The 72,089-nt window shown below is 37.8% G+C and overlaps 5 protein-coding genes across 5 annotated transcripts; 3 read left to right on the forward strand and 2 right to left on the reverse strand.

Moving 5' to 3' along the window:
• Positions 1–2,172: 2,172 nt before the first annotated feature.
• Positions 2,173–7,460, reverse strand: LOC120271488 (FT-interacting protein 3-like). Its single transcript, XM_039278170.1, is given in 4 exon segments — positions 2,173–5,320; positions 5,322–5,509; positions 6,618–6,703; positions 7,267–7,460. Coding segments are annotated over 2 exon segments (3,015 nt in total). The 5' UTR covers positions 5,415–5,509; positions 6,618–6,703; positions 7,267–7,460; the 3' UTR covers positions 2,173–2,398.
• An 11,551-nt stretch (positions 7,461–19,011) lies between these two features.
• On the forward strand, positions 19,012–22,914 carry LOC120271771 (receptor-like protein EIX2). Its single transcript, XM_039278447.1, has 6 exons — positions 19,012–19,313; positions 19,399–19,477; positions 19,508–20,339; positions 21,782–22,120; positions 22,432–22,506; positions 22,568–22,914. Exons 1-6 carry the CDS (start codon positions 19,012–19,014, stop codon positions 22,912–22,914), a joined length of 1,974 nt encoding a protein of 657 aa, XP_039134381.1.
• Positions 22,915–46,145: 23,231 nt separating this feature from the next.
• Positions 46,146–49,147, forward strand: LOC120271772 (receptor-like protein EIX2). The gene is made up of 3 exons (XM_039278448.1): positions 46,146–46,615; positions 46,664–46,700; positions 46,811–49,147. Exons 1-3 carry the CDS (start codon positions 46,146–46,148, stop codon positions 49,145–49,147), a joined length of 2,844 nt encoding a protein of 947 aa, XP_039134382.1.
• A 10,308-nt stretch (positions 49,148–59,455) lies between these two features.
• Positions 59,456–60,309, forward strand: LOC120271773 (receptor-like protein EIX2). Its single transcript, XM_039278449.1, has 2 exons — positions 59,456–59,655; positions 59,928–60,309. Exons 1-2 carry the CDS (start codon positions 59,456–59,458, stop codon positions 60,307–60,309), a joined length of 582 nt encoding a protein of 193 aa, XP_039134383.1.
• Positions 60,310–63,319: 3,010 nt separating this feature from the next.
• On the reverse strand, positions 63,320–67,040 carry LOC120271774 (receptor-like protein EIX2). The gene is made up of 3 exons (XM_039278450.1): positions 65,709–67,040; positions 65,398–65,509; positions 63,320–65,060 (listed from the first exon to the last, which is right to left on the reverse strand). The coding sequence occupies exons 1-3, from the start codon at positions 67,033–67,035 to the stop codon at positions 63,320–63,322; spliced, it is 3,180 nt and encodes a 1,059-aa protein (XP_039134384.1). The 5' UTR covers positions 67,036–67,040.
• Between the last annotated feature and the right edge of the window lie 5,049 nt (positions 67,041–72,089).

The raw sequence follows: 72,089 nt of genomic DNA on the forward strand, positions 1-72,089 counted from the left end.
ATATATCCCTCCCTCTTTCCTTTCCCATGCCATCTTGTATATGCCCAAACATGCGTTTGTACATGCCACAATGAGTGATCCCCAAGGATTGGGGATCACTCCTTGCATCCAAACGGGGACAATAAATAAGTTGTGTTTGAGATTTACGTACCTTCATAACGCCATCTCCTATTAATCTACTTTTGTTGGATATAAGGAATTGTACGGATGCTATCTTATCATAACAAATGTCCCAAAATTTCCCTTTCACCTATCCAAACCCAAAGAGCACGTGAATGAATTAAATTCATTAGGGTGATGTCCACGGGCAATGGATTCACCTAGAGATATTTTTTTGCTTTGACTCTGACCTTGTTTCTGAATTTAAGTATAAGAAAAAAATTTCCCCAATCTCTGTCCCTCTAAGGATCTGGGGATTCCTCATTATTGAATTTTGATTTATTATCCACTTATTTTTGTTTATTATATAAATATATCAAATATATTATTTTTTAATAATATATATTTTATTTAGTATAAATAATTTTTAATTTTTAAAAATAGATCAATAAAGATTGATTTTTTTAAAGGGGAAATTGGTTATATACCTCTCAAACCAATAAAATTACATATTTCCCTTCTAATCCCATCACTTATTTTCGCAATCCTTAGAGACAAATGGCAAGAAGTGCCCCTCCCTCTTTTAAAGAATGACAGGTATAGAGATATATCAAGTGGCTTAAAGATCTTGTTCATTCATTATCAAGTTGCCTTACCACTACATTATGTTAATATTTTATTTTCATCAACATAATTCTTTATTAATGATTTAAAAATTAAAATGAATAATTTAAAAAGGTATAAAAAAATAAAGTATTAATAATAAAAGTTTAGACTGTTATTTGATTTTTTTTTTCCTTTGATAGTGCTTATTTAGTCATTGATAATTTGATAGTTAAATAATCATATTGGTTATTTTAACTTTTTATTTAGATATCTATAACATATTTTATATATATATATATATTATATAATATTTAAATTATATATTTCATAGACTGGGTGAGGAGGGGATTCTCTACCCGGTCTATCCCAATGAGATTTATATCTCCGCCCCAATCTCAGCTGGTCGGAATAGAAAATTAGATTTTCTGTCAGACTCGAAACAAATTAACAACTTTTTATTATACATTGAATAATTTAGAAACAGAATCAAACTTTGCTGGATTGTAAAAACTTGGTAACTTGGTTGTACTAAAATTTCCCATCACTCTCGATTTTTTATATATAATCACAATAAAAATCATAGAATTTGGTTAAAAAAATAAAATAAAAAAAAGAAAATTTTAAGGGTATGGTATGATTGGAATTTATTTTTTTCTACTGCATTTGAGATGTTATGTTAATTCTATTTCTATGCTTCTTAATCCTTGTGTTATGCAAATTAACCACTTATCAATCTTCTTTATGTTTCTGATTAACAAGTGCTATCCTGCATCATAAATAGACAAAGAACGCATAAGAGCACGTGCAAGAGACAAGTGCTTTAATAATTCAACAATATATCTATTTATATATTATTATCTAATGTTTCATATAGTATATACAGGTTATATATCTAATTTTCCATAAGTTTTGCAGAATTTTTAAATCATAACTATTTATATAATTTGTTTATATTTTTATTAATATATTTTATTAATTCATATTTATACTATATTCACAAATAAAACTTAAAGCATGTGCAATTTGAGTTTTGATGGATAAATATATAATAAAAATTAAAAACTTATTAATTTTGAATTACAGTTGAGATCATCGAAGCAGTTATTCCACTTTGTAAAAAGCAAACACTCATCACTCTCCCGCGCTAAATTTTGCCGTCTGTGTCTACCTACCATTCTAATAAATTAATGCATTCCTTCAACTGTGCAAATAATGTAAGAATCATTTTCCAAAGCCAGAGTCTGATTTGATTCGGGATTGAACCAGTGACCCGTCAAGTGGGGTGAAACGGGATTCTCCGTTCCAAAATTCCCCGCGGAGGAGAAATTTTTCTCCCCCAAAATAGGGCTACCAGCCATGACCACACCCCCACAATCTGGGCAGTGTTAAATGCCGCGCTACCCTTCGACGCAGCCGATGTCAAAAGAAAAATAGCTAAAACGAGCCCTCTACATTTGCACACAACCCTGGAAATGAAATCTTGATTTAATTATGAACAAGGTTGCAGATACAAGAAAGAGAGGTACAAGCCATTGTCCAAGCCATTGTTCTATAATAAGTAACTTTCTAGATGTTGTTCTTAGTCTTCAACGACTACAACAATCCTAACCACCACACAACAGAGACCAAACATAGATAACTGGATATATCAAGACAGGTGAAACAACTCCCCCAGAAACCATTAGATCGATATTTACAGCATACTGTCTGTTCTTGCTGGCAGACGACGGAAAAAATTGATGGGAACAGAAGGCATTCGGTGCCGGAACCTTGGATGCCTCATTGCATAGAAGCCCGCTAGAACTGCAATAAACTGGAATGGTGTCACATACAGCATGAGTGCAGCCACCAGACAGAACAACACGAAGATTGCCGTGGCTCTCGGATCCCTCCAGCTTAAAAGAGCTTGTACTCGCTCCCCTTGAGTGGCTACATCGCCCACCACAGTCTGGATTCTTCCTGCAACACTCCTTAACCTATCATACCTCATCCGCACAATCTCCGCGCTCCGGCTGGTAGGGAATGTATCAAACTCCTCATCAAGCTCGTCCGGATGCACAGCCTCTGCATGAGAGATCTTTGTGTTCATATGAGGCGGGTATCGTGGGCGATACCGATAGTTCCACACCCCTATCAAAAACATGTACAAAAACACAGTAGGCAGGATGAGTTCGGGAAAGCAGACGAGCATTATGAACAAGACATGCACCAGGGCAGTTGTGATGGGGTTCTTCCAAGCGCACACATCACCGAACCACTTGCCCACTGCAAACAAGCCTGAGAAGACAGACATGAGGCGGAAGAAGTTTGCCTTGCTCCGCCTCATGCTCCACAAGTGAGAATCGACATCTGACATGTACTCCACAACCTCCTTCCTGAGAGGAGGCTCCATCCGGCTAAGCCGTGCTGCCACAATGTTCACAGCCTGGTGTCGAAGAATGTCCAATTGCATGACAGTTAATGGGCGAACATAATGCATCTTTGGTAGAAGTGGGCGTGAGTATATATACATCATGTTAACTAAGGAAGCAGATGAGAACCGAATTGCGAGATGCAGCTCCCCCATCTTCTTCACACCAGAAGGATGTAGAACCAGAAGTGGGTACGAGTGAGTGTACACACGTCCCGTTTCAAGAGTGGAGAGACGAATCCTCACCTTTCCAATCTTCAGATCCTTGTTACCATTAGGTCCCTTCTCACCAAGCTGGCAATTATCAAATACACCAACAGTAAGGACTGTTGCTGGATCATAGACCTCCCATGTATACTGTTCATTGTATCTAGGACTCAAGCTGTTGATTATGGTTCGAGTTCGTACCCATTTCTGTCCATACTTGGCAACACAATAGGTATCAGATGTACCCTTACTATCACGCGTCTTCATAGGATGAAGCCCCTCTGCGTTCAGGATGCCTAGCTCAAGCAGCCCAATGGATGGCTTCCACAGCTGCTTGGCAGTGGGCCTGAGATCACTGCTATAGTGTGTGGACTCATCAAGCACATGATACCCTCCATCCAAGCAGATGCGGAGATGGAGTCGGCTTGAAAACTTATCTTTCTTCAACTGATCGACATCAACTGCAACTGGCTTCTCCAGGTTAAACCAGCGACTATTTACAATTTTATCATCAGCGCGCCGCTCTATAGACCCCACCGGTATGGCAACGCGGCCAATCACCTCATCTTTATTTGGCCCCACACGATCTTCCACGGAAAGTATAAGGTGTTCCTCAAAGGGCTCAGCAGCCACAAACAGAAGATCTTCATTCCAAATTGGGCTCATTGTCCGTGCCTGAACAGTCTTTGTCTTCAAGAATTGGTTTCCTATCTGTGCCTTGACATACACATCCGGGAAGCGAGTCTTGTCAGATACGACAATATCCTGAGCCTCTATGATGTTTACTCGCACATACCAAAGCCTGGGTGCATGGTAGACCTTTGATCGTAAGTGAGCGCTTACAGCAGAGGCATCAGCGCTTGCTGCTGCATCAGAGTGCCATGCATCAGAAAAAGCCTCATCAGCTTGGGTGCCAATCCACACGGCTAGCATTAGTTCACCCTTTGTCTTATCACCCTTCTTGTCCTCAAGCCTGTACCACTCAGGGGCTAAAGGACTATCTGGAGGAACCCGTGTTGGAACATCATTCAAATCAAAGCGAACAATTCCAACAAAATCATCCTTCACCAGATCTTTATCCTTAACCACAACTTCAAGAAGTGATGCTTGCATCCTATCTCTAGAGAAGGCAAATACTTCATTCCATTCTGGGTTCTGCTTCTTCTCAAAGTGCTTGGTGATTCCCCTATAGTTCCCTAACCTCACCTCCACAAAAGGATCAAGGCTCCCAGTAACATCCTTTGCTGGCAACTCTCGCGCCTTCACCACACGTACAAAAAGGTACTGCATCTGCTCCACAAGGTCATATGTGCTAGCTGGCTTGTCTGCCCGAATGACACGGCCTCCAACAATCTGGCCCCCACCAAGGAAAGGGCTTGTTTCTTTAATTGCATAATCCACTGGTTGCTGAGAGGATGAAGAGTACATCCTAACAATTCTAGGAGGTTCAGCTTTCATCTCGTCCGCCACAAATTTGACAGGTTGCTCGGCAGCTGGTGTGGAAGAGTGGTACTGATTATGCTCTTTGGGGATACTGTGGAATGTATTCCTAGATTCTGTCTTGTTTTCTGGAAAAGCGTGTGAATTTGAGTTTGGCACTTGAGCCTGAGCGAGATTCACTTGACCAGGGAGAGGGTTGTTTGGGAAGGGATCAATAGCGGGGAGAGGATTGGAAGGTTTTACTGAAGGATCATCTGTGAGAAATACTTTAAGACCAAGTTCTCCTTTTACACGAGAGAAGATTGAACGTTTTTCTAAAGGATAATACAGAGGCACAGCATCAGAAAAGGGAACAAAGGAAGTTCCAGCAATCCGTACCTTCCCAAGGAAGGGCTTCGAATGTGTATTTGAGTTTTTGTTGATACTGTAGACAAAAGCTTCTAGAGCAAGGTTGGGAAGGTTAGCAGGATCTGAGATATTGAAGTAGAAGCGCTCATTCCAAGAAGGATTAAGGTCTTTCTCCTTGATGGTGGTTCTGAACTTCTGACCATCGAAAGTGAAGCTCAACACATGCGGCGGAAGAGCCTTGCCCATCCTTGGGCAAGAGATCATGGGCACTTACAACTTCAACCCCCAGCTTTAGGTTGCTCATTGTTTATAATAATTTGGTAGTTGGTGTTGGTGTTGGTGTTGGTGTTGGTGAACAGATCCTACCAACTGTAGAAAATATGGAAACGAGACTAGTATCTGAAAAAGAAAGAAAGAAGGTGAAAATCAGACAAGATAAACTGATATAGGTGAAAGTCAGAGCGACCATGATAGGTTAAAGGAAAAACCATGTCAGCAATTTCCTAGCGGTGCTACAAAGTATATGCCAAAAACATCATGATAGAATAAATTATACAAATGATTATTGAAGCAATAATCACAAGGATTTATGGCGAAAGAGCTTAAGACGTACCAAGCAACAAAAACAATTTGTTCGTGTAATACCAATAAATGAATATCTATCTTGGCACTGTATATAACATAGCGTTCATGATAGAAACTGACGGCTCCTAAGAAAATCTATTGATCTATATCCTCACAAAACAGAACATCAACTAAAAATTGATCTATCTATCTATCTATATATACACACATAACACACATTAATCAGAAAACAAAACTCAAAAATTCAAAGTAGTTATGAATGCATGCAACAAGATTCAGTAAAATAAACCCTATTCCTCCATGTGTACTGTTACTCTCGGTAAGCATGTTAGATTTAAGATTTTATGAAAAGGAATGTCTTTCTTCATTAGTCAAGAAAAGTGCTGAAAACAGAATTACAGGCAGCAATTTCTAACGTAATAAGCTTCCCTTCTTAGAAGTCCCAGTGTCATACAACTTGCACATGTCAAGGTACCAAAAATTTATCCAAGAAAGCAACAGAATAAAAACACAAATACGAAGACACAGAAACACACACGTATACACAAAGAAAACAGGACAAGGACTGTTACTCTTAGCACTTTCGAAAGTTTGCCAAAATTTAGAAAGCACAGAACATCAACAAAATCACAATCAGTGTATTAGCCACAGGTTAAATTTGGCTTAAAAAAAAATAATAATAATAAAATACTAATAAACCTTGCAGAGAAGGAAAATTACAGATCCGTTCTATGCAAACTGCAAAGCTTATGGTACGCTAGATTTTTTATTGGATGCTTAGATTTGATAAACTAAATAAGTTAGTTGAACCTTATATACCAGGGAAAAGGCATGAAATTTAATGCTTCATTAATAAAGATATTAACATATGAAAGGCCAGAAATTTTGAATACCAGGAAAACAAATTCAGAGCAACGCCTACCGTTCACACTTCAAATTCTACAAAGTAAAACCTGGAGTTCACTATCACCGTGTTTCTCTTCTCCAGACCTCGTTCCAGTTCCCTGCCTGAACATATTTACCCAGAAAAAAGAAAAAATCTCAACTAGGAACCATAAAAATTAAATTTTTGCAACAGCTAAAATTCAAAGAACGGAATATTCAGGATCTCTGAAAGCAGAAAAAGAAAGTCAAAACCCAAACATCTAATAGTTCAAGATTAAACCAACCCAAACGAGCTGAAGGACTACCTAAATCAATCAAAAAGTTGCAGAAAAAGGAAGTAAAAAGACCATAAATCAAGAAACCCACTTGATCCTCAAACCCAGATAGTCCCAAAACCACACGAAAACAAGCAATCCACCTCCTTCTCCGAAATCTTCAATCAAAACGACGAATCCAAACAACAAAAGAACACAACATGACCATACATCAAAAACCCGCACAATACCTTCAATCAAATCCCTCCTTATTACTTCCACAAGCCACAACAAATCAAACATTCCAATTCTCAAAACCTCCATCAAAACTCACAATTCAACACAAAAATACAAACAAAACACCACCAAAAGATCAAAACAAATCCAAACTCACAAAATAAAAATAAAAATAAAAAAATAAAAAAACCTCACCTTTCACTGCTCCGTTGCTGCCGCTGCTTCCACCGCTGTCAGATCTCAACCTGAAGAAGAACTCCAGCCATTAATCACACCTCCATCGATCTCCGAGCCATCCGAAAGCCAGAACGAAAGAGAGAAAAAGAATCCCGGGGTCTTCGAGGCAGGTCGGTGATCTCTGAGCGTTTCTCACAAACGATGTTTTTTTTTTCTTTTTATTTTATTTCAAAATTTAAATATTTTATTTTAAAAAAAAGGTCTTTATTTATAAATTTATTAAAATGAGAAATTTTCAACGAATATCCCAACCAAATCCACTCGCATTCAGACCATTTTAGACCGTCCGATTGATTATGACTTGGAGACTTCGGAAAAGCAACGGTGACTTGTAATTTTAAAAAGAATAAATGAATTAAATATATAAAATATCTATAATTCATGATTTTTTTAAATTTTTTTAATTAATAAATGGAGTGTTAAATTAAAGGGGTATTTTGCCATTTTAACCCTGGAAAAATGAGGAATTTTGTGTACGTTAAGATAAGTGTCCTTGATATAAATGATATTTATTTATGTGGCTCTGAGTCAACGTCAGCTTGATCTTCTTTCTCTTTCGTTTTTGGTGGGTGTTTGTTTATTTATTTTGTAAAAAATGGAAAAAAAAAATTGTTGAAATGCAATTAACATGCTGTAAAGCCAATATTAAAAAATATTTTTTTTTGGAAAATTATGGAAAAATAAATGGCCGACACACAACTTATGATTAGAGCAAAACAAAACAAAATACTATTATTTTTTTATTATAGAAGAGAGAAAAAACAAACACGGAAGTATAATAAATTAAACCATTTCATTTCTTTATGTTTAAAATCTTTTTAAGTTTGTTATCTATGTTTTTGTAATTGTATTTTTTTATCATGCCTTTATTTATTTATTTTTATAAAATAGATAAACTACCGTTAAGAGCATGTGCAGATTTTTTAAATATATCATGCATCATCATCTTGTGGCGGGGATTTAACACTTATTTTTACCTCTTTTGTACATAAAAAATCAGGTGTCAATAGTCTCTAAATAGTATTGATTTATTTTTCTCCACTTGAAACTTAAAAAAAGAATTTAATATATAAAAAAAAATAAAATTATTATATGTATTTGTGAAAGTATAGATTAAAAATTTCATCAATATTTTTATTAGTAAACATTAAAAAAATAAAAAAATAAAAAAATAAGAAAAAATACATTCATATAAAAATTTATGACCAACAATCTCTTAATCTATTGTCATTAAATTTCTTCCATATCTCTTGTGTAAAGTATTCATTTCAAATAAAACTCAAAATCAAATATCAAAATTCATATAAAATGTGGTTCAAATATATTCAAATATTAACTTCCCGTTCGTTTATGTTTTATTTTATTTTTGGGTGTTTATCCCCTGAAACGAAAAGATAAAAAAAATCATGGTTTATGTTTCATCATATTTGGGCCTCACATTGATTGAATTGAAGAGTTGTTGTAATCTCCGCATGTACTTATTATTTAGACGCCTTGTTTTTGGTGCCATTCATGATGCCTTGTGGAAGGCCCTAACATTGCATGCAATTATAGTCATGAAAGCCAAAGTAGGAAAAGAGGAAAAAGCAAAAGCCCTCAAAATGAGCAGTTAATCAAAGTAGTGGTTGGGTTTGTTTAACTTTCATGATGTGAATAGTGAATACTACTAGCTTTTTATCTTGAACCAAGCAAACAGTCACGTGAAAGTAAAGTCCCCTGCCATTTTATTGTTTGTAAAAATAATAAAAATTATATCTTTATATTTATTTGAAATTAATAACAAAAAAAGTAAATTCATATGGTTGATAGAATGTCAATTTTATTGCTGGTGTGGGTCTTGGGTCCCATTTTAAAGTCTTTGGCGAGAATGATGAGATTTGGAAATGGTGCCAGGGTTCTGAAGTTATTGCCCTCTCAATGCTAATGTGATTGGTGGCGGATGGATTACATGGATATTGATATTTTATTCTTATTTAATTATTCATTTTTTTTTATAGAAAAGTTTTGTTATGGTGTGGCCAACAATCACATGATTTAGTGGTATTAGTTCTTTTATATAAAATAATTTTAAATATGAGCTCGTGCAAATAAATAATACAAGTGTTGTAGAATTTAACTCCTCGTGTATATCCATCTTTAACAGATAACTTATCTATATTTATTAAAAACAAAAATCTTGTTATATATTTATGTTATTTATTTATTTTTGACAAAATATTGACAAGGCACATTGAGAGTGTGCACACATGCATGGAGTTTATACTTTAACATAAGTGCTGGATTATCTTGCGTGAACTAAAGTTTGAACTTGGTTTTTCAATAAAAAGGGGAATATTTTACACAAAGAAGACTAACAAATTATTTGCTCTGTTTTTTTTATTAATCATCATAAAGATAAAAAAATGTTTTTTTAATATCTATCATTAGATTTAGTGAAAATGATATTTTTTTTATATTTTTTAAAATTATAATTAGTATGTATTTTTAACAAGATTTATGATCATGCTCTGTATGTTGTATGTAAGGAGCAAAGTTTTATTAGCAAAGTAATATATACATATATATCTAAAATTTTATCTGCAAAAAATATTTACCATGACAAATAACCACAAGGTTTCAAGGTCTTATAAAAGGGCACGCAACTATAAATATGTAATGATTTTTTTTCGTTTATAAACCAATAAAATATCATTAATTATCTATTTTATTTCTTAGCGGCATGATTATATTTTGTGTGACACTAAATGGTCAAATCATTTGGTTTCTTTATCTTTCTTTGTCAAATAAATTAATCATGTTGGCATAGAATTTATAAAAAAAGCATATCGTTGGTGTCTTCCGCCTTTCTAGACCTCCTTTTATTTCTAGTTTTTTTTTGTATTTTTTTTTATGTTTGTTATTCCTCCTCATTTCTGGTGAGAGGATTTTACCTTTGTACTGTTGCTCCTTTTTTCTTTCAATAAATTTGTGGTTTATCCACATTTACTTAAAAAAAAAAAAACATATCTTTGATTAACTTTAAACTTACAATAAAACAATCAAAGCTCCATGTATTTTTTTGGAAGTGAAATGATGTGGTGATGGTTTAAAATATATTTTTTTAATCAAATAAATAAATCACAAATTTATTATACGAGGAAAAAAAACAAGCGTTAGTTTAAAATATTAATATTGTAAATATTTGTAGATTGTTTTTAATTAGGTGTAGAATATGATGATTACATTAATTTTATGTCAATAATGTGTATATAAATAAAACTGAAAGGCTTATAAGGCCCTAACATAGTTGCATATGAGCAGCCAGTCATTTGAAAAAGTCAAGTTGCAAGACTATGGAAATTTAAAATTTTTAAAAATATTTTTTCAAAAAATTAGTTATTTATTTGTTTGTTTTTCTCTCTTTCACTTTGCAAACCTCTCCCATGGTCTATTTGCCAATACACATCAAGGTTGAGTAATCTCACCTGGAGCTCCATGAGTTACAAAAACATGCCATGCTTTATAAAGATCTCAACTCATGTTTTAACGAGTCTTTACATGGCTCATCGAGGTAGGGTTTTGTCCAATCTTGTCAAGCTAAAAAAAACAACATTTGAGGCGGTATCCATGACCAAAATAAGCACATTAAGCTCACTCAACCCTTACATGACTCCCTGAGGATATGTGTAGTCAGAATCGGATTGAACCGAGGGGTTGAATCGGACCCGGGTGTATAAATGGTTTGGTACCATTTTAAAAACTGAGTAAGCCAAAAACTGGTGTGAACTGAGCAGTTCAACCGCAAACCGAATGAACCAGACCAGGTTCACATGGTTGAACCGAACTCAATCTAGTTTTTAAAAATTTAAAATGGTGCACATGGGTGAACCGGCCAGTTTTTATTAAATATTAAAAGTTTAAAACCTAGGTAGTCAAAACCTAAAGTATAACCAAGAGTCAATTGGTACAGGGTCTTTTGGGTAGGGCGTTCTTTTCGGAGAGGATCTGAGATCGAATCCCATGTCCATGCAAGGGGAGGGCACGTGGGTCGGCATTGAGCTCTGCTCCCCACACGTGCACGTCCCTGATTAGACGCTTGTCGCCCTTCTCACAAAAAAAAACCCCCTAAAATATAATATTTTAATTTTTTTTTCAATTGAAAGTTTTTTTTAATTTTAATTTATTTAATTTATATGTAATGAGACTTTGATTTAAAAAAAATGAGATGTCACTCTCGTGTGGCTGGTTCTCTGAAATTCTAGTGTACGAGAAGCGATGGTCGGGAGTGGGGGAGAGAGACGATGGTCGGGACGGGGCCGAGGGCGAGGCGGGGAGAGAAGCAATGGCCGGGAGCGGGGAGAGAAATGGCCGATCTGGGCCAGTGGGCGGGAGAGAAGCGGCAGGGGAGCAAGAGAAAGAAACAACGGCCGGGACGGGCCGGGGGCGGGGAAGAGAAATGGCGGCGAGACGAAGCCAGGAGTGAGGGAAGGTAGCGGCATGAAAGAGAGAGAGTCAAACTCACGTGTTACTTTATCAATATTTTTTTAATTAAAAAAATAAAAAAATAAAAAAAAAATTCATGTCACCCGCTACATTAGTCATGTGGATGGGACCCTTATTAGTTAAGCAAATATAACAATACTCATATATATATATATATATATATAAAAGATTCAACATAGGAATGGATGGGGCCCACAATACGGTGAGAAACACGTGAGCGATTCGCATCGTTGTCCGACACACTGTTTAGTGAACACGTGGAAAGCAGTCATTGGGTTATGAATAGAAAAGTATATCTTTTGCTTTTCTAGAAGCTAACCCGGAGTCCAAGACTCACAACTTTGATTGATTCAATTATTGCTTTTTGTAATTTACCTATTAATTAATCTAAGTTCCCATCTAGACTACCTGATTAATCAGTTTAATCTCCAGTATTTTGCGTATGATATCAGGCCTAATAGCTGGTTGACTTGCCCATACTTTTCTTTTAAATGAATAAACCAAATTTATTTATTTATTTATCTATTTATTTATTTTTTAAAAAGATGAATAAACCACTTCAATTAAAAACCAGAAAAAAAGTACAACACTCTATCCACACAATAGAAGAACAAGCAAAAACAGACACCCAGCACCACTAGATGTGGAATAACTCAAAAGAAAACAGACGCAAGCACTGAAAACAAAGAGGAACAAGGCCATCCTTCTAGCCCCAAAACAAAAACAAAAACTATCCCACACTCAGCCCAAGTGCCTCCTCGGACGTCGGAACCCCACTAGATTCCTCAGCTCTAGGTCCATGAAACTCTAGACTAATGCGAATGGTTGTTATGGAGTCTTCCAGCTTCGCTTTTGCTCCTTCTGTGACAGTAGAGAACCATGATAAAAGCATATGGTCAATCTTAAGAATAATGACATCAGCAGGCACAACAATGGCATTATAGATACAATCATTCCTAACAAGTCAAATATTCCAAACAAGTGCTTTCACCACTAAATCCCCCATCTCCCTCATGGAAGATCGAACTAGCGGCCTCCATGAGTCCCACAAGTTACTCATGGATATAGGTGGATCGGGAAGCTGAAAGAGCCTACAGAAGTGGCCCCATATTTGTCTTGCAAACGAACACTGTGTAAAGAGATGATCGACCGTTTCGATGGCTAAGTGACACATTACACAAGTAGCGGTCAGCAGCTTGTTGCATTTACGTCTTGCAAGATTTTCTAGAAATAGAACCTTATCCTTCCACACCAGCCAGTTAAGCAGATTTATTTTCTTAGGGCATAAGTTACGCCAGAAAAACCTAGCCACCGAGCAACGCAACCCGCCGTCAATCAGAAAGTTGGAGAAGGACTTTACCGAGAAGGCACCACTTCCGCAACCACCATTTCATATCACCCTCCTTCCTAATCTGTGTACTCGGCTAGGCGGCTCCTCAATGAAAGGAGCATCATCTAACAAGTGGGCAAGATCTTGCATAGAACCATTTGGATGTTGTGCGTTTCGATAAGCATCCGGACATAAGAATATGGGTGTACAACCATTGAACCAACGATCTTTCCAGAATAATATCTCATGACCAGAAGTAACATTACACCCAATACAACCCCTGAGAGCTTGTAAGCAGCTAACCACCCATTTCCAAAAAAAAGATACCCTGCTGGTCTGAGTAGGAAATAAATTCTATCTTGACAGATTATAGTTGAACTGAATCACCTTCGACCCACACCAGTTGGGATCAGGCATAAACTTCCACCACTATTTTTTTCCAAAGAACGCCTGGTTAAAATGAAGAAGATCGAGAATTTCCCCATCCCACGATCCCGGGCGACAAAGATTCTTCCAACCGACAAGCCTCGCACTCGGGTGAGCGATGTTTGGCCCAGACCATAAAAAATCTCTCCTGATTAGGTCAATCTTCTTGATAACCTAAGAAGGTAATCTGAAAATGGACATCCAGTATGTTAAGAGTACAGACAGGATAGAGTTCACCATCGTAAGACGATCACCCAAAGAAAGTGTTGCATTTTCCAAGAAGAAAAACGCTTCCTAACCTTTAGAATGATACCTATTTATATAAAAAAGTTATGTACACAACGTTTGTTTCTCATACAATGAAAATTTGGATAATTTCATTTATATCTAAATTATTTATAAACAATAAGTTTAAAATGATAGTTAATAAATTATGTTATAAACCACAGGTACGCTTACTTCATTAATTTATGTTTAAAATGATAGTCAATAAATTAGGAAGCAAAATTTATCTAAACATAAGTTTTTATTGTCAACATTTTAATATAGTTTTTAATTTTTAGTATAAAAAACAGAGTGTTACTCATTTTTTTAATAAATCTGATAAACGATTGACTCTCTACTTCTGAGGTAGCTGTGATGCTCAAATGATTTACTTAATTTAAGATAAAATCACAATCGGTTGTGGATATTCATTTTTTGACTAAATATGGTGTAAGATCATTTTGTGACACTTTCAAATAATCAAAATATATTTTTTATTCAATAGGCGGTTATCTTAGAAAAAAAACGTTAGTAAAGAATCACTTAATGTCTAAGACAGATCCAACGCAATTCATGGCAAAATATATGATAAAATAATTTCTTAGATCAGTTGTTAGATTATTATAATAAATTTATTACCCATGAATAATATGTATATACTAAAATGATTCTTTGGGGCACTCGTGTATGATTTAATGCACTGTTGACATGATTGCATGTCTTTAACACCAACCTTATATATTGGATAAGTGAATATAATTCCAAATTTGCATTTAATGCTTACTTAAACAGGATTATATGGTTGGAAAAAAAACATGTCAAACTTTATTTTATTTTATTTTTTTTAAAAAGATAAATCATAACTACACTCAAAAAATTAAAAAAAAGTATGGATGAGTAGGATACAAGCTGGGTCCACTCAGGGGGCTTTTGGTTGGATGTAATTGAAAATACAGTGGATTATATTTGAAAATTCAGGAGAGTCAAATCTAGTGTTTGGTTGGATGTATTTGTAATGCTGAATCTTGGTATTTGGTTGGAGAGATTTTTTAATTTAGATTTTATTAAATAATTAATATAATATAATATATTAATTATATATTATATTACTAATATTAATTACATTATATTCATATTTTATTTAATATTTATAAAATATAATTATAATGTAATTAATTTTATGAGTAATTGATATATACTTAATGTATTATAATAAAATATAATATATTAGTTATTTATTAAAATAAATAATATAATATAATATATCAATTATATACTATATTACTAATATTAATTACATTATAATTATATTTTATTTAATATTTTATAAAATATAATTATGGTATAATTAATATTATGAGTAATTAATATAATTAATATATACTTAATTTATTATAATAAAATATAATATATTAATTTTTTATTAAAACAATTAATATAATATAATATAATATATGAATTATATATTATATTATTAATATTAATTACACTATAATTGCATTTTATTTAACATTTTATAAAAATATAATTATAGTGTAATTAATATAATTAATAAATACTTAATGTATTATAATAAAATATAATATATTAATTATTTATTAAAATAAGTAATATAATATATCAATTATATATTATATTCCTAATATTAATTATACTATACTTATATTTTATTTAATATTTTATAAAATATAATTATAGTGTAATTAATATTATAAGTAATTAATATAATTAGTATATTAATTACTAGATGGGATTCACTGAATGGGATTTTGAAATTCGATCATTTTGGCCGAATTCCATAATTCCATGACTTTTGGATTTGAAAATACAAAGGAGATTGAAATCCATTAAAACAAACAAAAGATTTTTCAAATCCAAGGATTTTCAAATCCAAGGATTTTCAAATCCGGCCAAACAAACCGTCCCCTTAAAGTATAACAGATAAAAGCATTAACACAAATGCCGGAAAAACAATATGCAAATAAATGAAAAGCGGATGATTCAACAACCTTCTCTTGGGGAAAGCTTCCGGCGAGAAGGTGCTAAGATGATAATGAAATTGATCAACTCAATAGGATGTTCTCAGTGAAATCTTTTTACCAATATTTTATTGATGGAGGAATTCGTAGTCCTCTATATCCCTTTTTCTGAAAAGCAGGTTACCCAAATAAGATAATCTTATTTTGTTGGTTGGCTTGAACAACAAAATTTTAACCTATAATAATCTAGCAAAAGGGATTGTAACATTCAAAGATGCACAAATACTTGTTCTTTGTCATAAAGCTTCCAAAATGGCATAACACCTTTTTTCTTAAGCGTGGATTCATTGAGCGTATTTAGCACTTCCTCATGCTTAACTTGGGTTTGCAATCACTCCCTCAGTCCCTATATAAAGTTTAGACTTCTTGGATTCTTTTATTGGAAGTCTGACATCCTTTCCTATGGGATCTCATAGCGAGATTTATTTCCTGGAATGTTTAGATAGATAGAAACTGTTAGTTCTAAAGGGGTAGATATGTGATAATGTTTCGCTTAATCTCACAAGTAATAAACTCACATATAATCAATCATGCAAGAGAAAATAGACACACAAATTGGTTACCCAATTTGGCATAATCTTACCTATATCTGGGGGCCGAGCTCGGAGAAAACAATCCACTAAAAGAGAAAAGGAAAGAAGAGTTACAACACTCACTCTCTCTTTCACAACAAAGAATAACCTTCTTAAGATTGCTCGATGCCTACTCTCTTCAACCCACACATAAGAGTTTCTCACTTGTGGCTCATCTTAAATCTTCAAGCAGAATATCTTATATAAACGTCTCTATGTCCCAACAAAGCTTCCTGTGGTTTCTTAATTTGGACACCTTCCAAAGTTAGACGTTGCAACTGAGCTTGCAACACAACTCACTTACTGATCTTGACTGAGTTTCAGTTCTCGTTGTAACATGACTTGTGACACCTCCAACCCTCCCAGTTGCTCCAGTTTGCATCGACGCAGTCCACTCCTCCCGACCTCCTGCCACCAGCAACTAGCCTCCTTCCTTATGTCATACCAGCAGGTTCCTCTCCCGAGGGTTGCACCCACCTAGGCGCAAATCCATCTCAACAAAGATGGTCTCCAAAGAACTCCTGATCTTTTTTCCAAACTTTGTACAAGTTTGATCTTCAGTATATTGTTACTAAACTTGATCTCCTCTCATCCAAATTTAGCTCTTCAGTATCTTTCAAGCATGATCTTCATTCATCCAAGCTTGAGTCTTCAATCTTCTATCAAATCTTGCCATAGATATCTTGTGTCCTTGAATAGATTATGTCTTCAAATAGATCCACCCATAAATAGTTTTGGATCTTTTCTTCAAATTGCATTGCTAATTATGGTTTTGGAAATCATGTTGGTTTGCCTTAACCTTTCTTAGTTTGTGCTTCTACTTTTTCAGACATTTTTAAAACTATTCATATGTTTTCAGTTTTGGATTTATGTAGCTCGCGACCCAAATCAACACTTTCCAAATGACTCCCTTCAAAATCTTAAAAGCTTACTAGTGATCCTGAGCGAGAGGGCTCCCGATCACACCGGCACGTTCAACATCACAACATCTGTCGAAGTGATCCACTCCTTTTTAAGCTTGGGTCGGTAGCTTGTTACTGCACAGTGGACCTTGACAACCCAATTGTTTTCTTTATTGTCTTTTTTATCTGTAGTTTTCTGTTTTTTCCTTGCATCACCTTTGGTGAATGCTTGTTGTTGTTGTTCTTGTTTTATTGTGTTATTTTGTGTCTGTTCTCTTCATTTTCGGACTTTTTTATGTTTTGCTTTGTTTTCTTCTTTGTATTGGTTTTAATATTCAATAAATCGATGGTTTATCCACTTTCCTCAAAAATCATCACATTGTTGGTGAAGATGACATCTATCTAGGATCTTCATCATAGCAAGAACGTATAAATGATTTTTGTAAGAATAGAGGCGTGTGAGAATGAAAAATGGTTAAACATTCAATTATTTCACTGTAGCCAAATACCCCAAATATTGGCTCAGGAAATAAAGTCTCAAGTCTCTATTTGTAGGCAACGAAGGTTGTTTCTCCACGAATCCCATAGGGTATCGAAGAAATCTGGGAGGTCATGTAGTATAAACACTTGTTCAAAGTGATTCCACATGTATATAGCAAATGTGCATCTGAAAATGAGATGATCATATTTTCAATTGCAGAGTGGCATTGAATACATGAGGCCATCATCTCTTAGCTAATAGATTCTCAAATGTATGAATTTTGTTGTCCCAAATCAACCAGATAAAAAAGTTGACTTTCATGGATCAAGGGCAACTTTAGATAATCAAAGTGATCCGGCATCTTAAACTATCATCATTGAGAAAAGAGTAGAAAGATTTAATTGTCCACCTAATATAGTGTAAATTTCAAGAAGACGCGGTCTCAAAGTTTTCAATTGTTACTAGTCAATAACTGCTAAGCCCATCTTCAATTTCATATATTCAAGAGTGACCTGGCATCTTAGCCTATGGTCATTGAGAAAAGAATAAAAAGATTTAATTGTCCACCTAATATAGTGTAAATTTGAAGAAGATGGGCCCCAAAGTCTTCAATTGCTACTAGTCAATAACTGCTAAGCCCATCTTTAATTTCAGATAATCAAGATTGACCCGGCATCTTAGACTATCGTCATTGAAAAAAGAATAGAAAGATTTAATTGTCCATCTAATATAGTGTAAATTTCAAGAAGAAGGGCGTCAAAGTCTTCAATTGTTATCAGTCAATAACTTTTAAGCCCATCTTCATTGAAAAAGCAATAGAAAGATTTGATTGTGCACCTAATATAGTGCAAATTTCCATAAAACAGGCCTCAAGATCCTCAATTATTACTAGTCAAAAACTACTAAGCCCATGTTTGGCTTTTCTACATCAAGTTCCCGGCAAATTAACTAGTCAGATTTCCAGACTTGTCACTCTGTTTGCCTTGAGACTTAAGAAAATCGCATGAAGAATGAAGTTCACATGTTCTGCTCTTTGATATCCTTGCACTCAGTATGAAGAAGCTCAAGGTGCTTCATTTTCTCACCTTTGTTCTCCATCTATGGTTTGAGCTCACATGCAGCTGCATAGAAATAGAGAAGCAAGCTCTCCTCAAGTTCAAGAACAGCCTCAAATATCCTGGACAGCTTCTACCTTCCTGGACTGGTGATGACTGCATGTTGTTCATGGAAAGGTCTGGCATGCAACAACCAAACAGGAAATATTATCTCACTGGACTATGGTCATCTTCATTCTGGTCCTAACAATGAATGGCAATTGGGTGGAAAAATTGATGCTTCTTTGGTTGAGCTGAAGCACTTGAGCTACTTGGACTTGTGTTCTAATGATTTTGTCGGTTCCCAGATCCCAGACTTCATTGGTTCAATCACTACTTTGAGTTATCTCAAGTTGTCCAATGCTGGATTCCACGGAGAGATTCCTTCTCAGCTTGGGAACCTTACAAACTCGAGGTATCTTGATCTGATTTCATTCCGTTCTCTCAATGATTTGCGTGCAGATAATGCCCATTGGATGTCTTCTCTTTATGGTTTGCAGTATCTTTGACATGAGTAGAGTGAACCTTGCCAATGATGTTGATGTGTTTGACGCATTGACTACGCTGTCTTCACTTTCTGTTGTTGTCTTACCTAACTGCCAAATCTAGAGAATCCCTGCTTCTTTGCCTTCTGTTAGTAATTTCACGTCTCTTGCTACTATTGTTCTTGATGGTAATCAAATCAATGCCACTTTTCCTTCTTGGTTTTTCAATATCAGCAGTCTTAAAAATGCTTATCTTCTCTTCAATAGTTTTCATGGTGTGATTCCTGACTCTTTTGAACAACTGGTATGTCTTGAGGCGTTTGAGATTGGAGTGAATTCTTTTTCTGTGAGTATTCATGGAACTATGAGAAATCTTTGCAGTTTCCACACTCTAGACCTGTCTACAAACAAGATTGAAGGTGAGGCAAAAACACTTGCAGAAATTCTCTCTGGGTGTGTCATTGAGAGCATTAAGGCATTGAACTTGAGAGGCAATAAATTTAGAGGTAATGTATCAGATTGGATAGGAATGCTGAGAAGAATAATTCTGCTTGATTTGAGCAAAATCCTGTTCTATGGCTCAATTCAGCTACAAGTGTTTGACATGTCTTTCAATCAGATTGAAGGTGTTGTCTCTGAAGCTCATTTTTCCAACCTCACAAACTTGAAACAATTGAGCATATCTTCAAAATCTCTGACATTTAATATGAGCTCTGAATGGATTCCTCCATTTAAGCTAGAAGTTTTCAGTTTTAAGTCTTGCATGTTAGGACCTAAGTTTCCTGCATGGCTGAGAACACAGAGAAACTACTCACTCATGGGCTTGTCAAGCACTGGAATTTCCGACACGATGCCTGACTGGTTTTGGACACTTACTGGTGATACTGTCATTTTGGACCTCTCTGATAACATGATCACTGGCATGATCCCATCTTCCTTGAAGTTTATCACCATTTGTATCATAGATTTGAGTCCAATAAATTATATGGTGCATTGCCTTCCTTTCCTTCCAATATCAAATACATCGACTTCTCCAACAATTCTTTTCCAGACACTTCTCCCAATACTGTAGGTGTGATTTATATAACGCAAGTATACTCTATCACAAACAAGTAATATAGTGATAAGAGAGTATCATTCGCACGAGAATTGAGCTTATTAATTACCAAAATTACTAACCTTAATTCTACTTGATTAATGATATTGAAGAGGTTTAGTTTAGAAAATCTAATTCAAGGGCTAGAGAGAGAGAGATAAGGAGAAATCAATGTCAAGAGATTCTAGGGTTTCTGAGTTCACCTAGACTAATTCGACCTAGGTCATCTAATTCAATCAATCAATGTTTGTTTCTTATGTTGTCATCAAATTTCCCTAAATTACATATTAATCTTTCTCAAGCATCAATAGCATATTCCACTAGATAAGTTAACATCATCTCTGAGATAACTGTGAACCTATGGAACTCATTAAGCTCTAGAAATTTATAATGATGCATACAACCTCATAAATATTTCTATCTTATGATGATTGTACGATATTTCAACCAAGACCTAATTTAATTATCACCTCTAGGTCTCAAATCAAATTAATAATCATGCAATTGGTGATCAAATAATCACAAGCATTAAGCATAGATTAAAATATCCAATATAGTCTTGAAACAAGCATCAATTAAATTAAATAAAGATGAATCTAGGGTTTCATAGTCTAGCTACATCGTAGCCCTAGAAAAAGTATTTAGAACATAATAATTGCAAAGTTCGACATATAAATAAGGTTCATAATCAAATAATCAAAGAAAAACTAAAAACTAAAGCCTGACAATGAATCCGCGTCGAATCTTCGCTCCTGGTCTCTTGATCTCCGAAATTCTCCTCTTTTTTTCGTCTCAACCCCAGCCCCTTTTATAACATAAAAATCGGGGTGGCGCCTAGTCGCCAAAGACTGTAGCGCCTAGGCGCTATACTTTCTGTTTTGCACCTCTTGATGTTGTAGCGCCTAAGCGCTGCATGCTAGCGCCTAGGCGCAAGATTTTATGTTTTGCTTGTTCCCTTTTGTTGAAACTTTGCTCTTCTTCCTCCAATTTTGTGCCTTTTACATGTTCTTCCTTCAAATCAATCTCTTTATTTCCTACAATGCAATTATAATAAGATTATGAGTAAAATTGGTTCAAAATAATTCAAATTTAATTTATTATGAGTTAAAGAAGATTTATATATTGAGTGCAAATTATACTCATCAATCATGAGGGAATATTTACCACTTTTAATAGAATTGCATATCTCCAATAATCTCATCAATGGTACAATTCCTGCATCAATTTGTAATTTTGCTGTGATGGAAGTTATCGATTTGTCTACCAACAGACTTTTTGGTCAAGTTCATGCATGATTTTCAGATTTAGCGTCTCTCACAGTGATCAATCTTGGAAAAAACAATTTATCCGGAGAAATCCCTGACAAACTGGATTCTTTAAGGTCTCTTCAAGCATTGCATCTGGGAAACAACAGCATCTCCGGGAGAATACCAACATCTTTAAGAGCTTGCAAGGTATTGTTGATCCTTGATCTTGGAGGTAACCAACTGTCCGGTAACATACCATCATGGATAGGAGAAGCATTGCCTTCACTGAGAATTCTTCGGCTCTGGTCTAACATTTTTGAAGGCCACATTCCTGAAGAACTTTCTTATCTAACCTCTCTTCAAATTCTCGACCTTGGAGATAACAACCTGTCAGGTATCATACCTGAGAGCTTTGGTAATTTCAGCTCACAATGGCGCAGATTCATAAAGAGGGAAAGAACATATTGCATAGTGTTCAAGGACAACTTTTTAGCGGCATTGGGTTTGGCCCTCTTGGATATATAGAGAGTTTGCAAGTAGTCACGAAAGGGATGGAAATGGAGTGCACAAAGAATCTTCAGTTTGTCACAAGCTTGGAATTATCAGACAATCAAATTTCTAGAAATATTCTGGCAAGACTTTGGAAGCTTTAAGGATTGCAAAGCTTGAATTTATCTAGAAATCATTTGTCTGGCAACATCTCAGTCGACATCAGGAATCTTCAGTTTCGGGAATCTCTTGATTTGTCAAGAAATGAACTTTCAGGTGCAATTCCTGCAAGTCTGTCTGCTCTGACTTATTTAAGCCACTTGAACCTTTTATGTAACAACTTGTCTGGCAGAATTCCATCCGGTAATTAATCAGCTTCAGACTATTAATGAACAATCCATGTATATCGGCAATGACAACCTTTGCGGACCACCTTTGAATGTAAAATGTGACAGTGACGACAATCAAATAGTAGAAGAAGGCTCAACAAGGTGCGGTGACTGCGAAGAGGACTATGAGTATGAAATGCTGTGGTGGTACATTGGCATCGTTTTTGCTTATATTGTAGGATTTTGGGCAGTTTATGGCACTTTACTTTACAATGACTATTGGAGGGATGCCTATTTTCACTTCCTTGAGAAACTTGGTGCGGCTATTGCAATGAAATGTCGAGTAAAAAATGATGATAGCATTGAATAGCATGATTAGTGATAAAAAATGATGATAGCATTGAAGAGTATGATTAGTGATAATCTAATTTGTATAATGCGGTACCGATTAATCAAAATCATATACATATCGCAAAGTTTATAGTTCTTATGTTAGTATGATACTCTAATTTGTGTTTGCTTCATTGGCTCATTTCTTGGTTTGAGTTACCTTAATTTCTTTAATTTTGATTTTGATTGTTATTTTTATTTTTATTATTTTTTTATGGTTTTGTGAGAAACCAAGGTAGCACAAGAATATATATATATATATAGAATTTTTTAAAAGGCGATCAAGAGCTTATTAATCAAAAGAATATGGTGTTTTATAATAAAACATAAAACAACCGAATCTAAAAGAAGCAATTTCAAATATAACCCTACAACGCATGCTAATTATGATGAGATGGAAGACATAAAACAATATGGCAAATATAACCCAAGATATATGCTAATTACATTGATATAATAGACACACAGAACAATCTCCATCTAGACTTGAAATCCCACCCTAAACAGAACAACAAATCTAAATTAACTTCGAGTGATAAATGAACTTCGCAATTAATAAAGGCTTTGTGATCATAGAGTTTGAATTGTTGGCAGTAGTAATCTCTTAATCTCTACTATGCCATTTAAAATAATCTTTTAAACAAAATGAAATTTGAAATCAATGTGCTTACATCTCTCATGGTGCATCAGGTCCTTCACCAAGTGAGTAGCACTCGGATTATTGCAATAGATGGTAGAAGAATTAGTATATGTCGAGATATCTCAAAGCATGCCCTTAAGCCAAATTGCATCCTTAACATCAACTTTATATCCCTCCTCTAGAAATCCAAACAAGCATTTGTGGTACCTTTTAAATACAAAGGACTGACTTAACCGCCTCCCAATGCTTCCTACTACGACATGACAAATAGTGACTCACTTCACTAATAACATGAGTAGTGTCAAGTCTAGTGCAAATTGTTGTATATAGCTGATATAGGGGCAACACCCCCGCAGTACGGTACATGGGTATTTTGGTAAGATTGTACTAGGTAGAGTTTGAATATATATTCAAGTAATTTGTAACTCTAATTTTCTAATAAGAGAATCGACATCCGCTACGCTCTTGAGGACGTAGGCATATTTTGTCGAATCTTGTTAAATCTTTTTTATTTGTGTGATTGCTTTCGTTTTTCCCTTTGATCTTTGTTCAATTTCTCAATACAAATAGTCAAGTACATGATGCTTCCAACTTCACTAGAATATCAATCTAGTAACATGTAGCTCCTCTCATTCTTGGATTTCAAATTTAAATGCTTTGAAAATATGAATTTTGTTGCAAGAGAAGTAAATAAGGGTATAATATATCAGTTCTGCTTCTTGGAAATCCCTAGCATTTGGATTTCTTGGATTCAGACTTGTATTAGCTCTCCTTCTTTCTCCTTTTTGATTAATAAACGTCATACCTCATGGATTTCTTCTTCGAGAGGACTTCGTCAAGGTGATCGCATATCTTCCTACCTTTTCAACAGCTCTTTTGAACTTTGCCATGAGACGTCATATGATTTTGGGTTTTAACAGCAACCTTCGTTTCAATTTTAGCCATCTTATGTATGCTGATAATTTAATTTTGATTTCTACTACCTCTAGGAAAACTGCTCGGTATATTAAGCTTGGCTTTTCTATTTACAAGAATTTAATTAGTCAGGGATCTAATAATGTTAACTGCTCTCTATTCATAATCTTAAATTTTCTAGACTTTCTTTGATGGCTAAGAATATCTTTCATTATCTTAATTCTCATGATTATTTTTGGATTGCCATTATTTTTTATAAATATGGAAAAATCAATTTTTGAATAGATTCTATTCCTATGAACTGCTCATGGTTTTTTAGAGGGCTTTGCCATATTGATAAAGCCATTAACCCTTCTATTTGGTTGAACTATGTCAATCCCTCTAACATCTCTTTTTTGTTTGATCCTTGGTACTTTGAAATTCCGCTTGCTTTTTAAAACTCGACTTACTTGAATATGGATTTGGATTTTAAATTGATGCAAATTTCGATTTAGTTTATGATGTTCACGAGGTTATTCACGCTTTTCAACAAGTTTTTGGTGAGCATTTGAACAATGAGATGTTAGCTCATGGCAAAAATTGATATGGAAAGGACCAATCAATGGGTTTGGTTTCCTAAAGCCCACTGTGTTAGAATCCTTCCAAGATTTACTCCCATCTTAATTCTAATCTGCTCATTGTGAGAATTGGTGTGGTTGGGACAAACTATGGCGCCTTAAGGTAGCCCCCAGAATTAAGCATTTTATGTGGCTCATGTTTAAAGGCAAGATCAAAACTTATAATTATCTGCACTCTTTGAATTTGGGGCCTCATTCTCTGTGTATTATGTGGCCTTCAGAATGAAACATCAGACACTACAAGAAAATTACTGTTTAGAAACAGTAATTTCCGTTTCTAATCCGTTCCTAAAGTGAATTAGCAACAGATCAGAAAGGGAATTTATCTGTTTTGAATACCCTTGTTTCTAATTTGAATAGAAACAGAAAAATATTCCGTTTATAAATTTAGAAACGGATTGGAAACGGAAAGCATTATATTTCTAATTTTTGAAAAATTAAAACGGAATAAGATGTGTTGCTAATCCGTTCTAAGTTACAAAAATAGAAACGGATTCCCAACGGAATATTTTCTATTTTATTTTTGTTCCCCTATTAGAAACAATAGCTTTTTTGTTCCTAATCCGTTCCTAAAGTTTTTTTAAAAATTTTAAAACAATATTCAAACAAATAAATCCGTTTCTAATCCGTTTCTAACATTTAAGTCAATAAAATAAAATAAAAATTATATCCCTAATTTTTTTAAAAAACCTGCTACATAAATTTTTAACCTAGAACACCAACAAATAAGATAAACTCATCAATTCATACAAAAAGAAATATTTAAATATATATGTTCAACACAAAAATAATAAGTATACGACAAATACAACTATAAGCCAACATCATGATCGTCGAATGGCAGTTTGTGAGCTCACGTGGTAAATCATGCTATCGAAGAATCCTCCTCTCAAAACTCATCATCATGTCCTTCATTTGACGCATCATCTCCGCACGATATTGGTCCCTCTCCTCTTTCATTTCTAGCAAACTTTGTTGAAGCTCCTTGTTATTATTTTGTACTTGGACAAGCGTCTGTTGAAGCCTCTCCTCACGATCTTGGACTTGGTCAAGTGTTTGTTGAAGCCTCTCCTCACGATCTTGGACTTGACTAAGAGTTTGACGCAAATCTCTAACCTCAGCATGTAGTGCCTCAGATGATGAACCTGTGGACAAACTCGAAGATGAATGTGGATAAAAGATACACGCCTGGGACCCTATTCCATAAACCCGACTTTTCTTTCCTCCCCCAACAGCCTCATAGTACAAAGCTGTTTCATCCACAATAGGAAGCTCGTCAAGCCCTTCTTGCGTTTGAGATGCTTGCTCCACAAGCTCCAGATAGCGATCCTACATCAATTAACTCAACTCATTAAATATTATTCTTAAACCAACTAAATATAAACTCACAATAACATTGTAGAGAAAGTCTATAATAAAAAACCGCACAAAAAATTGTTCTGCTTACCTTAACAGATTGAGCACGTGCATCAACAAGCATGGAGGTATCCTTCTTTGTATGAGTTACTTCAAAAAGCTCAAAAGGGCGAGGATCAGGTCCAAGGCTCGATCGCTAGAATAATACAACAAATTGAATTTTGTTACAATTAGCACCAAACAAATTCTTTATAATTTAAAAGCACATTTATATAAATATTAAACAAATTACCAATCTATCTGCATGGGAAGCATGAGAAATGGAACCTCCTGTGTGTCGGGATATACGGATCCAGGTCCCTGCAATCTCCAGTGAGTCGGTTTGCGGTAGCTTTTCTCACACCGAGTTTTAAATTCCGGGGAATTCCATGCCTCGGTCCATGTCTTCCATGCAGAGTCAGACACATGCATTGATTTTTCTTTCCCCTTTCTCAAACTACATCAATGCTCTATACTCGTTTCAGTGACTTTTACGTTGCCATGCCATCTTAATAGCGAGATAACATTGATTCATCCCACAAAAGAATTTACGTAGTTTAACATAATCAAACATACATATTATATATAATTATCGATTTAAAAAATACTAACCAATGTTTTATATTAAACTACTAATGTTTTTGATAATTATAATTATAGTAAAATACTAACAATAAAAATCTTAATTATGGAGAACGACACTATATAATTAATAATTCAATAAAAATTTACTTCCACAAGCAACATCAATTACGTGCTTTTGTCAACATCCAAACAATCATGATAATGATTTTTAAATTCACTAACAATTACCAATTTAATTACTAACTCAGGAATAATATTTGAATGATGTAGATGACATAATACTTATGCACAAATAATCTCTAGGTTTGTGAGGATAAATTAACGTTACAATTTATTTATCCTCACAAACAACATCAATTATTTATTTTTACCAACATGTTAAGGATTTACAAATTCAATAAATATTACAAATATAAGAAAAACAAATTTATTTTTAAATATTATATAAATCTACCCGAAATTCATTCCAATAGAAGTCTTTTTGTCTCCTTAGAGACATTGTTTCAACTGTATCCATTCTCATCCATTCTTTTCCTTAAAAGATGAATGTAATTTTTTGAGCCTGAGACATCCGAGGGGATGCAACCTACAAATATACAAAGATAATGAATAAATTAAATACCTCACCATTACCAATTGTACATAAAAATATAGCAATTTTAATACTTACATTCCATTTACTAGCATTATGCGTGGTCTTCTTGACTCATCAATAGTAAGGGGCAAGCAATCCATGGATGATGTCGGGTATCTCTAGCATGCATAGTAGGCTCGCCATTAGGGGTAACCCCTCCACTAGCACAAGGAGTAGAAGCGGAAGATGATGATGATCCCAGCACAAGCATTAGCAGGGATGGAGGTAATGGCCGTGACAATACATTCGGTCTGAGTAACTTGAGTTTGGACCATCACGTGCTATCGAATGTAAACTATCGGATGAACCTCTGTAACTTGAACCTCCTTTACACCCCTTCCCTCTCATTTTGCTTGAACAAGTATTGTTATATAAAAAAATATACAAATACATATCATAAGGGACTAAAAAGCAACTTATGCTATTATTATTATTATTATTCGTTTCATTACTTTTAGGAGTTTTATAAAATATATTACCTTAATTTATTCACTACCACTTTCAATTTCATCAAACTCATCATCTTCATCATTGCTTTCTGATTCAAATATAGGATCATCTTCAACCTCAATGTCTTCATCATCAATTTCAATCAATTCTCCACTTGGATCATTTAGAGATTGTTCTTCATCATCAACATTCATTTGTATAGATGAAACTTCCATTTTATCTTGCTGAAAAGGTTCTTCACATGTTGTCGATGTCTTCAGTTGAACTTGTTTAGGAAGCTCTACAACATATCTAGCTTTTACTTTGAACACTGCCCACCAGTCGGCCTTGTCATATTTTAAACTAGTATATGTTGCATAATTAACTTGAATTGCTTGGGAGGCAAGAACAAATGGTTCATATTTGTTGAAGAACCGCTTATGATTAACATCCACGAGTTTATACTGTTGATGACATTTTGTACCCACTTTCGGTGTTGGATCAAACCAATCACATTTAAACAAGATTGTTCGCTTAATTGGTAATCCCGGGTACTCCAAGCATAAAACCTCAACTAATTGGCCATAGTAGTCATTTTCATCTGTAGTATAATTCGTGCCCTTTACACATACACCACTATTTATTGTTGTAGTATTTGAGTAATGCATTTTTGTGTGAAATTTGTAGCCATTTACAATGCACCCATTATAAGACTTATAGCTCCTTAATGGACCTTTTGATAAGTCCTTCAAGAATTGGTTGGAAATTCTTTTGCAAGGATCATGAGCAAACTGGTGAAACCATGCTGCAAATTCATGTTCTATTATTTCATCAACATGTCTATTATCAATGTGTTGATTCTTCGCAATTAATTCATCAACAAAGATCCTGATACATTGAAATATAACTTTATATTAGTATATAGGTGGAGGTGAAGTACGTAATCTTCTTAATAAAAAAAAAAGTAGTCATACTTGGTAAATGGTTGCACTTTTGGACAATTTAATAAGATGTACATTTGTGCTGCTGCATATTCATCTTCATTAAGAAATTTAATTTTTCCTTTTCCCAATGTTCTACCGGGACGTATGAAAATTAATAAGTTGCCAAAATGTTCTTCTGCATCTTCTCCACCATCATCATTACGGGGTATCTTTCAATGTCTTGTCCTTACATGTGGTTCAAAATAATGTGTGCAAAATGATGTTGCTTCCTCAACTAAGTAGGCGTTGCATATGGAGCCTTCAACTCTTGCTTTATTTCTCACATTCTTTTTCAATTTTCTGAGATATCTACAAATTTATATATATATTTAATGAGTCAATTGATATGATTCAAGTAGAGAGTGCACAACAACAATTTAAAGGTTTTACCTCTCAAATGGATACATCCATCGATATTGTACTGGACCCGCAATCCATGCTTCATAAGCCAAATGCACCGGAAGATGCTCCATTGAATCAAAAAAGCTTGGGGGAAATATACGCTCTAATTTGCAAATAATTAGAGGAATTTCTTCATTAAGCCTTAACATGTTTTCTTCTTGGAGTACAGTTGAAGTGAGCTCTCTAAAAATTACTCATTTCATTAATGCCGCCAAACATTTGATGGAAGCAATTCCCGAAATGCTATTGGGAGTAATCTCGCATAAAGACATGACAGTCATGGCTTTTCATACATAAAAACCTTTAGCTTTCGCATATCAACACATCGGCCTATATTCAGACACATATCCATCCAGAATTTAAGATTGTGAAGCCATTCACAAAAAGCACAATTTTTTTGATTGCCTATCAAGAGTGTAGCATGCTTTCGGATATTTTCCGGTAGCATCATCTTTTTCTAAGGCATGTCGACAACAGAATTCCTTCAAATCTTCCCTAGATTTAGTATTATCTTTACTCCTCCCCTTCCACATTCATAACTGATGTTGAATATATTATCAAACACATTTTTCAATATGCATAACATCAAGATTGTGTCGAATGAGATTTGTCTGCCAATAAGGTAACTCCCAAAAAATGCTCCGTTTTCTCCAACCATTGATCCTAGCAATGCGGCTATTAATCTCACGTGCGCCAGAATCTACAACACTCCTCAAGCCTAAATCTTCTATTTCTTTCAAGATCTCATCACCAGATGGAATAGTTGGAGCTGTCTTTGTTACTGTTCTATCTAGGAAAAGTTGCTTTGTTTTTCTACGAGCGGATGATTATGATGTAAGAATTTACGGTGATTATCAAACCAAGATTGTTTCCCACCTTTTGTTAGAGTGAATGCATCTGAATCTTGTTTACAATACGGACAAGCAGTCCTACCCGCAGTGCTCCACCCAGACAACATTGAATATCGTTTGAAAAATCACTTATGGTCCACATAAGAGCAGCACTTTCTCGAAAAATTATTTTTCTTTGATGCATCATAAGTCTCAACACCAACTTCCCACAAATGCTTCAATTCTACAATTAGGGGTTGCAAATACACATCCAACATATCTTTCGGATTTCTAGGGCCAGGAACTATTATAGTCAAAAACATATACTCTTCTTTCATACATATAGAAGGGGGTAAATTGTATGGAGTGAGTATTACTGGCCAAGAAGAATATTGTTGACCTGACTTCCCAAAAGGTTGAAATCCATCAGTACACAATCCCAATCTTACATTTCGATTTTCTGATGCAAATGAAGGATGGGTACTATTGAAATGCTTCCACGCAGGGCTATCAGAACAATGACGCATAACCCCTTCTTCTGGCTCATGTTCTACATGCCATCTCATTTCTTTTGCTGTCACATTTGATGGATACAATCTTTATAGCCTTGGGGTTAAAGGAAAGTAGTACATCTTCTTGTATGGGATATTTTTTTTATTTTTAGATAAACCAACTCTTCGCTGCTTATATCAACTGAAAATGTACAATTGACCCATTATGATAACTATTTCAAACATCAATAATTGGTCCATTTATATAGCTCACTTGTGCAATAGTTTGTTAACAAGATCCTTTTAAAAAATACATCATGCAAAAAACAAATATGATTTTCACAAGAAAGAGGTGATACTTTCTTTTTACCAACAAACAATTGAGAACTCAACTACTTTCGCCCCATCAAATCGCACGAAATGCAAATAAAACTGCAGCAACAAGGGAAATGGTTAGAATTTCATGTACAGCAAAAAAATGGCATAATCCTGTTAATAATAATAATAATAATAATAATAAATAAATAAATAAATAAATAAATAAATAAATAAATAATGAAAATTAGGCAAGAATCATATGGTTGGGACTTGCCATGTGACAATATAACAGTGAAGTAGTAATAGAGTGAAGTGGAGTCACATGATCTGTGTTTTATATTGTAAAATGAGCCCATAAACACAACTAAAAAGCACCAATCAATTGTCAATCTCCCTTTGGTCATATTACAATTTTTCCTAATTACTGCATCCATGATGTCACTGCTGCACAAACATCAGTGAGAATAGATAATGAATATTAATGAAAAAGAGTGAAAGAGGTTCTATAACTTTTTGCTGAAAAGACATTATGGTGTGTTTTCTTCAAACAACAAAAAGTGGTCCCCTTTGGACAAATTTGTAAGTTCTCAAGGACTATATTGCATTACAATACTCTTATAAAAAGAAATAAATAAATAAAATAATATAAAGAGAACAAAAGAAAATTGCCTTTGGCTTTGAGAGTGAAAACAGGACATCAAAGTGGGAACAAGATTCTTATTTATCTTTGGTTGGCATGTAGTTGACAGTCCTTGTTTGCTCACAGTACATTTCCTTGTTTTCATTCACACTTTGATTTCAAACCTAACTATTAAAATAATAATGACAAAATAAATAAAACTTCACTCCTATAAAAATAAAGTAAAATAAAAAACTTCACTTGAAATAACCTAAATATTTAATTAAGTCTAATTTATTGAAATAAACTTGACTAGTGTGTAGGAATTTATTGACAAGAAAGACTTTTGTGATTTTAAAACTTTGAAAATAAGAACAAACAAAAAAAAAACCAAGCCAAAAATAAATAAAAAATATATTAAGAGAAAAATGAATTTTGTAGATTTCAGTTTTTGACATGTAAAAATTATTAATTTTTAATTCATGCTTTCTTATCAGAAAGGACTAATCAATATAAAAAAAATTAAAAAAATTAAAAAAAAATAAATATTTATTCAATTTTCATATGTTTATTAATGAATGCCTAGTCATTTTCTACTCAAGTTTGATGCTTTACAAGATCATTCAGGACCAGACTTTGTCATGTCTAACTGAGCACGCCAAATTAGTAGATGCTCAACGTGTCTAGCTACAACAACTTTCCATATTCACATAGCTCTCTTTACATATACACCCCCATTAAATGTTAAATTTGCATATATATATATAGAACCCATCATCTAGGGACGCTCCATAAGTAGCAGTCGGATGAAAAATTTGACGCGTTTTTATCATTACGAAGTGAGAAACCGCGCTCTACGAGTGTTGTCTGATGATCGTCAAACGATAAAAGAGTGTCAGATACGTTTATATAATCAATCAACCATCTGGATGACGAACCAATCTGTAGATTTAAAAACATCCCTAGATTTGAAATCTAGGGACGTCCTTAGATGATGTTTTCCCATATATATATATAGAGAAATACTATTCCCTCCGAAAATTTGGTCCGAAATTTCCAGCCGACTGACGTGGATGCTGATGTGGCATCCACGTCAGCACATTTTCTCTTTCTCTCTCTCTCTCTTATGTTAAACAGCAAAAAAAAAACACACGCCCGATTAACATCAGTCATCGATGCTAAAAACATTGACACCATCATTGATCCACACTATCAACCATTGAAACAAGCTACATCAACAACAAACCACATTAACAAAAATCAAACAAAACCTACAAAGAAACACAAAAAATATGAACAATAACGATCCGAATTAAACCCTAACAGAACAAAACACAAGCAAAACCTAACAGATCTACCCGAAAACCCATCTTCTCTCCTTCAGTCATACAACAACCAATCAAAACCCCTAGATGAGTTTTTTGAACCAAAAAATAGCGATTACAGAGCAAAAACATCCGGAAAACAACATCAAAAAGAGAAAAAAAAAGATGAATACCTCGCGGAGAAGCTCTGCGATGGATCGATTCATCCAATTCTCTATCTTTTTCTCCAGTTTTTCGATTTTCGAGAGAAGTTCCACAGAATCGAGAGAGAAATAGAGAGATATGGAAGGCGGGCGGCAATCGAGATGGCGAGGAAGGGCTTCGTTTCGGAGAGGGAGACGGCGAGGAAGAAGATGATCACGGGAAAAGAGTGGAATGCCGCGGTAGTCAATGGTGTCTGACGAGTAGTGTCGACAATGGTGTGGCGGCGTCAATGGAGACGGCGAGATGACAGTGTGAGGAAAGGCTTCGTTCCGGAGAAGGAGGCGGTGAGAAAGAAGAAAATTTGGGAAAGTTTAAAAGATTTTCTCATTTTTTTCTCGTTTAACATAAGAGAGAGAAAAATGTCTTTCGACGTGGATACCACATCAGCATCCACGTCAGTCGGCCGGAAATTTCGGACCAAATTTTCGGAGGGAATAGCATTTCTCATATATATATATATATATATATATATATATATATATATATATGCCCCCACAAAATATGTATGCATGCAAAAACAAATTTTATTTTTAATGTTTATTTATGTATGGAACAAATGCCTCATTTGCAATAAGGATGCACAAGTAATTACAAATTGTTCATTGGAGAGTTCTATCCAAATGGCGACCCTGGATAGGATGTTTACTTTTCTTTGCTTTAATGTTTGTCTGCGGCTTTATTGGCATGCAAGTTATCTTATGCATTTATATTCTCATGTTTTGTATCTCTTTTGTCAAGCTAAGCTAAGTGAGTTCAAGCAAAACTTCAGTGTATATATTGTTGGAGTTGACTGAAGACCATTGACTGAAGCATGGTTGCCACTGCTGTGATAACATGAGAAGAATGGTCAGCATCTTGTGACCATGTTGAAGATCACGAGATGGGCAACCATGCACTCAAGTTGAAGAATTGAAAGAATGCTAAACATGTACTAGGTGTCCTAGTTTGTCCTTTTAATATTATGTTTTGATATATATATATATATATATATATGTTCTGATCTATCTTTTGCAATTATGAGTGAAATATAGTAGAACAAGAGGTAGAGGTCTCTGTTCTTGAACCTGTGAACTTAAGCACACTCATCTCTCATCTCCTTTTCAACTCATTGAACATATATCCACCTAAATAGTGTGTGTGTTGTGAATCAAATAGAGTGCTCTGCCTTGACAGCGTCCACTTGGGGTTTGGGGGGATGTATATGGTAGCTGCATCCACTATAAAAAGGGTCACCATTTGTTCAGAAATGCAATAAACCACTCATATATTAGGAAAAAAAAATAGATATCCTTGACTCCAAGTAGTTGGCCAATCTATTAATCCACATAAAAAAACAAACAAACATCTCTCTCTCTCTCTCTCTCTCTCACACACACACACACACACACACACACACACACACACACACACACACACATTCATTCTAGTGTCTTGGCATGCATCTCTATCACTATGTTGTGACCAATCCAAGCCATTGGTGTGTTCTCATGCTTTGAATGGTAATTATCCATCTTTTCCAAGACGTAACAAGACAAGGACAGTTTGTTTGCCTCTACCACTAGTGTTGTCCTTACAATATTGTCCCATTTATCCACATGATTGAATAAATAAATAAATAAGATAGGTGTGTTTTTTCTCCAACACATGTGATTTAGGCATCTAAGGAATCAAGTTTGATTGGGCAACCTTGCTTCTAAGGTTGGATGGAGTTTGAATCTCTACATGAGATCCCCAAAACAAGTTTGATGTCTAAGGCATTAATTGCTTAGAGACTAATTAAATGTTGGTAATCACTATTGAGCTGCAGCGATGGCTGTCAAAGCACCTAATCGGTTGTTGAGTGGACCTTTAGACATCACTATTAATGGTAGACTACATTGACACCTGATCAAGCAATAAATACTTCAAAAATGGCATCATTAATTGAAAGTATATGTTACGCACACAATGCAGTTAGGTTCCTGCTCCTGAATTACCAATGCCTCTATATACAAAGCATCAAATTCAGAATGAACATGAAATATTCATCCAAACTGTTGGAAAACTAAATTAAAATTGGAAAAATCAGTCCATCTACAATAAAAAAATCCTCTTAAAAAAACAAAAAACAAAAAACTTGGAACTGCAGCTCATTATTCAATATTTAATTTTTAAAATTATTATTATCTGTATACATATCTCTATAAAATAAATTTAAAGGACCAACTAATTGATGGCAAAAAAAATAAATAATAAAAAGACAAAAACAAAAACAAAAAAACCATCAGAGTATCTATCATTTTCTTAAGAACAAATATGTTAAACAACAATATTACTGAAGTTCATCAAGTAAAAACCTCAATCTAAGTATCAAAGATTGTAAATTTATGTGCTGAATTAAATCATTAGATCTCAAATTACAAGAAAAGAAAAAGGCTATGATAAGTTCTTACTCAAAAGCGAACAATCGAGAAAAACACCTGCATTGTCAAATCCTTGAGTGTAAATAATTAGTACTTGGTCGAAACTGAAACATACATTGAAATAAGTTACAAGGATCGTTTTCGATCATAGAACTCCTTCACGGTCCCAAACATATTAAACATGAATGAATTCATCAAAAGTGAAGGTGTTATTCAACACACGGCAGAAGCTGCATAAATGAAGGTGTTAGTGCAACCGCATTATTTATTGGCATGATTTGACACCTAGACCAAGTGACGTGGCAACTAAGACGACAAAGCATAATTGATGATGTGGCAAGCATTGTGACATGGCAAGGAGACTTGGAGTGCAAGGCAAACATCTTGAAGATCTTGATGGAGCTATTTTTTTAGTAAGTTTTCTAACATGGAGCCAAATATCTTGAAGATCATGGTGAAGCTATCTTAAAGATCTTGGTGGAGTTATTTTTGGTAATGCATTACAACTTGATGAGAAGATCATATCAAGACCATACTTAGAGAGATATGATTGAAGACTAAATATGGTGGAGCTTAATTAAAGAAAGATCTATTCATGGTGTGAATGAAGACCAATTGAAGATATGATTTGAAGAATCTTTGATAAAGATTGATTGAAAGTCTATTGAAGGCGAGATTTGAGGACCAAACTTGGGTGAATTGAAGATCAAGTTTGGAGAATCTTTGAAGACCAAATTTAGGTGGATTGAAGACTAAGTTTGGCGAGTTTCGTGAAGACGCACAAGGATGTGCGCCCATGCGAGGGGCTGCGTGATGAGCGAGGAGGTAGGCTGAGTTCAGGCGATCGGGATCGGGAGATTTGGGTGCATCGACTCGGACTAAAGCATGACCGGGAGGTTGATGGGTCTTGAGGTCATCCGCAATGTAACGAGAACTTCGGTCAGTCGGTGATCGAGGGCCGTATTGCGATTCATATTCTGATAGGAGTTCTGACGACTAATTTTAGCGGGTTTTTAAATTAGTAGCCACGGAGATTCTAAAAAGAGGTATGTGCTATATTTGGGACGTTGAGGGCGTCTATATAAGCTACCTTGCTCGTAGATTATAGAGTGTGACTCTTGGGTGACTCTTTGAGGAGAGTGTGTGAGCACTGGGAGCAATCTAGAGAGGGTAGTGATCTTTATGTTGAGAGTGAGTAACAAGTGTTTGTACTCATCTATTTTTACCTCTTTTAGTGGATTGTTTATCTCCGGGTTTGGCCCCCCAGATGTAGGCGAGTGGGCCTTGAGCCCTGGGTTACCAACGTTGTGTGTCTCCTTGTGTTTGTTTGTGTGCTTTTTTTCTTTATTGGTTTGTGTGAGACTTCTATGAGTGTTTAAGTGTTACTTAATACCCACAAACCACACCGGAGGAACTAACAGAAGGCTTCTCAAAGGTTTTCAAATCCCAATCTCGGTTACTAGTCAGAGTCTGAACCGCTTAGTTAAATCCAATTAAATTCCAGAGTGAAAACACAAAGCAAAGAAAGAATTTCAAATCCCAATCTCAAACTGAAAACCAATATCAATACCATAAATGAACTAATCCGTTTTGTTAGGCTACCCCACTATAAAAACACCCACCGCATAAACACATAATAAACCATTCAAAACATTGTTGAGGGAGTTCAACTATGAGTTTGCATAACATCAAAAAACCATAAACTTCAAGCTAAATTTTTACATGATAACAGCAACGACAATTGCTAAATTGGCGACTAAAAGATGCGACATGCGTCCTCACGATGCTGAAATCGGGTCCAAATCCTCCACCAACCACACACGAAACAACGCAACCCAAATGAATTCCCATCTCTTCGCATTACTTCAAAGATTTTTTTCAAAAGATTAAAAGGGATTCAAGCCTAGGGTTTATAGAAAGGCAAACCTCCGGATCTAATTGGGTTGGGGGCAAAAATGCCATTTAAGCAAAAGAAGAACACTGTTGGAGATAAGCAAGGAGAGGGAGATGCTTGTGGCGCGGCGGCTGGCGGCACGGCAGGGGAGTGCCGAGGATCGATTGAAGAGAGGCAAAATGAAGAAGAGAAGTAAGCTTATCAAGCAGACATAAGTTTAGCTTATTAACCAGTTTTTTAAATTTATTTATTTATATATAATTTTGCACATAATTTTATAAGACTCTATTAAAGAAAAAAATAAAGTTTACCAAATATGATAAATTTTAGCCTAAACTAATTATAATCATTTCAAATATTTCAATACTTTGATATAAATAATTTCTCATGGAATAAGTATTAATTATTTGAGATGATAACATGACATTAATAACAAGCAATAATATATTAATTTTTAAATCCGTTTCTAGTTCCTTTCTAATAGAAACGGATTAGAAACGGATCTTTTTTTTAATATTTAATAATATTTAAATAATATATTAATTTTAAATCCGTTTCTAGTCCCTTTCTAATAGAAACGGATTAGAAACGGGTATTTTTTTTAATATATAATAATATTTAAATAATATATTAATTTTTAAATCCGTTTCTAGTCCCTTTCTAACAGAAACGGATTCGAAACGGATATTTTTAATATTTAATGATATTTAAATAAATATTAATTTTTAAATCCGTTTCTAGTCCCTTTTTATTAGAAACGGCTTTGAAATGGATATTTTTTTAATATTTAATAATATTAAAATAATATATTAATTTTTAAATCCATTTCTAGTCCCTTTCTAACAGAAACGGATTAGAAATGGATATTTTTTTTATATTTAATGATATTTAAATAATATATTAATTTTTTAAATCCGTTCCTAGTCCCTTTTTATTAGAAACGGATATTTTTTTAATATATAATAATATTTAAATAATATATTAATTTTTAAATCCGTTTCTAGTTCATTTCTAACAGAAAGGGATTAAAAACGGATATTTTTAATATTTAATGATATTTAAATAATATATTATATTTTTAATATTTAATGATATTTAAATAATATATTAATTTTTAAATCTGTTTCTAGTCCCTTTTTATTAGAAACGGCTTTGAAACGGATATTTTTTAATATTTAATAATATTTAAATAATATATTAATTTTTAAATCCGTTTCTAGTCTCTTTCTAATAGAAACGGCTTTGAAACGGATATTTTTTTAATATTTAATAATATTTAAATAATATATTAATTTTTAAATCCGTTTCTAGTCTCTTTCTAATAGAAACGGATAAATCCGTTTCTAATCCCTTTCTATTAGAAACGGCTTTGAAACGGATATTTTTTAATATTTTAATAAATCATATTTTTAAATGGTCGTTTGTAAGCCGTTGTTATTAAAATGATATTTAAAACGATTGTTATTCCGTTGCTAATCTGTTGCAAATTCAAACAGAATAAATTCCGTTTTTAATATTCTGTTTTTAAATTGTAACTTTCTTGTAGTGCGAGCTTCTTTTCTCCTACTATTCTAATTCTCTTCATGTTTGGGCGTGTGTTAGCAATATTGTGGGAAAGAGTTTGTCTTTTCCAAAAGGATTCACTTTTGGCTCTTGGCTTATCTTCTCTCAATGCTATGATTCTCCTTTTCTCAAAGCTGTGAATCCAGCAACTGCTTGGTTTATCTGGAAAGCTATATGTAATTTAATCTTCAAAAATGAAATTCCAAATCTGGATATCATTACTTCCAAAGTAGTTGCCTATGCCAGAATTCTCTCCTTTTGTCTTCCCTCAAGCAGGTAAAATGTCTTTATCTTTTCCAATCTTTCCACCTACGAGGGTCCTTTTCTTTTCTCTACAACTGCTTGGAATGATGAGTTAACAAATGGAGGGGCTAGTTTTTTTTTTTGTCACTAATTCTATCTCCTCCATCCTGCTGGCGGGTAGCAGTCGGTTCCCAATTTGTTCTGGTCTTGATGCTGAAGCCAATGCTCTTATTGTAGCGATAAACTCCATTACTAGCAACAATATTCATATTTAGCATATTTTTATTTCCTTCCCTGAGCTTTTGAGTGCCATTAATGCTGGAAATTTACAAAATGATTGGAGATCTGAATCCTGGATTAACCTTATTCACAATCTTCTAAGTTCTATTGATGATCCTAAAATCCAGTTAATCTCTAGAATTCGAATGGGAGCTGCCTCCAAACTTGCTATACATGGCTCCAACCTTCATAACACGTCTTTGTTTCGTTAGGGTCGTGATTTGCCAAGATGGATTATAAAATCTTTTGCGTTTGATGGCTTCAATATGGTCTAGTTGTTTGGCTTGTTTATTTGCCTCTTAGTTTTGTAGTTCTTTCCTGTTTTCCTTTCATTTTCTAGTTGTTCTGTATTTTCTTCTTTAATAAATCAGCTATGGAGTTCTTATATATATATATATATATATGTATATATATAATATCATTCATATTGAACCAGTTTAATACATTCTGAACATTTATCAAGGAAAATATTTTGAAAAGACATAATTTTATATTGGCCATGTGCTGATTGGGTACCTCATTTTTCATACGCTAAGAATTTTTGTTCTTTGAATAAAAGTGAATAAACCATTGATTTGTTAAAAAGAATGATAGAAACAAGAAGAAGACCAACAGAAAAGACTAAAGGAAAAGTACAAGAAACACTGAAACAAATAATCCTCACAAGAGATGAGGGGAGCAAAGAAAAATAAAGTAGAACAAATTGTGAAGTTGGGGAGGGGAGCAGTAAGACCAGCGAAGGCAACTGTTTGGAGACACATGCCTGTCTTAGCTGTAAGAGGAAGGGGATTACTTCTAGTCCATGTTGTAATCTGAATTGCCGGGAAGATCTGTGACTCTTGCGCTCATGAAGCTGAGAGTGAGCTTTATCTTTTGCGAGGCTTCCGATAAGGTTTGTTGATGTGCATAAGGAACTGCAGAAAACCAAGAAAGCAGAGTGTTAACAACTTTAAGAATAATAGTAAAAGGAGGTAAAGCATTTGAGTGAAAAATGCGGTTCTTTCGCTCCAGCCAAGTATGCCATATGATTGCCCTAGCATTGATATTCCACAGAGTCAGAGATCTAGCATTTAAGGATGGTAACCAGGAGGTCCATAAGCTAGGAATAGAAGGAGTAGTCTCGTGTAAACCAAAGGTATGAAAGAAGTCCCAAATTCGATCCGTGAATTCACATTCAACAAATAAATGTTCCACATTTTCCGAAGTTTTGTGGCAGAAGACGCATGTATCTGTGGCGTTTTAGTTGCAACGTTTTCTAAAGAGATTTGTGAGTGTGAAATTTTATCTTCCTAAACGAGAAAAACAACAACAACGTGAATTTTATATGCTAAGAATTTGCTTTTGGATCAAGTAAATTGGGACCAGAATTTCCAGCATGGCTCAGAAACTTTGAAAGATTATTCAGTGATTGATTTGTCAAACACTGGAATCACATGTTCAATGCCTGACTGGTTCAATAACTTGCCGCATAACATTGCACTTCTTGATCTCTCAAATAAATAATCAGATAACTGAAACTATACCAAGTCTCTAAAGTTTCTTGACTATTTATGTATATATATACACGTTTCTCTCTTACAGGAGGGAGGAATCGTACTTAATACATGTACTTTATCTATTTTAAAAAAAAAACAGATGAGGGCCACAATATGATGCGAAACGCGTTGGCGATTAGCACGTGGAACGCTGACATTGGGTTCCGAATTGGAAAAGTATATCTGCTGCTTGTCAAGAAGCTTACGTAGATCATTTGATTCCAAGCTCACATTGATTCAATTATTGTTTTTTATAATTTAATTATTATTATTATTTTTGATAAATTGGTCACAATGATCTTTTTATTTTTATTTTATTATAATTGAAACGTTTTAAACTTAAGACATCTCAAGCTACATCTCAAGCAAGATAAAAAAACTACTAGCCTATGCCTTGGTTTCTATAATTTAATTATTAATTAATCTAACTATCTCAATTTCCATCTAGACTACATGATTAATCATTTTAATCTCCAATATTTAGCTAATGATATCAGCCATAGTAAGTTGAGCGTATAACCAATTATATTAGCAAGCTATGCACACAATAATATAATGATAATTTGGATAATTTTATTTATATCCATTTTACTCGTAAATGTATTGTGTACGATTAATTCAATATTATACATTTATTAAAAAATAGTTAATAAGATAAAAAATAGTGTATGTATGTGGGGTGACTTATCTACATTGTTGTATAGTATAATATTTTTTTCAATAAAATGAATGAACTATAATTTATTAAGAATTAGAAAATACAATGATAAAAAGATAGGAATAAGATAAGAAGACAGACTTCGTTTTTGTGTTTGGTCCTAGGATTGCAACACCCATGTTGATGCACTCCTAATCTCTGGTCTCTCTTTGCTGTTTTTGGGATTTATTTTTCTCTCAGTTTTTTTTCTTTTAATTTGTATTCTCTGTTTTCTCTTCTTTTGCTTATTTGTGTTGTGTTTGTTTTTGTTTGGTTTTCTAATAAATTTGTGATTCATCTATTTTATTAAAATAAATAAATAAGAAAACAAATTCACTAGTAATGGATGGAAGGATAAATAGTAAAAAAGGAAAAAAATATATATAAAAAAATTACACAAAAAAAGTCAAGCAGTGTGAGTATTGCCAAAAACTTTCAGATTGAGGCTATTACCCCAAAAACCCACAAAAATTTTTTTAAAAAAATTTAATGTTGGAATTGCCTCCTCCCATTTAAATATTTCTTTATATAGCGCTTTAGAGTGGTCTTGGCCTTCTTGGGACACTCAGGATTATCAAAATACACTTTTTCATTCAATGAGTAGATATCCGGGGGAAAAAAAAAAGTAAAAAGTCAATTAATGTATAAAACAAGATTGAATGCAATTCATGAAAATGTGTGACAAAATAATTTCTGTTGTTGGACCATCATAAATTTATAACCCATGAATAATATGAGAAATTATATATATATATATATATATATATATTTTGAAAAGGTGGATAAACCACATGCAATAAATAAAAGAGAAAGAACAAAAATCAGACCAACCGGTCAGATACAACAACATAACACAAAAGCCCACTAGAAGTGGGAACAAAACATACCAGTTAAACACCCGACTGGCCAGGACCCACACAGATTAGCACTACCCCAGCGCCTGATCAGAGACCCCTCCACCGGTGGGATCCTCCTGCTGCCCAGAGAACACCAAGCTGCGACGAAGTGTAGAAGTATGCTCACCAAAACTCGCCTGCTGAGAGCGAGAGGCTTCGCGGAGCTCGTCGCGAGTACATTTCTTCTTCACTGACCGAGGAGGTTCCGAAACAAAACCCGCATCCTCCGTCCACTTGGAGGAGGGTTTTTTCTGTCGTTCACTTCTTCTGCTCGGAGGTTGGGGATGTTGATCTTCAACAGGCGCTGACCGGAGAGTTCTGATAGTCTTCTCAAATACAGATTACGATTCATCTGAGTCATAGTCTACCTCAGGGAGACCGCCCTCTGTAGCATAGTCTCCCAGAGAAAGATCTTTGGGAAGGCCACCTCCCAAGTTCCCCGAGGACACCACCTGAGAAGCGGGAACCGTCGTGTCAATGGGCGCCGAAAAGGTAGGCGGAGGTATAACTATTCCCACAGACGGAACCAGAGACCACAATCCAGCAATGAATTGCCATTTAAAACCACTGGAGGGAGCAACAGAAGGGAGCTTCGAAGCTATGCCCAACTCATCCCCTGGTACCCCTAAGAAGAGATCCCTAGAAGGGTCCCCAGGTCGGGTTGCATCACCACTCTCCGCACCAAGCGTGCCTACCACCACTTCCTTTGTCGCAAGGCCCCCACCCAAGTGCTCCCCAGTCACATGCAAAGGTTTTTCACCCAAAGACACGGGGTTAACTTTGCTAACAGGTTACACCGAGGGCCCACTACCGACCAGGGTGGGTTCAATCTGAACAACCAAACTTCGGCCAGCATTGATACAATTCACCTCCAATTCTGGCCCAGCATAGGAGGGAAGGCCCACGGGAGCTGAGAGTTTCTCATGAGACGGGCCGAGAATTCCATCTTGGGCCGTCTCAACCTCATCCAATACAAGGGTAGCCACAACACTAGCATCCTCCCAGACCTCACGTGCCGCAGAGTCACCCGTATGAGGTAACATGGCTCTAGATGCGTGGGCCAATAGAGGATTGACAGCAACCATATGGTGAGCGGCTGGATGGTTGGCACGTGGCAGCTATGCATGTGAGGGGACGACACGCACTGTTTCCAGATTCTCATGCACGTCCAAACCTCGGACGTCGCTCGCTTCACGATTTTTCCAGAAACCATTAGCCCGTCCGCGATCTCCCTTGTGAGCATCGGTTCGACGAGGCCTCCAAGTTTTCCGTTTATCTTCATCAGCGTGACGGGGACGCATCCCCGGCATCAGTCTTCGGCGACCATCACCACCACGGGAGTTGCACTCCACCGCGTGTAATGGTCTGGAGAGAGAGCTCGAGTCCCCTGCTCTGGGAACACAGTCCTCCACACCAGTGTGACTCTTGAAACGTCTTGTCTCCAGCGAGGAACAGTCTGTAATCTTCTGAGAAGCCACCAACCCCTCCGGTTTATCGGGCTCACACGACCCACCGGGGCCGAGTCATCCGGGCTTTTTCCCTTTATCCGTCGCCCCATCACCCGTGAGGCCTCAAGGGACGGTAGAAGACCTAGGTAACACATACCTCTCCAGATCCCTGCGATACAAAGGAAGCTCACTCTTATCTCCGGTGATGAGGACCTGGTAGCGTCTCATCCCGAAACTCAGATCAACCTCCACCGGTAAAGACACCTCCATTTTCCGATGAACAAGAACTGAGATGAAGCTCTTGTTCGACCGGGACATCTTCGACACAACAACGAGATCTCCCACCGGCTTCAAGATCTCAGTGATTACGCTCCCACACCAGCCATGTAATGGCACGTTCCACAAATGCACCCATTGACCAACCCCGGATGCCTTCCCCAGCGCTCCCAGATCTGCCGTCCAAGGAACAAAAGACATCGGGCAAAGTCCCTGCTTCGACGAGAGCTCAAAGGTACCCAGCGAGCAAGCTTTCTTCACCTCCTCCTTAGAGGCCATCGGAATCAGATAAACATCATCGTTCAATGGTGTAATCGGTCCCGAGAGCGAGAAGTTCAAAACAGACGGGATGGCCTCAATCAGGACCACTTCACTGATCTGCCCTCTTCGTAGAGATAGAACGCCCATAGTCTCCAGATTGTCGCGAATGTCTGAAGCCTCCGGCGGAATCGGGATAGACAGCTTTATCTGTGCAGATGGAACAACCGGTGGAGTCGGAATTGGAGCTCAGAGTCTTCAGCCTCACCTCCTTCTCATCTTCCGAACTTGGCCGTGGTCTCACACGGATCTTCTTGCGACGAGGACTCCCTCTAGTCACCAAGGGACAATTAACCTCCACATGACCTGCACACTCGCATCGCCGGCAAACCACCTGATGACGGCACTCCGCCGTGGTGTGTGAAGTCCTGAAGCATCTGCCACACTTCCCCGTACTGACCTCAAGCGACCTAGGTCGCTTGTTGCTTGCCCGAGCCTTACCAACGTCCAAACGGGGGCTAATGCTCTTCCTCTTCCTATGCTGCACCAGCACCCACTCTTTCTCTCCTGGATCCTTTCCTTTATCGGCCGCCGTATCGCTGGTCAAAGACGGAGTCATCTTCACCGTACTTTCTCCAGACGAGGAGGAGGTCACCACCTGAACATAGGAGAGATCCTGCCTGCGAAGAGCTCTCTTCCCCGTGTCCTACTTCCCCGAAGCTTGTCGCAAGGTATCTCCACCACCGGAACCACGAGTGCCACCCCAGAGGTCTTCCAGGAGCGACATTCCTCATGAGGAATTACATATTAACTTTTTGTTTTGTTTTGTTTTGTTTTGTTTTTTTGGGATAAACCAAACCACAACTTTATTATGAAAATAAAACAAACAGATCAAGTGTCCACAGTGAGTGAAGACAAACTAGACAGAGCAGATTAGGAAAACAGAGGAAAGACAATACATGACAGAAAAGCTAACAATGCAGATAATATAGTGTCTACAACACCAACCTTATATATTGCCACAGTGAATATAATTCTAAACTTGTGTTTACTGCTCCCTTAAACAAGATAATATTGTTGCAAACAACTTGTCAAACATTCATTCAAACGCAATCAAACGTGTCAAGAATAATCAAAGTTGCACAAAAGTCCCCAATTTGTTAGTAGTCAATAACTATTATTCAGCCAAGCTGACTTTCTTCTTCAAGTTGGCGGCAAGCTCCCTAGTCAAATTTTTTTTAACAAAAGTCATGAACTTTTGTCAGCCTGTTTGCCTTGAGACTCAAGAAAATTGCAACGAGAATAAAGTTCACATGTTCTACTCTTTGCAATCATGGCACTCAGTATGAAGAAGATCAAACTGCTTCATTTTCTCACCTTTGTTCTCCATCTATGGCTTGAGCTCACATGCAGCTGCATAGAAACAGAGAAGCAAGCTCTCCTCAAGTTCAAAAACAGCCTCAAAGATCCTGGAAAGCTTCTATCTTCCTGGACTGGTGATGACTGTTGTTCATGGAAAGGTCTGGCATGCAACAACCAAACAGGCAATATTATCTCACTGGACATTAGCTATGGTCATATTCATTCTGGTCCTAACAATGAATGGCAATTGGGTGGAAAAATTGATGCTTCTTTGGTTGAGCTGAAGCACTTGAGCTACTTGGACTTGAGTTCCAATGATTTTGGAGGTTCCCAGATCCCAGATTTCATTGGTTCAATCACTACTCTGAGTTATCTCAACTTGTCCAATGCCGGATTCCACGGAGAGATTCCTTCTCAGCTTGGGAACCTTACAAACTTGAGGTATCTTGATCTGAATTCATTCGATTCTCTCTATGATTTTGCGTGCAGGTGGTGTCCATTGGATGTCTTCTCTTTCTGGTTTGCAGTATCTTGACATGAGTAGAGTGAACCTCGCCAATGCTGTTGATGTGTTTGATGCATTGACTATGCTATCTTCACTCTCTGTTGTTGTCTTACCTAACTGCCAAAATCCAGAGAACTCCTGCTTCTTTACCTTCTGTTAGTAATTTCACATCTCTTGCAACTATTGTTCTTGATGGCAATCAAATCAATGCCACTTTTCCTTCTTGGATTTTCAATATCAGCAGTCTTAAAAATGTTTATCTTCGCTTCAATAGTTTTCATGGTGTGATTCCTGATACTTTTGAACAACTGGTATCTCTTGAGGCACTTGAGCTTGGAGGGAATTCTTTTTCTGGGATTATTCCTGGAAGCATGAGAAGTCTTTGCAGTTTGCACACTCTAGGCCTCTTTACAAATAAGATTGAAGGTGAGACAACCGCACTAGCAGAAATCCTCTCTGGGTGCGTCAGTGAGAGCATTCAGGTGCTGAACTTGAGAGGTAATAAATTTAGAGGTGATTTATCAGATTGGATAGGAACACTGAGAAGAATAACTATGATTGATTTGAGCAAGAACTTGCTCTATGGCTCAATTCCTGCTGCACTGGGGAAGCTCTCAACACTCACATACCTTTATCTCAATCACAATGAATTCAACGGTTCTCTTCCAGAAAGCATTAGGGAACTATCTCAGCTGCAAGTGTTTGACATGTCTTTCAATCAGATTGAAGGTGTTGTCTCTGAAGCTCATTTTGCCAACCTCACAAGCTTGAAACAATTGAGCATGGCTTCAAACTCTCTGACATTGAATATGAGCTCTGAATGGATTCCTCCATTTAAGCTAGAAGTTTTCAGTTTTAGGTCTTGCATGTTAGGACCTAAGTTTCCTGCATGGCTGAGAACACAGAGAAACTACTCACTCATGGACTTGTCAAGCACTGGAATTTCCGACACTATGCCTGACTGGTTTTGGACACTTACTGGTCATATTGTCATTTTGGACCTCTCGGATAACTTGATCACTGGCATTGTCCCATCTTCCTTGAAGTTTATCATCATTAATGTCATAAATCTGAGTTCCAATAGATTCTATGGTGCATTGCCTCCCTTTTCTTCCAATATTGAATACATCGACTTCTCTAACAATTTGTTTTCAGGTACTCTTCTCCCAATCACCAGTGAATATTTACCACTTTTAGGTGAACTGCATCTCTCCAATAATCTCATCAATGGGACAATTCTCGCATCAATTTGTAATTTTGCTGGGATGCAAGTTATTGATTTGTCTAGCAACAGACTCTTTGGTCAAGTTCCTGCATGTTTTCCAGATTTAGTGGCTCTCATGGTGATCAATCTGGAAAACAATAATTTATCTGGAGAAATCCCTGACAATTTGGATTCTTTTAGTTTGCTTCAGGCATTGCATCTGGGAGACAACAGCATCTCCGGGAGAATACCGACATCTTTAAGAGCTTGCAAGTCCTTGTTGATCATTGATCTTGGAGGCAACAAACTGTCTGGTAACATACCGTCATGGATTGGAGAAGCATTGCCATCACTGAGAATTCTTCGGCTCCGGGCAAACATGTTCGAAGGCCACATTCCTGAAAAACTTTCTTATCTAACCGCTCTTCAAATTCTCGACCTCGGAGATAACAACCTGTCAGGTACTATACCTGAGAGCTTTGGCAATTTCAGCGCAATGGTGGAGATTCATAAGGAGCGAAAGAACATATTGGATAGTGTTCTAGGAGCAGCTTTTAGCAGCATTGGGAATTATGTTCCTTTGGGATACACAGAGAGTTTGCAAGTCATCACAAAAGGGATGGAAATGGAGTACACTAAGAATCTTCAGTTTGTCACAAGCATGGACTTATCAGACAACCAAATTTCTGGACACATTCCGGCAGGACTTGGAAAACTTTCTGGATTGCAGAGCTTGAATTTATCTGGCAATCATTTGTCAGGCAACATCCCAGTTGACATCGGGAATCTTCGGTTTCTGGAATCTCTTGATTTGTCAAGAAATGAGCTTTCAGGTGCAATTCCTACAAGTATGTCTGCCATGACTTCTTTAAGCCACCTGAACCTTTCATATAACAACTTGTCCGGTAAAATTCCATCCGGTTATCAGCTTCAAACTATTAATGAACAATCCATGTATATCGGCAATGACAACCTCTGTGGCCCACCTTTGAAAGTAGAATGCGACAGTGCCAAGAATCAAACAGAAGAAGGCTCAATGATGTCTTGTGGTGATGGCGAAGAGGATTGTGAGTCTGAAAAGCTGTGGTGGTACATTGGCAGTGTTCTTGGCTATATTGTGGGATTTTGGGCAGTATGTGGCACTTTGCTTTACAGTGAATCTTTGAGGAATGCCTATTTTCACTTCCTTGAGAAACTTGGTGTGACGATTGGAATGAAACGTCGAAATAAAAACGATGACAGCATTGAAGAACATGATCAGTGATAGTCTAATCTGTATCTGCAATATGGGTTGGAGCTGAAATCATGTGCACCTATCAGTTCTTATGTCAGTATGTAAAAATTTATTGCTCAGCCTTTTTTTGCTAGCCAGCAAGTCGAACCTCTTTATAGTAAATTTCGGGGCAATAATATTTTCTAGTGATGATTTTCAGTGGCTCAAGTTGGCGATCACAATCTCTTGTCGAGTTTCACACAACCAAACCATGGAAGCTATATAAGCAGAAATACTGTTTTTTCTTTGAATGTTTCTGTACAGACTGAATATTTCACATATGCATTTGTTGAATTCAAATGGCTTATATAAGTCCGTTCAAGCAATTTTCAATGACATCATTTGGTTGATCTGTTGAATGCCTCAATTACATCATATACGGATATTCATCAAGTCTTATCTTTGAATTGTTCTCAAGACTTTTTGTTATAAACCACATTTTTAATTAAAATCTAAAGACTTTTTAATTCAAAATTTAACACTCTAATTCAGCAACTTTTTTTTTTTTTCTCGCTCATTAACTGTCTCTTTCAAAAATGACTTCATTGTCTTAATTCCAATAATCTATGGACATGCTCCATTCTTGTGTGCATTATTATGAACATCAAACACCAATTGCAGTAAAACAGATTATTTGTAACAGTAAATATCTGTCATAACCCATCCAGTAAATATAAAGAATTATTTGCACTAGTCCATTTTTCACAGTGCTCATATGTTTACCTCAAAGCTTATAATAGTAATATTTAGTAATAACAATATCAATACTATGCTTACTACAACAACTGAGAAACATGCAAACCAAGAACAATTGAGACAGTGATGAAGCCTACAATTAAATGTAGAATTCTGACAAAGACCTCTAGATCAAGTCATGTGAATTAAAAAACATGAATCTAGGTCCAAAAGCATTATCATTAGTCAATAAACACATCAATGAACAGAAAACAGTGAAAGAAAAATTAATACATACATTGTTGCTGATAACTAGGGATTCCAACCTCCTTCCTAGACCTCCCATGCAGAGCCGGTGGGAGTCCAGGCTCCGGTCCCCCGCTCCGGCGACCCAGGAATTGGTGGTTGAGGTCCAGGCCTCTCTCACCAGGCGTTGATGGTTTTGGCCCCAGTTCCTCAGGCTGCTGTTTTCCACACCCGGGCCACCAGGAACCCCGGTGAGCTCTCTCCGGCCAACACTGCCACTGTGCCAGGCGGCGAATGACGCAGCACTCACCAAGGAGTGCCGCAAGCTTGTTTGGGCTTATCCACGGCTTTTTTTTGGTCTGCTTTACCGGGACTAACTAGTAAAAGGCCTAGATCCGGAAGTGATTTTAAAAACCAATCGCGTTTTGGGAAAAAATCCCAATATCGTATTCGTCTAGAAGAAAAACAGAAATTGCGTTTTCATTATGGTCTGACAGAACAACAATTACTTAGATATGTACATATTGCTGGAAAAGCCAAAGGGTCAACAGATCAGGTTTTATTACAACTACTTGAGATGCGTTTGGATAACATACTTTTTCGATTGGGTATGGCTTCGACCATTCCTGCAGCCAGGCAATTAGTTAACCATAGACATATTTTAGTTAATGGTCGTATAGTGGATATACCAAGTTATCGTTGCAAACCCAGAGATATTATTACTACCAAAGATAAACAAAGATCGAAAGTTCTGGTCTAGTATGTAAAATTTTTAACGTGCGGCTTTTTTTTTTTGCTAGTCAAAAAGCCAAAGTTAATCTTGCTTGCCGGAGTGGGGTACTTTGTGTGACAACCAACGCAATCTGGAAAAGCATCTGTCCAAAAAATAGTTAATCTTTCCAACTGGTTGGCGTGGGAAAACAGCATCCTGACCCTAGATAATTTGACAGTAAGAAGATGTAATAGGCTCCCGACAACAACTTGTGTTCTCTGCCACAAAGATATTGAGACAACAAACCATCTGCTTATCCATTGCCCATTAGCTGAAAGGATTTGGATCTTCTTCACACACACTTTCTCCCTTCCTATTCCACCATCTTCTTTGGTCGATCTTTGGAACAGGTGGAAACCCCAGCTTCCCTCTCGTATAAGAGCTATTGGAGACATTATCATTAGAATCATCACTTGGAATATTTGGTTGGAAAGAAATGCACGCATCTTTAATAACAGATATTCTACTTTTCAAATTATCACTGTCAAAGCCTTGTGCATGATGATTTCGTGGATTGATGCAGCTCCATAGTCAAAGAAAGTAGGCTTGAAGGCTTAATCGTGACTGCCAAGCGTAGTCTGGAGTTCCTTGGACACCCCTCAGGTTCAGGCGATGATAGACCAGTTGAGTAGGATGTGAGGCCCTCATAGCGCTCCAGGCCCTTTGGGCCTTGGGTCTCATCTCTGTGTTCCCCGTCGACTTTTATTGTCTTTATCTGTATTTCTCTTATTTTGCTTTTGGCCTTGTATTTTCTCAGTTTCCACCACTGGTGGACTGTTTTGTTGTTCCTTTTGTCTGCAATGAATGTGGTTTATCCACTTTTTTTTTTTTTAAAAAAAAAAACCAAAGTTCTTTAAAGTAAATTTCTAGGTATTAATATCTTCCACTAAATTTTTTTTTTAGTTGCATAGCTTGGGGATCAGAATCTCTTGGGAGTAGACCTAACCTTTTAATTTATTATTATTTTTTTTAAAAATAGATAAACTACATGCATTAAAAACTAAAAAGAGACAACAGAAATAGTCCACTAGCAGTGGAGACTAACAAAGTACAACACAAAAATAAAAAAACAACAAAAACCAACAAAATAACAAGGATAAAAGGCACGCAACCCCTGACCCACAACATTACAATGTGGACAAGACTAGAGACCTTACTATTTACAACAAGGATAAATGACATAACCTTTTATATATATATATATATATAGAGGCTGCATAGTTTTTTAGCACAGTAACTCAAAAAATCACAACCGTTCAACCCTATTCCTATTGGCATCTACAATACAATATATAATAACAAACAATACACCCAAATCAACCATCCCTCATATTGTTGCTAACCGCGAACTTCCGCATAATCCTTTTTCTTATATATATACATATGTTGATTCAAATGGTTATAGATGCCCATTCATACCATTTACAGTGACATCAGATTAACTGATTTGTTGAATGCATCAATTGCTTCATCAATGACTATGAAAGTATATCAAAATTTACTTTTGAATATATATATATATATATATATATATATATATATATATATATATTTGACAAATGCGGCAACAACTTGCTCCCACATTGGGACCTTATGACATGGTTTAGAAGGGACCCCGTCACGTGTACATAGTGAACTCTTACTCATCATGAGTTAAGTGGAATTTGAAAATTAGATCTCTTGCATGAGAGCGAATACTCTATCCATTGGGTTAGCCCAATGTTGGTTTCTTTTTGAATTGTTTTAAACATTTTTTTTTTAAAATTAAATTAGATAATCTATAGTTTAATTGAAAATTTTAAGACATTGTTCTAGGGGTGTTGCATGTTCAAATCCCACCCAGGATTCTTTATGAACAGATGGTGAAAGTCCCCCATGCAAAAGGTACCATAATGGTCTCTAGTGTGAGAGTAGGTTTATAGCCCAACTCGTGTTGCTGGATGAAGACGCATGACCGGATGATCAATTTTCAGTTATGTGCATCTTCTTGCCAACTGTGCTTGTCACATTTGTATTAAAATTTTTTTTTCTCCAAAATTTAATTCTCTAAGTTGGCAACTTCCATTCGCCATCTTAAAGAGTCCCCTTCAGAATGACTTCACCTTCTAATGGCCAATAATCTATAGATCGACATTCTCAACTCCAGTGTGCATTATTTGAAATAAGATATATTTGTTCATAAACTTATTGACGACCAAACAGTGAAACAGACCAGTTTACAGACAAACAATGAAGTATTGGGGGCCGTGAACATTGACCTCTAGATTGAATTATGTGAATCATAGATCATGAATCTAGGACTCTAAAGATAATAAACACATCAATGAACAGAAAACACTGAAAGAAAAATTAATACAAACTTTCAGCTTTGAGAATCAATCAAGTCAGAGGCCAAATCACTCGTTCCATGAACAATTTAGTTTTATACAAAAGGAAACAATATCATGGAGTGATTTATATATATATATATATATATATATATTGTTGCAACAGAGAACCTAATTGTTCCGAGATCTTTGAGCTTTCAGATATATATATATATATATTTTGAAAAGGTGGATAAACCACTTCAATTAAACGAAACAGAAATAGGAAACAGAACTACAGGTCTCCCACTATCGGCACACATACCGACAAAGGGGAACAAAACAGGAAACAACAGAAAAGCCACAAGAAGTGGCACAACACAGAGAGAAGACAACCCAAAAAGACACCACGACACAAGCCACCACTAAGCGGCAAAAACAGAAACTACAACAATCAGCCCGTGATCTGAGTCTGAATCTCCTCAGAAGGAACAACGCTTCCTGACTCCTCCACCCTCGGGCCTAGAAAATCCAGACTCCGGCGGATGGCAACAATGGAATCCTCCATCTTCTCTCTTGGACCCTCAGTAACTGTAGAGAACCAAGATAACAGCATCTGGTCAATTTTAATGATAATAGCATGCATAGACAAGCAATTGGCATTAAATATGCAATCATTCCTAGCCAAGTAGATATTCCACACAATAGCTTTTACTACAAGATCACCCACATCCCTGCAAGCCGGTCTCACAGTAGTTCTCCAGGATCCCCAAGCCAAGGACAAGAAAATAGGAGGATCCGGGAGACAAAGTACCCTCACGAAATAATTCCACACCTGTTTAGCAAAAGAGCATTGTAGAAACAGATGATCCACCGTTTCTATCCCCGCATGGCACAACACACAGGTAGCAGAAGGGAGTAGATTACATCTTCTATTGGCCAAGTTCTCAAGCGAGAGAACCTTATTATGCCAAGCAAGCCAATTGAAGATAGAAATTTTTTTAGGACACCCCTTACACCAGAAAAATCTCGCAATTGGGCACCGCAGACCACCATCGTTTAGGAAATTATAAAAGGATTTAACGGAGAAATTACCATTTCATGTCAGACTCCACCATTTCCTGTCCCCCAAACTTTCCAATGGCCCCTGCAGACGCAATCCAATGGACCGAATATCAGCATTATCAGAGAAGGGCACCTGATCTAAAAGAGATCTCAATTCTCTAATCATGCCATTGGGGGCCGGAGAACATCTGAATTCCTCAGGCCAAAGGTACATATGGGCACAACCATTCACCCAACAATCTTTCCAAAACAATGTCTCCAAACCCGTACTAACCCCTTGTAAAATACATCTTCTGAGGGCTGGGAGACAACTGATCACCCCCTTCCAGAAGAAGGAAACCCTCCCAGAAAGCCTAGGGAACATGTTCCATCTAGAAATTCCATAATTAAATTGGACTACATTCGCACCACACCAATCAGTGTCAGATATGAATTTCCACCACCATTTCCCTAACAAGGCCCGGTTAAACCCACGAAGGTCCAGGATACCCCAGCCTCCTTGATCACGAGAATGACACAGATTTTTCCAAGCCACCAGTCTACACTTGGGATGATTGATGTCAGGACCCGACCATAGAAAATCACGCCTAATTCGGTCAATCCTCTTGACAACCCAACAAGGTAACCTGAAAAGAGACATCCAATACGTGGGGATCGCCGAAAGTACGGAATTAACCAAAGTGAGACGGCTCCCAAGCGAAAGATGTTGCACTTTCCATGAAGAAAGCCGGCCACGTACTTTAAGGATGAGCCCCTCCCAATCCCGCCTTCTTGGCCTTCTACCCGAAATTGGGATGCCCAGATACGTCACCGGGAGCATCCCCCTCGAGCAGTTCAAGGTATCCGCCGCAGCCAAGTCTGGAAGCAAGTTACGGGATATAGAGTAAAGACAAGTTTTAGAAAAGTTTGTTTCTAGGCCCGTCATCCCTTCAAACACTAGCAACAGGAGCTTGATCACTCTTAAGTCTTCAAGACCACCCATGGTCAGAACCAACAAATCATCAGCGTAGTGCAGATTACACTGATTGCCAAACTCCCCTAAGGATACCCCAACCAATACTTTGGACCTAAGCGCATGGGCGAAGATCGAACCAAGGGCATCAACCACTAACACAAACAGAAGGGGGGACAACGGATCACCTTGCCTTAAACCTTTTTGATAGCGAACATAACCATTAGGAGACCCATTGATAAGGATGTTAGCCTTAGAAGAGAAAAGAATACTTTTGATCCAACCCACCCAATGCTCCCCAAAGCCCCTAGCTTTCAACAGATCGAAAAGAAAGTCCCAATCCACCAGATCAAAGGCCTTGGAAAAATCCACTTTTAAAATATGACCAACAACCCTACGTTGATGGATGCTAAACAAAAGTTCCTCCGCCGTAGCAATGTTATCGAGGATGCAACGCCCTTTCAGGAAAGTCGATTGTTCCGATCCCACCAAAGAGTTAATCACCTTACTCAGTCGAGTGGCTAGCAATTTAGAAATGATTTTCAAGGATGAGTTAATTAAACTGATCGGGCAATAGTCACCAGGTGATTCAGGCGAATCCACCTTAGGCACTAGAGCAATGCTTGCCCAATTGATTTTCTCAAGGTTAGCTCTGTGGAAGTAGAAGTCATCACAACGAAGAACCAGATCAGTTCTCATCGTTTCCCAACAGTGTTTGAAAAACTGCAAGGGGAATCCATCCGGACCCGGGGCTTTATCCCCCCCAAGTTCGAAGATAGCCTTTTTAATTTCCTCTGTCGTGAATGGCTCCTCCAGCATAGTCAGGTCACATGTCGCCTTATGAGCAAATAACTTCTACAGATCAATCCGCAGTTTATCAGGGCGACGTTGCCCAAACTGAAGCTTAAAATGCTCAGCGAAAACTTTACCAATATCCCGGGGAGTCTAAAAAAGGTTACCATCCAATCGTAACCTAGGAATAAAATTCCGATTCTTGCGACCATTGGCCACTGCATGGAAAAACTTGGTGTTTTCATCCCCTTCTTTTAACCAATGCAATCTAGATCTTTGATTCCAGTAGATCTCTTCTTGCTTGCGGATAATATTCAAGTTCTCACGAATATCGTTCTCTCTAAGAAGTTCCACCTCCGAAAGTCTCCTAGACTCCTTCACCTTATCCAAACTATCGATCTCGTGCAACAAGGCAAGTTTTTAAAGCTTTATGGATCCGAATTCATACTTAGCCCAATGTCTCATTTTTCGCCTGAACACCAACAACCTTTTTGGAGAAAACAAAAGCTCCACATCCCATCGGGGAAATTTCAGACCACCATAGTTGCACCAGATCTTGGAAACCCTTACTGGTAGTTCAAACCAACTCAAAACGGAAAGGTCTTGGTCTGAAAAAATGGGTAACCACTTCAAGACGTATCGGAACATGATCAGACCCCAGCTTAGGTAGACAGATTTGAACCACTTTAGGGAAGCAAGACACCCATTCATTATTTACCAAAAAGCGATCCAAGACCCAGATAAGTTCCGACTGTCCGTTCGTCTAAGTGAACTTACACCCCATCGAAGGAGGCTCCTGTAACCCCAAATCATGCATTAAATCATTAGCACAACGAATATCTTCCAAGTTGGAATTTCCCGCAGACTTATCCCCCACTGCGAAGATAGCATTAAAATCCCCGCAAATCACCCAAGGCCCCGAGGTGGATCTACCGATAGACCGCAGTTCATCCCAAAAAGCTTGTTTTCGGTGTCTGTCATTTGGCCCATAAACTACTGTACATTGCCAATTAGGGAGACCCCTTTTGGAAACAAAGTTCATCGTTAAGCTAAATTCTCCCAGCAAGACCAGCCTCCCGCTCAGCAACACGCTATTCCAACCCATAGCAATACGCCCCGCAGAACCTCGAGCCGACACAAAAGAGAATTGATCAAGGTGCCCACCTCCAATTTCATCCCAGGTAGATTGATTAATCTCCTCCAATTTTGTTTCTTGTAAACAACAGACTTCGGCATGGTGAAGAAGAAGAAAGTCCTTAACTAAAAAACGCTTTGATGGCCTACCTAGCCCCCTAACATTCTAATTGAGAAGGTTCATGGACAAACAACTAATTCTCTCGAGCCTCCAAGGAGGTCGACTCTGTCCCCTTAGAGCATGCAAGTCGGGACGATTCTAACATACGAATATGTTTAATGCAATCATTCACAGAATCAGTAAAAGAAATACCACATGCATCACAATACTTTGCAATTTGAATATAAGACCAATCAGCAATAAGTAAGGGTTTGGACACCTTACCAGTATCACTCACGCCGCTTGTCCCTTTCTTCTTTGCTGATTTAGGTGGCTCAGCCAAATACCCTGCCTCCTCAGTGAACCTGGAGGAAGGCTTCTTCGCACGCTCACTTTTCACGATCGATGAGTCGACTATTTCATGAAGACTCCGCCTCTCTCGAAGATCCGAGTAAAAGTTTTCTGATGTTTCTTTCAAATTCTGACACTGAGTCATCAGAGTCTATGTCCATATCAGGAGACAAGTCTTCAGACGATTTAGTAGCCACACCGCCAGTATCCCTATCCACAAATGGAACAGGCCCAGGGGCCAAGACCTGAACTCCGGCCAGGTGCCGGCTAAAAACCATCCGAGGCGATATCCTGGGAACCACCGAACTATCCCTGAAATTAGACTCCAACAGAGAAGGAGCCTGCGTAATCACCCTCATCGTTGCGGGCAGGACACTCATCGGCGCCATAGTGGGAGCGAGGCTCAACCACCGCCGACGGCTCCCCCAAAGCATGATTAGACGAACCCACCCCCGGAGCCCTCTCTGCTCGCCTCACCCCCGGGTGGGAGCCAGGCTCCACCACCATCGTACTGATAGAGCTCACCGAGACACCCGAGGACGACCTTCGCTCGGTCTCCTTCCCCTTCCGATCATCGAGAGAAAGGACCTCACCGCCGGAACTGTGTCATTAGCCACCAATGTATAACGTCCCAGCTCCTTGCGATACACCGGGGATGCCTCCCGTTCACCAGTGAACAGCACACAGTAATGACGTATTCCCATACTGAAATCCAGCTCCAAGGAAAGAGAAATACCAATCCGACGCCGTACCAACACCGATAGAAATTGTTTGGGAGGGAGCGCAGCTTGCGACAGAGCGACTAACGCACAGACCGGCCGGAGTACCTCAGCAATGATACTCTAACTCTAGGCATGCAATGGCAAGTTCCAGATGAGAACCCACTGTCCTTCCCCCGAGGCCCGGCCAACAACACCTAATTCAGCAGACCAAGGCGCGAGTATCAACACACAAGGACCATCTTTCGTCCTCACCTTGAACTTACCCATTTTGCAGAGCTCTTTCACCTCTTCCCTGCTCGCCAAAGGAAGAAGAAACGTGCATTCATTTACCGAAGTAATAGGGCCGGCCAGAGACATGTTTAGAACTGAGGGAATGACATCCAACAGGTTGGATTCATTAACATAACCCTCGACCAGAGACATCACCGCAACTTTCACCAGTTCCTCTCGCAGACCCGCAGCCTCCGGTGGAAGCGGGATCGAGAGAGACGTTCGGGTGAGCTTCTGGTCCCTCGAGCCCCCTCGAGGTAGATCCCCCTCGTCAGCTTTCAGATATATTACTAGCCATGTGCAAATACATCCTAATGTATATATATATAAATATATACTATCGGGTTTAAATTGTGATTCTCTTATCTGCTAATCACACTCTTCGGTTTGAGATGAAAATCACGAAGCACATGCAAACCACCACTCTTCATCTTCACTTTCTTCTCATACTTCCTATTGGATTTTTATGCAATAGAGAACAGAGCAAGAGCTGCATGCAGAGTGAAAGATTGGCACTTGTCAAGTTCAAAACAGGGCTTCAAGATCCTCACCACCTTCTATCTTCATGGGAAGGTGAAGACTGTTGTACATGGAGAGGAGTTCATTGTGACAATGAAACTTGGCATGTTGTCAGCTTGGATCTTCAGTATCACCATCTTTATCATGGCCTTAGCAATGGTGGAAGACTCAGTGGTGAAATCAATCCTTCTTTGCTTTCTTTGAAGCATTTGAATCGCTTGGACTTGAGTTCTAATAATTTCAATTTTCAAGGGAACAGAGATTCCCAGCTTCTTTGGTTCACTTACTGGTTTGAGTTATCTGAATCTCTCTAATGCTGGTTTCATTGGGAGGGCTCCTCCTCAGCTTGGTAATCTCACAAGCTTGATTATCTTGATCTCAATTCATTCTATTCCATGCATGATTTACATGTTGATGATAACCTTCAATGGCTTTCTTCTCTTTCATCTTTGCAATATCTTGACATGAGTGGAGTTAATCTTGCTAAGATTTCTTCTGATAATTTGTTTCATGCTGTTAACATGCTGCCTAGTCTTTCAGTTTTGATTCTTCCAAACTGCCACCTTCACTGGCCACAACCTTCCTCTTCAATACGGTAAAATACTTCTATTTACCACAAGTATTGACCTTTCAAGCAATCTGTTTTCAGGAGAGATTCCAGAGCAATTTGGTAATCTTGATGGGTTGTAAAATCTGAACTTGTCTGGCAATCATTTGATCGGTCAATTCCGACTCGTCGGGGGCCCGAAATCACTGGGAATCGCTTGATTTATCAAGGAATGAACTTGGAGGCAGGATTTCTCCTAGCATATCTTTTCTAACTTCATTGAGTGACTTGAACCTTTCATACAACAACTTGTCTTGTAGAATTCCATCAAGCGATCAACTTCAGACTCTTGATGACACATCCATATACATCGGCAAGTTGGACTTGTGTGGCCCTCCTTTGACTATAAAATGCGACGATAATACTACACATGGTTTCAGTGATGAAGAAGATGATCTTGATGAGTCTGAAATGTTATGGTTATGCTATGGCAATGTTGTGGGCTATGTGCTTGGTGTGTGGGCGGTATGTATTGCTCTATGGTTCAATGTCTCTTGGAGAAATTCATATTTTCGTTTAGCTGATTGTATGCATAAGAAGTTTCTGCGAGTTACCACCACAAAATATTCTAGTGAAATCGATGCTGATGATGAAAGCGGATCAATGGATAATTTGGTGATGAATCTAAAGCTGACCACGTGACATTATAAAGGCGCATGATTGAGTTTTTTTACTGACTATGAGATAAAAAAATATTGTATAGAGTTTGATCTATATTATTGTACCATTGAAGAACTCGAAATGCATGTGTTTTGCTATGAAAAAAATAAAAACCAATCCCAATATTTCATTTTTAGAACTTTGCTTGTTTTATCTATTTTTTTCTTGCTCGCTTATCACCATCGAAATTGTTTCATGGTAACTAGAGCAAGAGGTTCACTCATCGAGTCCCAAAGGCACAGTTACGAAAAATTCTTGTATGAACACTATATATTGTATATCTCGCCCACTTTGGATATTAGATTTTTCTGCCATGGCTTATGATGCATTCTTTTTTTTTTTTATTGTGCATCTCTGAGTTTAGAATGAAAAAGTGGATAAACCACGGATTCATTATACCAGGGTCACCAGAGGTGAAACACGGGGCAGAAAACCAAACAACAACAAAAAGAACATGTAGAGCTACAAGAAGGGGCCGGAGGCCGGGGGCTCAAACTAGGGAGGCGCCATCGAAGGGGAAACGCCTCGACATGCTCTTTGGATGAAGCAGCGGTTATAGGGGATCAGGGATCCTAGAGTCCACAATAACAAGACTCACCCTTTGATCGTAGGGAAGAGAATCCTCAAGATGAAGTAGGGTCGAGTCTGGGGTTGCATTGATCCAAGCAATGAGTAAATGATCAATCTTACAGATAATGGTAAAAACATCTACAGCTACAGAAGAAAAGATGCGATTATTGTGCTTAGCCCAAATGACCTAGGGCCCGAATTAGAAGGAGGCCCTGCTGTTTTGACTTAGGTGATCCTTGCATTGCCAAGAGATCCAAGCCTCGGATAGGGTGGTAGGGACCCTACAAAGAAAAGCGTTGCGAAGTGGTCCCAGATCGATGAAGCGAACGAACACTTAATCATGAGATGGTCAACACTTTCCAGCTCTGCATCACAGAGGACGCAAGTGCTAGTGGAGATTCTGTTGCACCCCCGCCGTGCCAAATTTTCCTGAGTTAAGATTTCATTGTTTAGGGCCAACCAGAAGAAAGCTTTGACTTTAAGCAGGCAGGGGCCCCTCCAGAAGGTCTTGCTGAAGGCGCAACAAATACCACCATCGTTGAGGAAAGAGTAGAAGGAATTCATTGAGAAGCCATTGTTGTCCCATCTCCATTTTTTGGAGTCTCTTCCTTGGGTTATATCCTAAATCAGCGACCCTCTGTTGTGTGATTTTTATAAAGCAAGTATACACTACCGTAAACAAGTAAAATAATGATAAGAGAGTATCGTCCCACTAGGATTGAATTTAATAATTATCAAAATTAATAACCCTAATTCTACTTGATTAATGAGATTGGAAAGATTTAATTTAGAAAATCTAATTCAAGGAATGGAGAGAGATAGTTAGATGAGAAGAAATCAATGCCAAAAGATTCTAGGGTTTCCGAGTTCACCTAGACTAAGTCTACCTAGATAGTTTTGTTCAATCAAACAATGCTTATTTCTTATGTTGTCATCAAATTTCCCTAAATTACATATTGATCTTTCTCAAGCATCAATAGCATATTCCATTAGATAAGTTAATATCATCTTTGAGATTAGATAACTGTGAATTTATGGAACTCATTAAACTTTAGAAATTTATAATGATGCATGCAATCTCATAAATATCTCTATCTTATGATGATTGTATCATATTTCAACCAAGACCTAATTCAATTATCACTTCTCGGTCTCAAATCGAATTACCAGTCATGCAATTGTTAATCAAGCAATCACAAGCATTAAGTATAGATTAAAATATCCAACATAACTTTTAATAAAACATCAATTAAATTAAACAAAACGAATCTAGGTTTTTGTAGTCTGGCTACATCGTAGCCCTAGAAAAAGTATTTAGAACATGACAATTGCAAAGCTTGACATATTATCAAGCTTCATAATCAAATAAACAAAAAATAATTAAAAACTAAAGCTTGACAATGAATCTTCGCCGAATCTTTGCTCCTGGCCTTTTGCTCTCCGAAATTCTTCTTTCCCTTTTTGTCTTAAACCCAAACCTTTTATAACTTGAAATCAGGATAGCACCTAGGATCTATAATTTCTGTTTTGCACTTCTTAATGTTGTAGCACCTAGGCATTGCATGCTAGTTTCTAGGCGCTATATTTTCTGTTTTGCTTATTCACTCTTCATTGAAACTTGATCCTCTTTTTTCCAATTTTGTGGTTTTGATGTGTTCTTCCTCCAAATCATTCTCTTTATTTCCTACAATTCAATAACAATAAGATTAGAAGTAAAATTTGTTCAAAATTCACATTTCATTTATCATGAGTTAAACAAAGTTTATATAATTTTGTGGAAATTATACTCATCACTCTTGCAAAGGAAAAAGTTCCTCGAAATTTGGATCCGGCTCTAAAAGAAGGAAATTAGCTACTGAAATAAGAGGATCCCTCCACCGAGCGAAGAGGTCAGGCCATCTGCATCGCAGTGTGGAGCCCTAAGGCCAGCAGTCTAGCCAAAACGAAGTGGCCTTCTCGTCTGAGATCAAGACATCAATACAAAAAAGGAAAACAGATCTGCACTTGAGGAGACCTTTTCAAAAGGAGCTGATCCTTGGAGTATAATGAAAAAGAGGAATTGATCCACCATGTGGAGCATAATTAAAGGTAATGATGTTGGAACAGGAAAATTTGAGTTCACATTCTCACATTTAGTTCTACTATTTCCCGCTTGATACTATGAAACAATGTCATTAAGGTAACATTACTGTAGTTTAGCTCAAATAGATATATTATATGTAGTAGTGACCGCGAATACAAATCACATAATATATCACCAAAAGACAATCATTTTATTTGGGTAACCTTTATTTTTTCTCAAGCAAAAGACCATAAATCAATACATCAATACAGCGATACGTAAAACTATGTACACACTATTTTACCAAAATTTCGTCTTTGGCTTGTGCAGTGTTGAAGTTAAGATACATCACATTGTTCATCATCCATCTATTTCATCCTTGACGCCTGCTGAATTATAAATACTTGTTGCAGTGAATGCAAGAAGCTTCTTATGCATATAATCAACTACATCAAAATATGAATTCCTCCATGCCTCTTTGATGAACAAACAAATACATACTGCCCACAAACCCAATGCATATCCCACGGCACCACCAAACAATAACCATAATGTCTCATTCTCATCAGAATCATCTCCTTCAACACCGAAGGCAAGTGTTTCATTATGACCACATTTTACTGTCAAAGGAGGGCCGCAGAGGTCACGATTGCCAATGTATATCGATGGATCATCAAGAGTTTGCAGCTGGTTACCTGTTGGAATTCTACCCCACAAGTTGTTGTACGAAAGGTTCAGATGACTCAACGAAGTAAGAAAAGATATGCTCGGAGGAATCTTGCCTGAAAGTTCATTTCTTGATAAATCAAATGACTCCAATGACACTAAGTCACCTATTGAATCTGGAATCCCACCTATCAAATGATTTCCGGACAAGTTCAGATTTTGTATCCCATTAAGATTTCCTAATTGTTGTGGTATTTCACCCGAAAGCTGATTGCTTGAAAGGTCCATGCTTGTCACAAACTCAAGTGTTTTACTGTATTCAAGTTCCATTCCTTTTGTAATAACTGACAAGCTGTCGGTATAACCGGAAATGCTATAATTCCCTATGCTTGTGATGACTAGGCCATGAAATCCGTCCAGAATACTCTGTCTTGCTTCATTCGTGAGTTGCATCGCAGAAAGGTTGCCGAAAGACTGAGGTATAACTCCCGATAAGTTATTATTAGCAAGGTCTAAGATTTGCAATGATGCTAGATTGGATAATTCTCCAGGGATGTCACCCTGCAACATGTTAGCTCGTAAACGGAGTATCCTTAGCAATGGCATACTTTCTCCGATCCACGCTGGTATATTTCCTGATAACTTGTTGCCACCAAGATCAAGGGTCACAAGTATCTTGCAGTTTCTCAGAGGCAATGGGATTTCTCCAGAGAGATTGTTGTTCCCCAAGTGAAGAACTTCAATCAATTTCAGAGAACCAAGAGAAACTGGAATTTCTCCATATATCTTGTTGTTTGCCAGATTTAGAGCCACCAAGAAGAACAGATTTTGCCAACATCCAGGAAGCTCACCAGAGATAAAATTGTTGGAGATATCAATGACTTGCATCAGCTGGAAGTTGCATATAGATGCAGAAAGCATACCATTTAAGAGATTATTTGAAAGATACAAATGTCCCAATGTTGGTATATTTTCACCAAGAATGGGAAGAAGATCACCTGAAAATGAATTATCTGAAAGATCACCATATAATGCATTAGATGGCAGAGGAGGCAATGGGCCTTCAAATTTATTTGACCTCAGATTAATGAGACATAAACTGAAGAACTTGAGAGACTTGGGTATAGTTCCAGTTATCTGATTATTTGAGAGATCAAGAAGTGCAATGCTATGCGGCAAGTCCCAGAACCAGTCAGGCAATGAACCTGTGATTCCAGTATTGGACAAATCAAGCACTGAATAATCTTTCTGAGTTCTGAGCCATGCTGGAAATTCTGGTCCCAGTTGACATGATACAAGAGCAATTTCTAGAAGATGGAAAGGAGGTACCCAGTCTCTGCTGATGTTCACTACTAATGGATTGTAACTCATGCTCAGAGTATCCAGACTTGAGAGATTGGCGAAGTGTTGTTGGTGAAAAGATCGCCAGAGGTCTCTACGACACTCACAAAGTCAAACAATCAAGACAACCAACCAATTAAACAATTCAATCAACCCATAATAAATCACAAACAACACACACCAATTTATACGTGAAAACCCCTTCGATGCGAGGATAAAAACCACGAGACCGCTCGAGAGCTCCACCCTTTACTTCTCTTATTGATAAATTGAGGGCAAAAGAACCCCCAAATCAGTCAACAAAGGATTCACAACCCACCAACAATTTTCAAGAACAATAAGAGATCAAGATAGAGCAAAAAGTCGTAGAAATCACCCAAAAAATCTGCTTGGTCTATAAAAGTTCGCGTTTCTGACCAAAACCAGAGCACCTGAGGACGATCCGACTGTTCAAAATGAAGCCCTTCTTGTCAGGAACAAGCTGGCCAAATTTGAGCAAAAATCGGACCACGGGAGCACCTCCGATCGTAGAGTTGATCAAAACTGCGCACACAAAAACCGGGAATAACAAACCCTCTTAAGTCTCTCTTTCTTCTTTCGATTGCCGTCCCGCCTTTTTCATGTCAGAGTAGCCCAAAAACCAAAGTAATAAAATCACCAAAAGAAGATTCTCTTAAAACCCTAATATCAACGCCAAATGGACCCAAGAAATAAGACATATAGTTCAACATAAAATACCAACATAACAACAAATAAAGAATATAAAATATTGCAAATATGGGCTGGACCCATAACAGTTGGGATATAACACCACTAATTGAATTGTAAGAAATATCAAGAATTTTCAGCTCTGAGAGTTGTCCAAAGCTCTCTGGAAGACTTCCGTTGAATCTATTCGAGGTGAGATACAAGGTTCTTAAATTTGATAAGTTTCCAATAGAAATAGGAATCGGTCCGTAAAACGAGTTCTTACTAAGATCAAGAGTGATTATAGCCTTGAGCATTCCCAACCAGCCTGACAACTCCCCTTTCAATTTACTGTTTCTCAAGTTTAATGTCTCAATAGTATCACCAGCACATCCAGAGAAAATTCTTGACAGTGTGCTCGTATCTTCACTGAGATTATTGAATGAGAAATCTAAAGTGTGCAAGTTGCAGAGGTCTCTGATGCTTGTTGGTAGCGGGCCGACAAAGTGATTGAATCCAAGCTGAATGACCTCCAGAGATTTCATTTGACCAATGGCTTCAGGTATCACCCCATGGAAGTGATTGAACCAGAGATCAAGATAAACAAGTCTGCTGGAATTAGTTAGCCAGAGAGGGAAAGTGGAGTTGATTTGATTGTTGCTAAGATCAATAGTAGTCAAAGAATTACTAAGATTGAGATATAAAGAAGAAGAAGAAGAAGAAGAAGAAGAGGAAGGCTGTGGCCAGTGAAGGTGGCAGTTTGGAAGAATCAAAACAGAAAGAGCAGGCAGCATGTTAACAGCATGAAACAAATTATCAGAAGAAATCTTAGCAAGATTAACTCCACTCATGTCAAGATATTGCAGAGAAGAAAGGAAAGAAAGCCATTGAAAATTATCATCAACATGCAAATCATGCATAGAATAGAATGAATTGAGATCAAGATAAATCAAGCTTGTGAGATTACCGAGCTGAGGAGGAACCCTCCCAATGAAACCAGCATTAGAGAGATTCAGATAACTCAAACCAGTGAGTGAACCAATGAAACTGGGAATCTCTGTTCCCTTGAAATGATTAGAACTCAAGTCCAAGTGATTCAAATGCTTCAAAGAGAGCAAAGAAGGATTAATCTCATCACTGAGTCTTCCACCATTGCTAAGGCCATGATAAAGATGGTGATACTGAAGATCCAAGCTGACAACATGCCAAGTTTCATTGTCACAATGAACTCCTGCCCATGTACAGCAGTCATCACCTTCCCATGAAGATAGAAGTTGGTGAGGATCTTGAAGCCCTGCTTTGAACTTGACAAGTGCCAATCTCTCACTCTCACTGCAGCTCATGCAGAGTTCTCCATTGTACAAACATCCAAGAAGAAGCATAAGAAGATGCAGATGAGACGGAATGGTGTTCTGTTTCCTCATGGTTTTAGTTTTCACCTGGAACTGGAAGCCTGACAATGGAGAGAGAGAGAGAGAGAGACAAAAAGAGAAAGAGTCGCACGAGAGAATGTTCTAGTGAGAGAGAGAGACAAAAAGAGAAAGAGTCGCACGAGAGAATGTTCTAGTGAGAGAGAGAGAGAGACAAAAAGAGAAAGAGTCGCACAAGAGAATGTTCAAAAAGAGAAAGAGTCACACAAGAGAATGTTCTAGTGAGAGAGAGAGACAAAAAGAGAAAGAGTCACACAAGACAATGTTCTAGTTTGAACGCCAGCCAAGGGCTACTTTTGCTCCGTGTTCACTTGCTAGTCAGGCATGTTGTTCCGTGATGTTTGGTTCATGTTTGAACGGTCTTGGACCATCATATCACCTTGACACTTCAGTCGAGGTGAGGAATGCAAACACTATATATATTGATAACGTGGACAAATTATCAGAAATAAAAGGGTCCAATATTAATATACAGCATTAATCACCTTAATACTCATCCGATCAATTACACTAACAGTACACCTATTGACCGGTCTAATTAATTATATAATTTACCAATATAATTGAGTCAATTTTATTTACTGTTTCTATAGCGCTTAAGTTGAGATAGACCACCTGCATAGAATTAGATATTTATTGACTCAATTTTGCCATTTTTTTATTCAAGGAAAAATGAGGAATAGTCAAAAGTAAGAAGAGAGAAAGAAAGCAATGGAAGGATGAGTCTCCTTTGAGATCTCTGAGCGATTCCGTGAGGCAGTAGGGCACTGTGGCGCACATCAGTGTCTCACTGCTAGGTGAGTTATCTCCTGGAGGGAATCTTAGAAGGCGTGAGATGACCTGATATGGAAGATAGGAGAAGTGAAAGAATTAATCTTTATTCATTGATGAAATCAAGTGAGAACATAGGTCTTCATATAGAAGCCAAAGATATGAATATACCCCATCGCCTACATACATACACATACATGTATATATATATATATATACACTTCTCAAACTCAAGGCGGATCATACGTCTTGAGTTTGGATAACATGAACTGATGCTGATCACGTGTCTGTGCCTTAGTGAAAAAATCAGCGACCTGGACCTCAGTAGGAAGATAATGAAGTGACATACAGCGAGCACGGACTACGACAATGAGTGAAGTGGGCATCGACACCAATATGTTTGGTCGCTCATGCTTTGATCGGATCCACAGCAATCGAAGAGCGCCTATACTATCGCAGCTGAATGGGAACGGGTGAATGGATCAAGATTCCAAAATCCCTCAGTAATCCAATGAATCCAAAGTACCTCCTGCAGTCGGGTAGAAGCTAAAAACACGAACCTCGACTCAAAGACTAGACTTGGCAACAGACATCTGCTTAGTCTTCCAAACAACAAGCGAAGACCCAAGAAAGATACAAAAACCAGAGGACTGAGACCCGATCATCGGGGAGAGTCGGCCCAAGTAGCATCGAATAGGGCCTTTAACCCAAGAGTGGACCGTGTGAGTAGAATAGACGACGAGGAGGCAAAGGCTACACGAAGATAGCGCAGAGACCCGGAGAAGATGCCCATAATGGACAGAAGTGGGGGCCGCAACGAACTGACTAAGAATATGCACATCATGAGAAATGTCAGGACGTGTAACGGCAAGATATACCAAGCTACCAACAAGATGCCAATAGCGAGAAGGATCTGATAATGGAACCCTATCGGAAGCACGAAGCTGCAAATGCAACTCCATCGCTAGTAGTAGCGAGACAAGTATCTGCTGCCGAGCGATCGAGAAAGATCGAGAGGATACCACGAGATAGATCGATAGCCATCGATGAGAGGTGATCTCGATACCCATAAAGCGGACCAAGATCGATCATCAAGAAACTCACAGCTTCGCTCACAAAAGTAATGTGAGCGGAATCATCACCGAGAAGAATCATATCATCCACATATAGTAGGAGAATGGTCCGCCACGAGGTAAAGAATCGAATGAAGACGACTGGATCATGTATACTCAGAGTAAATCCAGCAGCCTCAACTACTGTGCTGAACCTCTCAAACCAGGCACGTGGAGCCTGTTTGAGACCATAGAGAGCCCGGCGAAGACGACAAACAGAGCTTGGAGGCACCTGAAGGCCGTGTTGAGGAGTCATAAACCTCCTCCCTTTAAGTCCCCATGAAGAAAGGCGCTTTCACATCTAGTCGATGAAGAACCCACCTACTGAACGTACCGCAGATAGCAACTAATGTACGCACAGTAGCAGTATGTGCCACGGGCAAAAAGTCTCATAATCACGGCCATGTACTCTCACTGAAACAGGCATGGCAACAAGACGCCACCCCCATCGAGACGGGTCTTCACTCGTAGATCCATCGACAAGTAATAGGAGTGGGCATGGAGCAGTGAAGAGGAACTATATCCCATGTGTGAGTCCCGAGACAGCATCAAGCCCTCAACCATGGCAATCCTCCACTCAGGGGATCGAACCACTTCCTTGTAGGTAGCACCGCTCAAATGACATCCGAGACAACGGAGCAGAGAGGCATACGCAATAGGTCGGATGAAAAGAGAAACAATCTCGTGAAAGAGGGATGAGAGGATACCTCGAGACGTGGATCGACAGCGAGAGGCGCCGAGAGTGGACCTCGCCTGCTAGAGGCCACTATGATCCCGACGATGGTAAGATAAACGAATCTGTAAAGGTGAGTAGGGGAAAAGTGAAAAAGAAGTGGGTGAGACACAGACAGGAGACTCAATGAGAGTGGAGAAGCGAGGGTCAAGAGAGGAGTGACTAAGAAGCTCCTGAGGAGCGCGTAATGAGGAGATGAGGCATTGTGAGAACCATCCTCGGAGAATTGGTAGGAAAAGAAAAGATAGTGGAACCGAGGGAGATGCAGACTCACGTAAGAGAGAGGAGAAGTATAAAAAGGGCGGCTCTCATCAAACGTGACATCACGGAGATCAGCAGATATGAGGGTAACAGGATGATAGCAACGATAACCCTTATGCCCAAGGCTATATCCCGAAAACACAAGAGACGATCGGGCGGTGAGCTTGGTCCGCTCCCCGAGGGTGCTAGTAAAACAAAACAACAACTAAAACATCAAAGATGATCATAGTCGAGAAGGTGTCCCATGAAGACACTCTCCGGTCATGCATCATGGAGGTAGATGAAGGTTGAAGGTTAATTAGATAAATAGCTGTACTAATAGCATCAACCCAAAAATGAGGAGGAAGAAAAGCACCAAGAAGAAGAGCACAGTGCCCTCTAAAGATAACTGGCCGATGCTGCGCCTCAGCCACTCCCATTCTCGAGGATGATCGCAGAAACAGATGGCGAAATGATGATACCCTTAGAAGCACAGAGCACTGAAAAGCTGGAGAAGTGTGTATTCGCCACCGTGCCGACCGAAAAGACCTTAGCCGCGTCAATTGGGTGTGAAATCCATGGCTATAAAAGATCGATATATAAGGCGATAATTGGCTACGATGGTCATCAAGTAGATCCAAAGATAAAGCGATTGTAGTCATCAGTAAAAATAACATAATATGAGTTTACCTCCGCACAGAAACAAAGGGAGGCTGGCCGAGCATTCGAGAATAGACCATAAGTTCAAAGGAGGCGATGAGTCCGAGATCTACTGTTTTCGAAAGTTGATATGGAAGAAGCGTTGTCAGCTGTTTACCAAGCTTACAATACAAACGACTGTCGAAGGAAGGAAACTGACTCACAAGACTCCAAAGAGGCGAACAAGAGTGGACATACGAGAAGGAACCTGAGCCGGCCAAAGTGCATATATGATGCGCATGCAATGTGAGATGAAACTGCCGGCGTGATACAGCGATGGGGAGGCTAGTCGAGATGACAAGTGCTGAAGGGGTATCCCGCCCACGAACTCCATTAGGGCGTCGGCCGGCTCGACCCACAGATCCCAATGTGATCCCGCATACGACATGATGTCACGATCAAAATAATCGGCATCGTCACAGTCAAAGGTGAGCTCGCCCACTGAACATACGGTTCAGCTTTGATAAAGCGAGGAACATAGAGCGGAGATATGAAACAAAGAAGGCGTGCGAAGAAAAGGGACTGAGAGAGATGGAAATAGGAAGAAGAGAAAAGTGCATATCAAGACGGTCACGAACATGTGGATATGTAACGAAGTGGGATTTCCAGAGATGATGGATAGGAGAGTGGCATCATCATGGAAGGAAGCGCGATCAAGAAGCCAAAGAGAGGACGGAGCACCGGGTAGAAGGGAGGAACCTCGAGCCGACTGCAGGCTTAAGCTAGTGGTGTGCGCTGAAATGGGATTTCAAGTAGGCGACGAAACATCGCGCTTAACAACACGTTGATCAACGCATGAGACGAGTAGTGAAGATGGTGGTGCGGGCGGTGATGGAGGCGACACACGAGCGAACGATGCACTGCCCAATGGAGGGAGTGAGCGAGCAGAGGTGGTGGAGTTAGCACCGTAGGAAGTGAGTCACGCTGGAAGTCCCATGCGCCTTCGCGGCGATCCTTTCGAGATGGCCAAATGAAGCCACGCGTTGGTGACGAATCACTGAGGCGATCTAGAAGCGTGTGAGAGGAAGAGCGCGAGATGATGATAGGAGGGAGCCGGGGGTCTAGTAGAGGAGTGAGGAGGTCGAAGGAGATGGAAGGAAGGCGGGACCGCACTTGAAAGCACTACTCTCCCTCGGGAAGGAAAGCGGGAGGCGGGTTCCTCGTCACAGAACTGAACACATGCAAATGCCCGTCCAAAGGAATATGCGCAGAGGGGACGTGAGAGTGGCGGGCCCGGAGTTTCTGCTCTCAGGCCTCAGTGCGAGGCGCATGTGGAGGAACCTCATCATACTGCGTGACTCCATCATGCCCAGCTCACGACGGCCAGCGAAGCAGCAATCGGGCACGTAAGAATCTGGGACAGCGTGAGGCAGCCTGACAGGGAGGAGTCAAAGACAATCGATCGCCATGTAGGTGGCAGCTCCCAAGATGATAGAGTCGTCGGATCGTAT

The sequence above is a fragment of the Dioscorea cayenensis genome, chromosome 11 (assembly GCF_009730915.1).
Source record: "Dioscorea cayenensis subsp. rotundata cultivar TDr96_F1 chromosome 11, TDr96_F1_v2_PseudoChromosome.rev07_lg8_w22 25.fasta, whole genome shotgun sequence".
Classification (NCBI taxonomy): Eukaryota; Viridiplantae; Streptophyta; class Magnoliopsida; order Dioscoreales; family Dioscoreaceae; genus Dioscorea; species Dioscorea cayenensis.

Excerpts from the sequence above, each read along its gene's own strand:
- LOC120271771 (XM_039278447.1), top strand. The coding sequence starts at position 19,012 with ATGACTGCATGTTGTTCATGGAAAGGTCTGGCATGCAACAACCAAACA. Across the intron at positions 20,340-21,781 it reads CTTGAAGTTTATCACCATTT|ATTTAGCGTCTCTCACAGTG; the intron begins GTATCATAGATT and ends CATGATTTTCAG. Across the intron at positions 22,121-22,431 it reads TGGAGATAACAACCTGTCAG|TCGACATCAGGAATCTTCAG; the intron begins GTATCATACCTG and ends GCAACATCTCAG.
- LOC120271772 (XM_039278448.1), top strand. The coding sequence starts at position 46,146 with ATGGCACTCAGTATGAAGAAGATCAAACTGCTTCATTTTCTCACCTTT. Across the intron at positions 46,616-46,663 it reads GGGAACCTTACAAACTTGAG|GTGGTGTCCATTGGATGTCT; the intron begins GTATCTTGATCT and ends TTTTGCGTGCAG. Across the intron at positions 46,701-46,810 it reads TCTTCTCTTTCTGGTTTGCA|AGAACTCCTGCTTCTTTACC; the intron begins GTATCTTGACAT and ends GCCAAAATCCAG.
- LOC120271773 (XM_039278449.1), top strand. The coding sequence starts at position 59,456 with ATGCATGATTTACATGTTGATGATAACCTTCAATGGCTTTCTTCTCTT. Across the intron at positions 59,656-59,927 it reads CAACCTTCCTCTTCAATACG|AATTCCATCAAGCGATCAAC; the intron begins GTAAAATACTTC and ends CTTGTCTTGTAG.
- LOC120271774 (XM_039278450.1), bottom strand. The coding sequence starts at position 67,035 with ATGCTTCTTCTTGGATGTTTGTACAATGGAGAACTCTGCATGAGCTGC. Across the intron at positions 65,510-65,708 it reads TATTCTTTATTTGTTGTTAT|TTTTGATCAACTCTACGATC; the intron begins GTTGGTATTTTA and ends TTGTGTGCGCAG. Across the intron at positions 65,061-65,397 it reads AACAGTCGGATCGTCCTCAG|AGACCTCTGGCGATCTTTTC; the intron begins GTGCTCTGGTTT and ends TGAGTGTCGTAG.